The following is a 72,089-nucleotide window of genomic DNA, read 5'->3' on the forward strand; positions in this document are numbered from 1 at the left end:
ATCTCTAATCCATTTTCCTAATCCATGTTCCAATCCTCCCGGCTTTATAGATACTGCGGTCGGGAGATATCACCCGGTCATACCTTCACTGGCACAAAGGGAAACTTAGTGTTGTATTTTAGCACCAAGACCAATTATCACCAGGGCTGGCTGGCATCTCTTGTGTTCGTGCCTCAGCCGGAATGCACTACCACTACACTTGTAACAGCCACTAGTACTGCACCTACCACAGCCAAATCAACCACTACCACTACAGCTACCACATCCACCACGGCTACACCTACCAAAAAATCAACCACACCAGCTGCTACTAATATCTCTACCACACCCACCACATCAACCACCACAGCTCGATCAACTACCACCACAACTACCACATCAACTACGGCAACTGGATCAACAACCACCACACCAACCAAAAATACGACCACCACAACCAAGCAACCCATCACATCAACTACCACAACCACCACAACAACTACCACAACAAGACCAAAAACCACCACACCAACGACAACCGCTACTACCAACACAACCATGCAGCCCACCACAACAACCACAACAACGAAACCAGCCACCACATCTACAGCAACCACTACAGCCAGAACAACAATTACCACAACCACCACACCAACCACCACGACAACCACACCAATAACCACAACTACAACGAAACCAACCACAACTACCATACCAACTACCACGACAACCACACCAATAACCACAACTACAACGAAACCAACCACAACCGCCACACCAACTACCACGACAACCACACACCTAACCACAACTGGAACGAAACCAACCACAACCACCACATCGACTACCACAACCACAACAACGAAAACAGTCACTCCTACAACCACAACCACTACCCCAACTACAACTACGCCAGTTAAAACTACCACGTCTACCACAACCATCACTCCAACCACCACCACAACTACACCACTTACAACTACCACATCAACGACAACCATCACACCAGGCCTCACCACCACCGAATCACCAACCACAACTTTTACAACTACCACAACTACCACATCGACCACAACCACCACCACCACAACCACTAGCGCGCCCACCGTCAGTTGTGGGCTGGATGACAAGAATAATCGATACGACTGGACATCCCCGAACTTCCCCTGCAAGAACTACCCTGATAACTTCACCTGTATCGTCAGAGGAGGCTCGGTGGGTTTAACCTCTAAGCTTTTTTCCGTAGATCAACAGAGGAAGAAGAAATTTAAAATAATCCGTACCCGAGACTACAGGTGTCCTCCATGCATTAAGAATCTGTAACAGTTGGACCTTCACTGTTTTGGATGGAAGTTTGGGGTGGGATGGGGTGGGGGAACTAATCTAAGGAAGCGAAGTACAAACAGTGTGAAATGTAGAGTCTAGCCCCGGGCCTCTGCTCTCTAAATGGGGTAATATAGACACGTTGCTTTGAAAAGGTCGAGTAGAGGCACAAAAGCACAAAGTACAGTAGAGTATAAATGTACAGACTACTGCAAATATGGGTAAAGATTTTCAAACTAGAGGTAAGTTAGGCACAATTTCGCACACTTTAGTTAAACGGAGCACAAATTTGCGAAGTAGAATCGAGCTAGGCGTAAACTTATGAACTATAATTGAGCTGGAAGTAAATTTACAAACTGCATACTGGTTAAACACAGTATTACATGCTGCAGTCAAGTTACATACAATATAATTATAAACTGTAGCTGAGTTGGGTGCAAATTTACCAACTGTAGTTAAATCTGTCTTTTCTCCAATAGAGTCAAGATTAATTCAGGTTAGTTTGTTAAGGATTAGGTTCAGATTACCTACCTGGTGAACATGGTTACTTGTTGTCTATCTTTAACGACCTAGAAGAGCTTGGATAACATCGTACCATACTCCTGATCCCTTTGAGGAGAGTACCAATGCTCCTAACCTTTTCTTTACATCTAAACCTTCTACCAAAGTTACGAATGTTTCTTCTTCATTGGACTCATCCAGCAGCAGTCTAATATCAGCAAACTATCCTACCATTCCAGTGCGGCCTTTGTACCTGCCTGATAAAGCTGGGGCCTCTTTGTCTCCAATCTTTCTTTCCTTATTGTCCTCCTCTGCTCTTCTGTCTTACCTCTCTTCTTGATATTTCTGTGTTTCTTCTGGCCTTTATTTTCCCTCTACTCCTGCAGTGCCATGTTGTCATAATGGCTTGGTGCTAATTCTTCATTATTCCTTCCATCCTTCTCGAAACATTGCCTCTCACACTAACTTTGAATTATTCTGGTATTGTTTCCCCACCTCAGCGTCGACCATTCTACGGCCTGTACAAGTTCCACGTGTTCCAACTCTCCGAGGGATGTGGGGACAACGTCAGCATCAGCCTTCCCTACGGCAGAGTGGCTTAGTGAGTGAGGTTCGGAGGGGAACGCACACACTTTCTTAACCCCTCTAATCCGATGACGTATTATCTCTAGACGATTTGATTCAAATCAAGGGTGACTTTACGAGCTAGAAGAGTTAGATATAGCCTTTAACTCCACAAAAAAAAAAAAAAAATCCCCAAAGAATTAATTATAAAATGATGTCATCGGATTAAATGGGTTAAGCCTACGTTCTATATAAAATACATACTTATTTTCTTCTTACTGATCTCCCTCTTCTGCATGAAGAAAAATCTAAAGTATGCCGTTGTCACACCGACAGCAGTCTACTCACGGTAGTATTTTCACAGATCATAATACCCCGCCCTGCCCCACCACCCACCATCATCCTCTCCCATCTCACCCAACCCTCTCCACCCACCCCACCAGTTCTGTAACCCTCCCTTAGACTTTTAAGAGAAAATTGCCCCACCTCCAGTGCCTCGCCTTCATACAATACTTAATTTCACAGATTATACTCGTCCAACCCTGACCACCACCTACCACAGTCCAAGTCAGTCCCACCCAATCAACACACACTTTATTCTGGCCAGCCCATCCATTCTTTGCTTCCCCACTTTCAAAATGAAACAACCTTACTATACTCTTTTCACCTTAACCTGGCCAAGATTTTTGTCCTTTTTCAGGTTCTTTCACGTAGTCCAGTGGCAGAAAATGACAGCACTAAGTCTCTATATCCTTTTCATAGAACTTCCTCGTGACTAGCATATTTTTTTTCATCTAAACCTGGCTCAGATTTGTTTTCCTTTTACAGCTTCTTTCACAGAGTATGACAGAAAATGACAACTACGGCTGTACATCCTTTTCATAGTACTTCTTCGTGACTAGCACCAAATATAAGTGTTAATCTATTGCAACAACAAAACATTCAAGCTGGAGAGAGCAATTTTTTGGCCAGGTTTGAGTGAAAAGAGTAGCCTCTGTACAGCACTGATCTTCACAAACATACCCCCACATCTTGGTCCACCGCTTACCATTATCCCAGCCCATCCCGTTCGCTCCTTTCCACCCACCTCACCCATCTCACCCATAACCCCTTCAGTTCGATAATATATATTCATTTTGTTCCTTCTACAGACGATTTTATTCAGCTTGAGAGAGACTTTACGAACTGGAAGGGTTAGATGGAGCCTTATTAAACCCCTTTATTTCCAGAAGCCTTTATTAAACTCAATTAAATAGTCTGGAAATAATAACAGTAAACCTAAACAGACGTCGCCGGAGAGAAGAGGCAGTCATAATAGTGGACACTCAGTTAGCCAACCTTCTGTGCTAATATTCAGAATAAGTCATGGAATTAGTCTAGAATAAGCCTAGAATAAACTCTGAAATACGTCTAAAATAAGCCCGGCTAACCCCTAAAATAGGCATAAAATTAGCGCTACAGTTAGCATAGGGTAGGCCCAATAAAAGCCAGGCATAAGCCTTAAAATAAGCCAGAATAAGTCCAGAATGATCTTAGAATAAGCCAAGAATGGACCCAGAATAAACCATTAAATAACTCTAGGAACACCCAAAAGTTAGCGGAGAATAAGTCTAAAATAAGCCTGGAATAAGTCCTTGGGTTGCCCTAAAATAAGCCCAGAAAAGGACAAAAACAAACATAATATTTAAAATAAGCTTTGAATAAACCCTAAATGAGCTTAGACTAACACAGGAACAAGCTCAAAAAACACTCGGAATCCATTGAATAAGTCCAGAAGCCCAAAATAAACCTAGAACAGCCCTAGAAAAATCCTAGAATCAACCCAAAATCTTTCTTTGCCTCTCCAGCATCTGTGGAACAAGGAGCAAAGACTTCATTTCTCCCATCTTCAATTTCGAGTCTGTGTTTAGGTCTGATGCAAGTGTGAACGACATTGGCTTCAACATTACCATCATGCCCAAGAGATCTCCCTGCCATAAGGTGAGAGAGAGAGAGAGAGAGAGAGAGAGAGGGAGAGAGATGTGTGTGTGTGTGTGTGTGTGTGTGTGTGTGTGTGTGTGTGTAGACGGCTTAAATACTGTATATGCATACGAAATTTATGTAGACACAATGATAATGCTAATTCTCTCTCTCTCTCTCTCTCTCTCTCTCTCTCTCTCTCTCTCTCTCTCTCTCTCAGAATATCAAGCTGGGTGGACGGGTGAAGAGAGGAACTGTCTCAAAGTGGAATAACGATAAGGAAGAAATGTTTGTATACTGTGAATGGTGGATACAGGTAAGAAAAAGTGTCTGTCTGTTTATCTTTCCATCCATCTTTGTGTGTGTGCGTGTCTGTCTGTCTGTCTGTCTGTCTGCACTTCTGTTTGTGTATTTGTCTATCAAAATATCTCTCTGTCTTTCTCGGTCGGTCAGTCTGTCTCAATACCTATCTGTATCTATCTATTAATCAATCTATCTGTCTGTCTATCTATCAGTCTATCTGCCTATTTATTTATCCATCATTCTTTGTTTTTCTTTATTTCATTACTTCTGTATTTTTTCGTCTTTCTTTCTCTGTCCGTCTCTCTGCTTATATCTGTGCTGATGAGTTTTTTGGTAGTATATCTAACTGTTTTATGTTTTATCTGCCTGTGTCTCAATGTCTGTATGTCCATATATATCTGACCCCAAATTAGATGACCGTCAGGAAATTGGTGATTCACTGCCTGTTTATGTATCTGTCTATCTGTCTATCCATCTGTCTGTGTTTTGTTATCCACTAATATGCCTGCAGGCCTGTTGTTTTTTCTTTTATATTTCTTTCTATCTTCCTTTGGTCTATGCACTTCCTTTCTACCTCTGTCTGTCTTTCTATACTCAAGTGTATGTCTTTGCCTCCCTGTCTATATTTCCGTTTTTCTGCCTGTTTTTCTATGTCTTCATGTCTCATTACTCCTTCTAGGTGGCTTTGTCTATCAGCTCTTTCCATCAGTCTGCCAGTCTGTCTTTTTATCTATGTCTGTCTGTCTGTCTGTCTGTCTGTCTGTCTGTGTCTGTCTGACTTTAAGTGAGTTGACAGTCAGGCCAAAGTGGTAATCAACATTCCTGTGACTCATTCTTAGCTGAATAAAATAAGCTTATTCCTTCTGTGACCCCCAGACAAAATACAGTAATATCCGTGGCCCCATCTCTGTCTCCATTTGAAGAGGCAAAGCAACTTCCCACGAATGAACATAGTCGATATAACATTTTAATAATTCTGGTAATTAAACAAGGGATTCGTTGCTTACACGTCAAAGAATACACAGAAACTGAACTGAAAAATCAATGTTACCGTTGAAATAACATTTTTTTCACCCAACTGGACGTACAGCAAGGATACAAAAAAGATTCCCGTGTGGAATTAATGACTCCTTCAGTTTCATACTTGCCTACTTGGAAGCTCTTGTGTGTGAAGACAGGTAGATGAGACAGAGAATCACAGATAGCCACTGTGATGCAGCATCCCAGTTTCACCCCAGGCTCCGTCAGGCTCTTCTTTCGATTATTTGCAACAAACGAGTCAGTTCGAAATTCTAGATATTCATCTTGCATTGCCTCCAGGTATGCCCTGCACGCGACTGTCGACGGGACAATAGCGCCCACGAATATTGCCTCAGAAAAAGGTTTAAAAAATTCCTTCCCCTTTGATCTAGAATATTTAGATCATCCCATGGTTCCCCTGCGAGATACTGTATGGCATCCTAGGGGGGCTTGGTCGCCAGTCTAGACCATCATCATTATTACCATCATCATTACTGTTATCGTTATCATCGTCATTATCAACATTTTCACCATCATCCTCTCACTTTTCTCTCACCTCAAGGCTCCCAATGGAAAACGACTACAAGTGAACAAGCTTGAGACCGACATTGCTCAGAATCCTGACTGCCTGACCGACTATCTTGTACTAAACGGTGAGGACCAGAAGACTTATCCACCGTCCTCGAGTCGCATCTACTGTGGCAGGCAGAATATTGTGCCCGGCTTGGTGACTGGCAAAAACAAACTTTACATCGTGTACAAAGGCACCACGCCCCACAGCAGAGGATTTACCCTATCGTATAGAGTTATTAAATAGCCTTTTTTTTTTTTTTTTTTTAAGGGGGAAAGGTAGTATTTTAAATCATTCAGATAGAGTACGACACTTAAATATTCTGTTGTGTATAAAGCCACCACGCCGGAATGCAGAGGATTTACCTTATCGAAACGTAAATATAAAGCAATTATTGTTCTTTTTTTGTTAGTATCTTAAACACTTCAGAGTACAAAATTACCAACGTTACCGGTTAGAAAAAGTTTTGCATAATGCATAGGCACCACACAGCAGAACAAAGGATTTGCTTTGTCATAAAGTTAGTGTTTTTTTTTTTTTTTATAAAGCACTATATTTCATCGTATCAGTCGGAGTACATCATACTGATACTATTCTTGTTGCTGTGAATATATGGCAATTGTGCTTCATTGTGTAAGAATGAGAAAAATAAAGTTCTTGTACACTCCTGGGCAAAAGTTGGCCTCCAGTTACACTGCTTCTGTTTCTCTTCTAGGGCATAACCATCGCTTTCCTTCCTAACATCTTGTCAAAGATTATCACCTATGGCCAGAGAAAAATAGCAAATCTCGCATAGTTTAAGAATGATAGCCAGCAGCGGAAATAACGGGGAAGTAGAAGAGGTGAAATATTAGGCGAACTTTTCTGGGGGAGTGTGCTGTATGTCTGTGTTTACTTACTGTGCCATTACTCTAACGTTAGACGATAACAAGGTGTACACAGGTAGGCTAGCCCCTTCTTTCCGATGACGTATACTTTATTCTTCTGGTAGGTAGGGGCGTCCACCATCCACTCAATGTAATGCTGCCCTCTGGTGGCTCTACACTAAGTAAAAGCCACATGGTTTCCTGTAAACTAAGAAATCATGTATTACGTAGGGTGTTGGCCATACAGCCAAATGACGGTTGGTGGTTCAGTGGATTGAGGAGCTCTGCCATAAGTGAACCTGTAACGGTTTATGTCCGAGGGCTGGTTGGAGTTTACTTCTTACATGAAGTCACTGAAGGGCGGGTGAGGTCATACACTTTTGATGGAGCTAAAACGAACTGAATGATGGACATTTTTATCTCCTGACGACTTGACTTACCTGTAGGATAGACTTTTTGAACTGGACAGGGTAGACATAGCTTCCAGCACCACTATATCTCTTTGACACCAACTTGGCGCAGATTTTCGTCCTTCTGCAGCATATTTCATACAGCTCAGTGGCAGAGAAAGACAGTATTACGCCTCTACATCTTTTCCATAGCGCTACTTCTGAACTAGTAGCCTATCATATTGTGGTGTTAATATCTTGTTGCAACGCAGTATCCTAGATGACGGGATGACAGTTTAAGGCCAAGTTAGAATCAAAAAGTATAACAGAAGTCTTACCTGTAACTGAGTAAAATCGGCTGATGGGAGCAAGAATAAGTTAGGGGAAAAAGTTGGTCATCGGATGCAAGAGACTGAAAAGGTTGGCTTAGAAGAAGAATCAGAAATTCAAGGTTTATTTATTTCTAGATACCTGGCCGTTTTGCTGTCAAAAAGTCTGAAGATAGTAGGCAGTGAGCAAGGTAAATTAAGAACATTCCAGAGTTGACCAGTTGCATGAAAAAAGGGCAACATGGCAATTTTTGGCCTTTTCCAACAATATGGTGGCGAATTTAGTGAGAAGCCACTGAAACAGCATTTATTACTGTCCATAAACTCTTCAACAATTTGCATAGTTCAGCTGTAGCTTTAATAGTTTCAGAAAAAAACTGAAATGTAGTGTTATGCTCCACCACCCTACTGCATATCCGGAGAGGGACTCCCTCACGCGGTGGCACCGATGTAACTGGTCTGTTTCATTGCTCCGTTATACAAGCGTCCCTCAGTTTCCCCCCTAGTCTCTTTCCCTCAAAATGAAGATGATGAACTGCAGGAGGAAGACAGCTTCAGACCGCAGGCCACTGGGTTCTCGTTTCATATGAACCGTTGACTGCAGATTAGTATACTACTACTACTGCTACTACTACTATTATTATCAACTACTACCACTACTATTATTACTAATACTATTACTACTACTACTACTACTACTACTACTTCTACTACTGCTGCTACTACTACTACTACCACCACCACCACTACTACTACTAGTACTACTACTACTACTACTGCTAACAGTACAACAACTACATGTCTGACATTGTTCTTGCTCGCTCCATTTACTCGAGCAATAGCATTTGGTGTAGTTTGGCTGTGAAGTGTATGAGTAATGGTAAATTATACCGAGCAATCTTATTCACAAATTCGGCTCAATAAAGTGTTTAAATAGCTCCCTTTTTGTCCACAATTAACCCCCTTCAGTCAGGTGACATTTCAATACTTATCCTTTCTAATTTCTGACAAATTCATTCAGTTTAAGAGTTTCCAGACTCGAGGGGTTAGATGTAGCCTTCTGTACGGTATGAGATTTCCTCGAACTTCAGACAAAATTGTCTGGGTATAGCAAAAATAGAGCAAGGAAATAGATAATGCGAGTGAAGGGAGTTAAAAGAAAATAAGTAATTGGAGTAAAGGGGTTAAGGTGTCAGTTCAAAGCTTCAGTAGGCTACACAAGGAACAGTTCAAATTGGCACTTGCTCGGGCAATCCAGGAAAGCTTCGAACCACCAAAAACTGGGCTTCGATCTGCGTGAACCCCTGTCTGCGTCTTCCTCTCAAGTCTCAAGTCTCAACCAGGCCTGAGCCAGAGGCAAAGAATGAGCAAGAGGGGTAACACGTATCACCTATCGCTTGCCCACTTTTCTTCTCTGTTTTATCATCTTTACTATTTGGGTCTGCTCACGAGCTTTTTTACGTTCTGTTCTGGCTACTTACAGGACAGTTTAGGAAGGATCTATTTTTCTAATGAGTCAATTTTGGCTGTATCTAACCCCTCTAGTTCGACAAATCCTGGCTTGAATAAAATCTTCCAGCAGCAACAAGAATATAATGAAAAATATGTATCGAATTAAGAGGGATGATGGTGAATCTAGTTTACTTTGAAGCGTATGGTTGTTGTATGAGTGAAGATCAATGTATGGTATAAGTAACCAGTCTTCCTCGTCGGCACTTCGTTTCACTTAGGATTAGAGGCGTAGTGTATAAAATTAATTCGTATTCTAATTGGTAGAGAAAGCTTAGTAGCACCTCTTCATGAGTGTTTTTTTCTGTACGTTACATCGCCTTATCCTGTTGTATTCTCTAGGTGCAAACTATATAGATATTAAAACGATATAAATAACATCCAAGAAAGTGTAAAGGGGTAATATGCAGCACAAATCGCTTAAGATGATGTACAGTACTACGAAGCCTCCTATGACACGCAGAATATGACCCAGTCACGAGCTTACAGTGTGGGATAAACGCTCACTAATTCATTGTCTCTTCACAAGCATGTCCTTCACTTTCCTCTTTCACGCATTATATGAAGGTTAATCGTCTAAGAAGAGAGAAAAATAACTTGTCAATCCACATATATTAAAATCAGTTTATTCCATTCAAAATGACTATTCAGTAAACGTTATAAAAATATTAAACTAATCCAATAGGTAAACATAATAGCTGGAAATATATATATATATATATATATATATATATATATAGAGAGAGAGAGAGAGAGAGAGAGAGAGAGAGAGAGAGAGAGAGAGAGAGAGAGAGAGAGAGAGAGAGAGAGAGAGAGAGAGAGAGAGAGAGAGAGAGAGAGCAACTTGTATACACTCACATATTACGCAGACACTTCCAGCTGTCTGGTGGTAGCGCGCGTATGTCTACCAGTTTTTCTGACCTGGTTCATTCCCACTGAAGGCCGCCTTTTAAGAGGGGCAATAGTATGTCATTTCATGTGTTTTGTCAGGTTTATGACATGCAGTTTCTCTTATTCACCAGCACAGTCATTACAATATAATATACACACATACTCTTCACACAACACACGAGAAGGCCACCTGGCGGAGTGCACGAGCTGCGTTACATATGGATCATCCTGTAGATGAAAATGAAAAAGATCTCCTCCAACGCTGCATTCACGTTTCTTCAGTAACTCATTGATGGTCTTGGTGGGTGGAGGAGAGACTTCTTTGTTACCCTTGTCTTATCCTAGTAATTTAGTCACACTTGTAGGAGCTGCATAGCATGGGACAGCTGGTCACACTCGTAGGAGCTGCCTAGCATGGGACAGCTGACTTACTGCAGTTATCCTCCCCTCTGATGTTCATACCCGTACGAATCTTCTTCAGCCTTTGAGTTTTTGTCGTTCTTCAGAGATTTCCTGAAACGCAGTAACATGTATCAGAAAACAAATAAAGCAAAGAAATAAATGTTGCATGTTAAGTGGCTTTAGGGATTGGTGTCCAACATTCGGTCCGTGGGTGGCATGTATCCCTGCATCCTCATACATGCGGTCCGCGGCCCATTTACTGCTCCAGTTGTACTTTGAGCACCTAAGACTAAGTAGTGAGAGTATCCCTCAGCTGAGTAAAACAGCCTTTTATTTTCTAGACTATAATACTCGGCGCAACAACACCAGTGAAAGAACACGCTACAGATAGCTTGAATGGCTCACGGGAGCTCTATACCTGTATGTGCCATTGTACGAGTTTTGAGGCGGGAGGACACTGCTGGCGTAGAGAACATGAAAACTCTGATGCGGCAGGCTCTCGCCTGGCCAGCCGTTCTAGTATTTGTCCTGCTTAGTCGTTTGAAGCAGTTGGAACGTTGCTAATTTCCAAATCAGCAGTGACCAGTGTTTTTACTTTTGAGCCCATAACCATATGTCAAAGAAAATAACTGTTAATGAAGAGCGTTGGTTGGTACAAGAAAGGTGGAGAAACTTGCACTTTTTTGTTCAAACTAATGGAAAACCAACATGTTTGATTTGTAAGCAACGAGTAGCTGTGGCCAAACAATACAACGTTCGTCGGAATTATGAAACTAGCCATGCATCAAAGTATAATAAGAACAGTGGAAAGTTACGTGAAGAGAAAGTTGGTAACTTGGAGCAGTCACTGAAAAGGCAGCAGTTAGTATTCAAGAGTGTTTATCAAGGCACTGATGCTGCAATTAGAGCAAGCTGCAGGGTAACCCATTAAATAACTGTGTCATCGATGACATTTTCAAAAGGGAACTTTACCAAGAAATGTATGTTGATGGCTTCAGAAGTTATTAGCCCAGGAAAACATCAGTCATTTACAGACATAAGCCTCTCTAGAAGTACAGTTGCAGAAAGTAATAATGAATTATCAAGGAATATTAACAGTCAGCTCGCAGACAAAGTTAGGTCTTTTGCTGCAATTTCAGCTGCAACTGATAAAAGTACCAGTGAAAGTGATATAGCTAAACTTGCATTTTTATTTGTGGTGTGGATGAAGATATGCATATGACAGAAGAATTTGTGGAACTGGTGCCATTGAAAGGAACAACAACAGGTGATATCATCTTTACGAGTATGGTAATGGTCTATCAATTGCCAGACGCCTTAATCCCGTACGGGATGGCCACAAACAAATCCCCTCCACGTCGCCCTGTCCCCCGCCATTTCACTGCCCTGCTTCCAACTCACACACCCCCTCTCTCATATAGCTCTCCACTCCATCCCTCCACCTCATCCTCGGCATCCCCCTCCCCCTCCCCTCTTCCACCTCACTCACATACATTCTCCTCGTCAGTCTCTCACCCTCCATCCCCTCCACATGGCCAAACCACCTCAGTGGGTTCCTCCTAACGCTTCCTATCATATCCACATCCATCCCACAACGCTCCTTTATATCCTCATTTGTCAGCCTGTCTCTCTATGTGACTCCAAAGGCTCCCCTTAAATAACTCATTTCCACTGCTCTCACTCTTGACTTGTGTCCTTCTAACAACGTCCAAGCTTCACTTCCATACGTTAGAGTTGGTATCACAGTACTGTCATACAGTAACTTTTTCACTTTCATGCTCACTTCCCGGTTTCTTATCACTGCTTTCAAGGAACCAGCAACCTTTCTTCCTTGTTGTACCCTTTCAAGCACTTCACCCTCCAAACTTCCATCCTTACTCATCACACTCCCCAAGTACTTAAACGTACTCACATTTCCCATTTCCTCACCATCCAACCTCACTGTACATTCACTGACTTCACCTCTCTCAAAGACCATCACTTTACTCTTCCCTGCAGTCACCTATAGATTCCGTTTCTTACGCACTCTCCCAAACTCATCCACTAAGCCTTGCAGCTCCCCTTCGTCTTCACTTAACAACACAGTATCATCTGCAAACAACAGTACAGGGAGTTTCCAAACACTATCCTCTCTCACCAGGGCCACTCCAACATCCACGACCCTACCTTGTACCTCTTTTATTATCCCATCCATGTACAGATTGAACAATCATAGAGACATGACACATCCCTGTTTCAACCCAACCTTCAAAGAGAAAAATTCACTCAGTTCACCATCCACACGCACTGCAGCCTTAGCAACATCATACATACTCTTCACAGCATTCAACAACTTCCCATCTACTCTATATATTCTTAAAACTCTCCACAATCCTTGTCTATCCACCCTGTCATATGCTTTTCCAAATCCATGAAGACCGCATACAACTTCTCTCCCTTCTCTAGAAACTTTTTCACTAAAGAACTAAGAATGAATGGTAATGGTTCTGGATAGAATAGGTATTGACACAAATTGTGAGTCTGGGCACAGATGGAACGCAGCAAATGATGGGTAGAAAAGCTGGCGTTGCAACAAAATTAATGGATCTACTAGTTGTTAACCTAAACCATCAAATATCTAATGTGCATTGCATTACATAGAGAAGGGTTGTTTAGTAAAATATTAAAGATGTATAATGTCATGGATGTTGTTATAAAGAGAGTGAACTTCATACGCAAGGGAGATCTGAACCACAGACAGTTCAACTGCTTATTGGAAGAAAATTAGAGCACACGCGGACTCCCATATCACACTGATGTTCGCTGGTTAAGTCGGGAAGTCGTACTGAAGCGATTTTACGAAGTGCCCAGTAAATACAGATGTTTATGGAAAAGAAAGAACAGGATGTACATGAACTGAAAAATAATGAATGAGTTCAAGATCTAGCGTTCATGGTGGATATTACAGAACACTTAATTTACCTAAATACAAAGATGTCAAGACCGCAGTAAATTAGTGACAAGCTTTATGAGTGAACTCGTGCCTTTGAGACAGACTTCAACTTTTTGTAACGCATCAACAAGACAGTACTCGTTCACACTTTCCTACTCACACCTGAATTTCATGCTTATATTGCAACAAAAAAGTACTGTAGCAAGATTTCCAAGTTAATGAATGAGATTAAGGAAAAATTTGCTGACACTGAAAATCTTGAAAAGGATTTTCTCATTTTTCGGGACCCATTTTCTGTTAGTGTAAATGCGGTACTAAAACATCTCCAGTTAGTTAATTTAGCTCCAGTGTGATTCTGTACTGAGAAACAGAATTTCGAGTGTCGTTGTTGGCACAATTTATCAGTATGTTGGACCAAATTATCCCAGAATTAAATGCTTGGTTTCAGAGTTTCCAGTGGTACACACGCTTGTGAACAATTTTGCTACGTTGAACACGTCTCGGCTTCATTCTCATCTTACTGATGGGCACCTCAATTCAGTACTGAAGATTGCTGCCGCTCAGTCGTTAGTGCCAAACTTTGATGAGCTGGTCCATAATAAGAGGTGCCAAATATCAGGGAGCAGCAGTACCAGGCAGTACGAAAGATCAAAGTAAATATAAGACACAACGCCCGAGAGCTGACTAATCCATGTTTATTTTCCTGCACGATGTACTACTTACCAGGTGATCGTAAAGTGCTCACCATGTTCCTTGGCCCGTATACTCATTATAAATCTGACCCGCCGTCATTTACCTCTGCCAGCGAAATTGGAGCAGGTTATGTATTTACCTATGTTTGTTTGTTTGTTTGTCCACATCTCCAAAAGTTCTCAGTGAATTTCAATAATTTTTTTTGGAAGGGTGGGCCATGGGCCAATAAAGAATTGATTAAATTTGGGGGCGGATTCTGATCCGGCGTTGGCGGAGGTATGCGCTCTTTGAGTGCTTTCTAGTTCTGTATCTCTGTATATCTATATCTATGTATTTATCTGCCTTCCTGCCTACCTACCTATCTGTCCATCTACCTATCTCACCTGTGCCTCCCTCTGGTATATATCGGTTGGCAGTTCAGTGTACCAACTGTCCGGCACCCAGCAGCACGAGGGAAGGGGTCTCTTGGAGATTCGACCCTCTGTGTAGTAAGCCAGCACCGGTCTGTAGTTCTCGGGGTCTCTTGACACTATAGGACCGTTTATATTGACCCAGGGATGACCGAAGCAGCTGGAGGGAATAGAGTGTAGGATTAGGTTTAGAAGAAGGCTTGGTTGCGTCCACACCAAATGCTTGCTGGCGCGGATGGGTGCGGGTGGGAGTTTTGCATCGATGTAACTCATAAAAATGATCCCACTGGACGCGGGTGGATCCGAGAGAGAGCGTCCATGGGCTAGTGATGCAGAACTCCCATCCTCACCATCAAGCTTTTGGTGTGGACGCGACTTAGAAATGATACTTCAACACCCTCTGTAATGTGACGTTTTATTTAATTGTTTATTTTTTTAATTTTTTTATTTTAATTGCTGGACGATTGTATTCAAGAACTTCTGGTAGAGACAGTGTAAAAACATGCAACATTAATTACTTCATTGCAAGCTACATAAAGCTGGCTGGAGATAGATCGAAAAGAAGAGGAGGAAGAAGAAGAAGAAGATTATCGATGATGATAATGATGATGATGATGATGATGTACCTGTAATAGACGATGTGCAGAATGACTCCTGTAAGGTAACTCAGTCCACAGGCGACGCAGCAGAAGATGATGAAGCTCTGCGGAAGAATACAGTGATCTTAAAACCTTCCCACTGATAACGTATATATTTCTAACTTGGAGTTTTACAGTAAGAAAGTCTCCATGGAAGCTCAGTATTTCCAGAAACTGTCTCTAAAATTGACTATGGTTTTGATGTGAAGTGTTTGGTAGAAGTATTGGCTAGGAAAAGAAAAATCTAATCAAGGAATCTTATACACACCTCAGACACAAGGGCCAGTATTTTCGTTGGTTAAGAAGGCTCTTAACACCTCTACCTAAGCGATTTATTTTGTTTATCATACCTTGCCGTCTTCTGTTACTTAAATCATTCTGGTATCACCATACTCTGCATAAATTACGTATGATAAATCAGTAAGGAAAAGGTGTTAGGTAGCTTCCTCAACCGGAGAGAATACAAGCCAAGAATGTTGAACCCCTTGACTCGGATGTATTATTCCATTAATTCTTACTCTCACCAGGCGATTTTATGAAGTTTATGATAGATTTACGAACTGAAGAGGACAGATACAGCCTTCATTAACATGTATCCAGCTAGGGATGCACTTTACCTAATTCTGGTGGTAGGAAAAAACATTAAAGGATACGGTATTGGGTTGAGTCAATAATCATCTAATTTGAGCTAAGTGACTGGTTGCAAAATGTATGAATGAGGACAAAAATATTAACGACCTGTCATATACACACTTTAGGATTCTTTTTCGAGTGGCTTCGGGAGATTGCGTGATACCCATTTTTAGCGATTTATTCTGTACGTTACCCCTCAAAACCTTCTTGTATGTTGTGGATGAAAACAATGGCTGTATAAAAATGATAAGTGTAACATACGGGGGAAAGCAAAGTTGTAATGTCCAAATGAGTCGCTTAGGTAGAGGTGGTACGATGCCTACAATGGGACTTAATATTTGGATTTGCGGCTCAAGCAAGTTTAACTGTACGACTGAGGGCAGAAATATAGGCAAGTCATCCCATATTCAAGTTTCTCTTTGAGCGTAGATCAAATAGAAACAATAAACTCAGTAAAATTATAGACAAGTTAAACTCAGTAAAATCTCCCTTAATAGCAGGCAGTTATGTCTATCTGGTCATAGATCAACTGATACACAAGTTACAATACGTAAAGTATCTGTTTCTGGCACCTGCTCTTATCTGTCTATGCGTAGGTTATATTAAAGCAAGCAGTCTTATACACAAGTTAAACTCAGTAAAGTTTCTCCTTGTATCACCTGGTCGTATCGTGTCTTGTCCAGGTACACAACCCCCACCGACAACAGTACCACGTTCTCAATCAGGGCCAGGGTCAGGAACAACACCTGAAAGCAAAATACACATTAACACCTGCATGAACCTATGACTCATCGTGGTGAATGGGGTGAACTCTATCACTAGCCACGTTTTTCTCGCTGTTTACACTCCAGGTACATTCTGGATCCTACCTCACACCATTACTTAGGAGGAAAGTAGGTTTGGGATGATGATGATGATGATGATGATGATGATAAGGATGAGAATAAAGTAGTGGATGTGACGATTATGGTTTCCTACATTATCTTACTCTAATCTTTGGGAATCCTACCTCATCCTTACGTGGGAATTAAGAGTTTAGATGATGTTTTTTTTTTCCGTCTAACTCTAGGAAAACCTATTTTTCCAGGTAAAACAGTCCTCCTGCGTACAACTCACCTTCACCTGTTACCACTTCGGCACTGATATTCACTGTCCTTATTGACTAATGCAAGAATGTCTTATTCAGAACTTGTATGATGGTATTAGAGAGGGGATTTGACATGCCGGTGAATGGATGACCAGTATAGTATGTATTAAAGAGTTTCAGATCATCAAGCTGTCCTCTCCCACAACCCTGGGATCGAACTCGCGTACATTCAGACAACAAACCATTTTCTAATCACTTCGCCAGCACCACCGCAAACCTGAATAGCAACAGTAGAGTGCCGACGGGACAGCTTCTTAGATGATGATGGTCTCTCGAGGCGGAAGTAGATGAGGGTAGACGCAATGGTACCTAGGAACACGTAGAAGTAGGATCGTAGACACTTGAGGCACCTCCATTGGTTCCACTTGCTACAGTCCAACGTGCCTGAGATGTACTCTGGCCTGTACTGACCTAGCGAGCTGCGGGGGAGAAGAAGGAGGGCTGAGGAATGGTTAGATGGTAAGGAAGCGGTTCTTCTGTTTAACTATTTACCTGGATCTAATCATATATCAGTCTGTCCAACTCTATCTATTTATCTCTCTCTGCATCTATCTATCTATGTAACTATCTCTCCATCTCTCCATGCTCACCTTTCTTCCAGCCAGAGCTTCAACACAAGGACCATAATGAAGTGAAAACCCAGCACTGCGAACACTCTCCAGGTCAGGGCCAGAGTGAACAGTGTACACGCCACGGCCCTGGACACCACCTGTACATGGGAGCACGGTTAGTTGGTGTACATGAGTGTGAAAACTGGTGTACACAGACTAAGGGAAGTACACACAGAAGAGACTAGTGAGAACTGGTGTACACAGACTAAGGCAAGTACACACAGAATAAACTGATGAAATCTGGTGTACACAGAGTAAAGGACGTACACACAGAACTGACTGGTGAAAACTGGTGTACACAGACTAAGGGAAGTACACACAGAATTGACTGGTGAAAATTGGTGTACACAGACTAAGGGAAGTACACACAGAACAGACTGGTGAAACCTGGTGTACACAGACAAGGGGAAGTACACACAGAATTGACTGGTGAAAACTGGTGTACACAGACTAAGGGAAGTATACACAGAATAGACTGACGAAACCTGGTGTACACAGACTATGGGAAGTACACACAGAATTGACTGGTGAAAATTGGTGTACACAGGCTAAGGAAAGTACACACAGAATTGACTGGTGACAACTGGTGTACGCAGACTAAGGGAAGTACACACAGATTAGACTGGTTAAAACTGGTGTACACAGACTAAGGGAAGTACACACAGAATAGACTGGTGAAAACAGGTGTACAATCAAAGACAGAAGTCGTGTCGCGGTTTTGTCCGAAGATTAAGTGCAACGCTTGAATCATTATGAAATCCCTTCCCCAGTTACATGTTCGTGGTTGGCTAGCCTGACTTCCTCAAGCTTCATATCTGCTACTGATGGGTGACGGTATGAATGAACCCATGAAATTCCGAAGCCACATCGACTCGCAAGAATTGCTGAAACAGAACTTTGTATGAAAGACGAAACGCTAACTGTTAGGCGATGATCACTTGACATTTCATCTTACAACTTACCACAATACGCCAAGTAGACCTACTATACCATGATATGGAGAGGTCAAGCATCATGGATCCAACTAAAAGGAATATGAGAGGTGACATGATCTTCCTTTATTTACGGGAAGCGAAGCCTGAACAGAAAGCTCAAACATTTGATATAAGCATAACCATAGAAAGGTGGGTTAGGATTTCAGGAGGAAGGCACAACGGAGAACCATCATCGTTCAGGTCGTCCTCGACTTACCACGCCACTATAGGACCAGGAATAAGCACTACGATGTAAGCAGCACCCGCAAGCAGTGCTTATGCCTTAAGAAACGAAGTGCGCCTAGATTGAAGCGCACAGACAGTTGTGCGTAGACTTCGGTCTCTGGTTTATGTGTTCGAACTCTTCTGTGGGATTCAGTTTGCTAGCCACTCTAAAAAATTAATAATAATAAAATAAAAATAAATTATCATAATAGAATAACTCTGTTCTCATGTGTTGAATACTATAGCGAATTTTGTTTTACAACACAGGCAAATAATGTCCCAGGTCACAGTTATCAACTTGATCAGCTAATTTACAGTTAATAAAGATGGAGAACTGTCTTCCGAACACCTATTTAGCTAATTGAATTGTAACGTTGCGAATGTGGTCATAAAGAAATAAAAGATGAGGAACGCTTCACAAACACTAAATAAAGACAGTAGTCAGAAAGATTTAATAATTATGTAGATTAGTTTTGTTGTTACAAAAAAGTATATACTGGCATCAGCAGGCCAGTCACCTGGAGCAAATGGCAACTCAAGTCAGTTCGACACAAAGCAGACCGCTCCAAAACTATAGTCTTTCAGCAGATACTTTCAGCAAATTTCACGACACGACTTTTGTCTTTGATTGTACACAGACTAAGGGAAATACACACAGAATAGACTGGTGAAAACTGGTGTACACAGACTAAGGGAAATACACACAGAATAGACTGGTGAAAACTGGTGTACACAGACTAAGGGAAATACACACAGAATAGACTGGTGAAAACTGGTGTACACAGACTAAGGAAAATACACACAGAATAGACTGGTGAAAACTGGTGTACACAGACTAAGGGAAATACACACAGAATAGACTGGTGAAAACTGGTGTACACAGACTAAGGGAAGTACACACAAAATAGACTGGTGAAAACTGGTGTACACAGACTAAGGGAAGTACACACAGAATAGATTGGTGAAAACTGGTGAACACAGACTAAGGGAAATACACACAGAATAGACAGGTGAAAACTGGTGTACACAGACTAAGGGAAGTACACACAGAATAGACTGGTGAAAACTGGTGTACACAGACTAAGGGAAGTACACACAGAATAGACTGGTGAAAACTGGTGTATACAGACTAAGGGAAATACACACAGAATAGACTGGTGAAAACTGGTGTACACAGACTAAGGGAAGTACACACAGAATAGACTGGTGAAAACTGATGTACACAGACTAAGGGAAATACACACAGAATAGACAGGTGAAAACTGGTGTACACAGACTAAGGGAAGTACACACAGAAGAGACAGGTGAAAACTGGTGTACACAGACTAAGGGAAGTACACACAGAATAGACTGGTGAAAACTGGTGTACACAGACTAAGGGAAATACACACAGAATAGACTGGTGAAAACTGGTGTACACAGACTAAGGGAAGTACACACAGAATAGACTGGTGATAACTGGTGTACACAGACTAAGGGAAATACACACAGAATAGACTGGTGAAAACTGGTGTACACAGACTAAGGGAAGTACACACAAAATAGACAGGTGAAAACTGGTGTACACAGACTAAGGGAAGTACACACAAAATAGACTGGTGAAAACTGGTGTACACAGACTAAGGGAAGTACACACAGAATAGACTGGTGAAAACTGGTGTACACAGACTAAGGGAAATACACACAGAATAGACTGGTGAAAACTGGTGTACACAGACTAAGGGAAGTACACACAAAATAGACTGGTGAAAACTGGTGTACACAGACTAAGGGAAGTACACACACAATAGACTGGTGAAAACTGGTGTACACAGACTAAGGGAAGTACACAAAGAATAGACTGGTGAGAACTGGTGTACACAGACTAAGGGAAGTACACACAGAACAAACTGGTGAAAACTGGTGTACACAGACTAAGAAAAGTACACACAGACAAGACAGACTGGTTAACAGAAAACAAGGAAATAATGCCGTACAATCGCATTAAAAGCTGTGTTCCTCCCAAGAGTCTAACCGGCCTGAAAATCGAACTCAGGTTCTTCTAGTTACGAGCGGGACCTAGTAACCTCTGCACCACCGGTTTCTCCCCCCCCCCCAAGGATTAAAAGGTGGAGAAAGGCAGAGGGAGTGAGGAGGAGAGAGGGGAAGGGGACGGAGTGGGAAAGGGTTAGGTGTGAGAATCTGAGAGACTTTTCCCGTAACCTCTGACCTTCATCTGCATCCCCCATTAGCCAGGATCAACCAAAACAGTTCATATTCTCACCTGGAAGAATATGGAGAAGAGAAGAGGTAGGGCGCTGAGAATGGTGAGTCCCCCGAGCTTGGAGAATCGGTGGTAGGAAGTGAAGGACCTGGGAAAGAGGAGACATTTATGAAGGATCTTTGTCTCCAGTAAGTGGGGACGTAGCCTCTTTCTTGGTGATACATTATGCATATTTCATCTTAATCATTTTCTCTGCTGTTTATATATTATTAGCATTTATATAGATTGTTTCAGTAACTTTCTAGCTATCTACAGCCAGAAGCCTTAATCCCGAAAGGGGTGGCCACAAACAAATCGCCTCCATGTTGTCCTGTCCTCTATCATTTGGCTGCCCTCCATCTAACCCACACCACCTTCTCTTATATATCTCTTCAATCCATCACTCTGTTTCATCTTTGGTCTCCCCCTCCCCCTCTCTCCTCCACCTCACTCACATATACTCCTCCAGTCAGTCTCTCATGTGTGGTATGTGCAAAATACATCGCTGAGGGAGACATGTTTCGAAGTCTCCCATGTCACTAGAATATTGCCCAGGTTGGTGATGATGGAATTTTGAAAGATCATTTATATACAGGAACAGCACCCATGCAGGATAATGTATATTGGAAGAAGGGTTTCAAGTTGGGCCGAAATTATTGCATGGTGTCAGTACATGAAATTTTCATTATATATTTAATTCATTTTGAACAATTTCCTGTACTGGTAAAGCAAGATAATTGTGGGACTTGATGTAGATGTGCTGTCAAAATAGTTATCAGTGACTTTTAGTGACAGTGGCAGTAGGAGAGATTGTGAATGAGTGGTTAGAAAGGCCGTATGGAATTCAATCCCAGGCTGGAACAGGGGAAAGTTTAATGACTGAATTTCGTTAAAGCAGATTTGACTGATCCTTACAAATCTCACAATGTCATAAAAACAGACCTGCCTGTACCAGTGCACCAGACCTGCATGAGACAGTCCTATCATTAATTCAATACGGACGGTGGGTGTTAGCGCCGAACTGGTGACATGTGGAGGTGAATGGTATGTACGAGGACCTCAGAAAATGGGCTGTTGAAAAAGACTTTGCCCAGAGTCGAACGCATAAAAAATACATATATATACCATGTGAGGGTGACGAGTGAGATAAGTACGGAGAAGACCTGCATGGACAGCTGCGTCTCGCTGCCTCGGGGTGACAGGGACAAGATAGAGCCCAGCGTTGTGTCTTTTACCTGACGGGGGTAGGGATACGACTGGTTTGTTGTAGTAGTAGTGGTAGTTGTGGTGATGGTGGTGGTAGTGGTGGTATTACTATTATTATCATTATTTTAATTATGATTTTTATCATACTGAGATAGAGAAAGAGTCCACAGTACCTTGCCCAGCTCATTATATCTGGTGCCCACAATGTACAGCTGCAGAATGAGCTGGAAGGCAGACTCCAGCGTGGCCTCCATCACGTTAGTAATTGCCACCCTCACCTGGGCAACGTGCTTCAAGTCATAGCTCACCTCGTCGCGCAGGCTGGATTGGGCGTGTAGGGGCTGGTGCTGGGTTTTGAGGTCCACCTGTAAATGTATGGTAGATTCATGAGACATGGTACAATTACGAAGGAAAGTTTGCCGACATTTTTTCTTCCTGGCTGTGGTAATGGGAAGTGTGACACGAACTATTTTTATGTGATGACAATACGAAGTACACAACATGAGTACGAGAAGGAAGGATAATATCTGCCGTTTGGAGAGGAATGAGAAATGTGAAAGGCAAGTCACGATGCTGGGAGAGGGCTGTTGGCGAATTTTTGCTCGTCTCTGCGGTTGAATTATAAAGTGAGTTCGCCTCTTCTCCCTCGTTCACCGTGTATGCTTGAATGAAACGTAACGAAACTATGTGCAAATCATCAACCGCAGATAAAATGTTGACCTGTACCTCAATCACTATGTAACATTCAAGCGTTTTACGAAGTTGCTGATGAAAACGGAGGAAGGGGAAGTAAAAGGACTTCAGTATTTGACTGACCTGGAGGTGAAGATGTGGAACTGCAGGTGTGGGTAATGTGATGAGGGTATTGTGCCAGAGGTGATGTGGCGGTGCAGGTAGTGGTGTGTGGGTGAGTGGTGTGTATTTTTAATGTAGAAAGGGAGGAATTAAGACTGAGAGCCTGCAAAACATGACCATTCGAAAGAGTGTTAAAGAACAGCCAAGAACAAGGTGATCAAGATCCTGGACACACTGGATTAAAAAAGTAAAAAAAGGGTCATCAGCAGTGGGAAAGACAGATTGAAGACAATTCCAGAGTTGACCAGTTCCGTTCATGAAAGACTCAAAGTATATATTACCCGTTGCATTAGTGATTTCGATAGAACAGAGATGAGAGTGAGTGGGTAGACGTGTGCAGCGTAATTGAAGTAATGGGGAAAGGATGGAAGTTGAGAGTCCATAAGTACAGTGAATGAGAGTTGTTCTCCACACAGGGACGTATTTGACATCCATACTAAGTCAGCAAATGAACAGAGTAACACACACACACACACACACACACACACACACACACAGTTCGTTCAGCCCAACTCACCCTTGTACTCGTAATGCTAATTTTGCAGTAGAAGATGTGATTTTTCCTAAGTAACTCAAGAGAAATAGACATCTAGGATATTTAAAGACGATGAAGGTTTAAGTTGGGTGTTGCTGATGATAAGAAGATAAACATGTTAAAGACAGCAACGAGTTGAAAGATGGAGGAAGGAAGATTTACGGGCTTTGCTGTAAAGCAAAGATGTTTCATTTGTATCATCCCTAAATAAGAGACATATTTAAAGTCAGGTATGTCACAGCCCCATCCCGTAACTCTCGTGAACAACGGGTGGAAAAGTGAACGGTGGAGTCTTCAGCGAATGAGTGGCTTGGACTAACTGTACAGCTCTAAAGGTCATTGATGAATAGGAGGAAGAATCTTCGTAAAAGGCCAGAACCTTTAGGAGTAACAGTGGTTGCTGTAGTTGTGTCCCCAGGTTCATCAGAAACGTGAATCCTGTGTACTGCAGGCTTAAGTTGATCTTCTCCGGTAGCTCTCCTTATGGGGGATAAGGAAGTAGTTGAGCGACGTTTGTACAACCAGACAGTTGAGAAGCTTGATTATATCAGTGCCATCACGTGAAAGCCTCCCTCTTCAGCGGCAGGAACACCACTATTATAAGCATTAGAAGACTAGTGGCCTTCTACAACAGCGATGACGGAAATATCTGAGAAGAGACTTGAGATGAAGGTACAGAAAGACAAACCTGAAATTAAAGATACGTTAAGGATATATGTTAGACTCTTTCCTAGGTCTTTGAGATGCTTAGCGCGCAAGGAAAATAACTCTTAATTGCTTGCCTCTTGCATCTCCTCAACTAAGAAATGCACATGCTCTCTCTCTCTCTCTCTCTCTCTCTCACCTCTTGCATCTGCCTGGCTGTGAAGTTCATGTACTTAATTTGGGCGTAAGTGTTCTCGAAGTACACCATGATGGGGGCCACGGGGGTGAGGAATATCAGGGCGTACAAAGACACGCGTAAGAGGTTGGGGAGCCTCTGTGTGGGGAAGTATTTAGATACGATATTACTTACTTCAGTCCAGTGACATTATTATCGCTATTACTATTATTATTATTATTATTATTATTATTATTACCACTACTACTACTACTACTACTGCTATTACTACTACCATCATCATTATTATTATTATTATTATTATGATTATTATTATCATCATCATTATTGCTAACTTCAGGTGATTCTGTTAACATTTAGAGAAATCATTTTTACTAGGAAACCCTCTCCATTATCTTCTTCCATTCATACCTACCGCACCTGAAATACTGGCAGGATGTCTGGCTGGGTGACATGGATGTAGAGGTTCCACATGGACAGCAGGGTGAAGGGGAAGAGGATGAAGAACAGGGTGAGGACGAAGTTGATCTTGAGTTGGCAGTGGGTGATGCCGTAGAAGATGCTCATGAAGGAGGTGTCATTCTCCTGGTAGGGGTGAGAGAGAAGGGGGTTGGGGTTAGAGAGAGAGAGAGAGAGAGAGGGAGGGGGGGGAGTTAGAGAGGGAGGGGAAGGGGGAGTGGGAGGGGGAGGGGAAGGGGGAGGAGGAGGGGGATTAGAGAGAGAGAGAGAGAGCAAACAAGGGGTCTACTGATATTGTGAGACCTGACCTAACCTCGCCTGAACCAGTCACACCAAAGTGAACCTAACCTAATCTAACCTAATATAATCTAACCAAAGCAAACCAAAACAAGCTAAACCAAAACTAAGCAGACCAGGAGTAACACGCTATCCTGACGTAACCAAGATTCTAATATAAACCAAAACTAAAGCAAAACTAGAGTAACTTAACCTAGCCTAACATAACCTAATCTTACCTAACCTAACCTCACCAAATCTAACAATATTAACTTTGCCTAACCTAACCTAAATTACAATATATATCAATGACTCACATTAGTACCATAGCAACCCTGGAGGGAGTCTGAGGCATTAGCAGCCTCCACAGACGAGGAGTTACTGAAGTACTTGTAATCATGGTAGTACTCCACAGCCAGCAAGAGGTCGGTGTACATATCGAGGTAGTACAGTACAGAGGGCATCAGCAAGAGGGAGAGCACAAACCAGAAGTTCCAGCAGTGTTTCTGAACTTTCGTCACTTCATACATGGCCTGAAGTTGGTCACGAGCCTTGGAACTGAGGTAGAAAGGACATCAGTTAGTTAGTTAGTTAGAGAGAGAGAGAGAGAGAGAGAGAGAATGGCACCATATAGCTGTACCCTTTTTACCCTAACCTGGCCTAGAATTATCCTCTCTCTGTCTTGAATGTTGAACTGTAACAGGAGATTAGCACGGGAGTAGAATGCTAGTCAGGAAAAAGTGCCATGGAAAGGATGCAGAGCCACAGTATCATCGCATTCAGCCACTGAGCTACGCGAAATAAGCTGCAAAAGGAAAAATTCTAGATCAAGTTAAGGTGGAAGAAATACAGCTTGAATAATACTACAGGTCTTTCATTTTAACTTGGACAAAATTGTTGTCCTCTTCCAGCTTATTTCGCGCAGATCAGTGACAGCAAAAGAAATTTATTTACAGTAGCAACTTCGGCCCAGACAAACAGTTTTCCTCTCGTTAGTTATTTCTTTATTCTTATTTTCAGAAAAAAACAAGAAGCTTAGGAAGATTCCGTATTCCCCTCTCCTTGTTCTTCCCGCTAAATAATATAGCATAGGGTAAGATTTTGTCATAACTAAGATATGTATTTGGAAGAACAAAGAGGAAGATCTTATTCTCTCATTGTCTTCACACTTAAGAGGATACTGACCATTTCTGTGTTACCCATCTGGATAAGTAAGCATTATGTATTGATCTAGAAGGTGTTTGTTAGTTGGTTGAGTGGCAAGCATGAATTTAACTTTTTTTTTTTTTCTCCTTCTTTTTCTTCTTATATTTAACACAAGTTCGTTTAGCTCTCTTCTTTTTCCCATACACAATCCATTAAAGCTTTTGCATATTCTGTAACCTCCTTCCCATAAAGAAGACAAGTTCATGAAAGCTTTTATAAATGCGGTACCTGGTTTCCGTGGTCCCCAGCTGGGCTCTAAGGCAGGTCTCCGCATCGGGCTTGGATTTGTGCAGGAGCTTCTCGCACTCCAGCATCCGCACCACCGCGTTGTCGTACTGGCCAAGGTTATTACGCTCCGTGAAGAACTGCAGAAGGGTCTCTCTGTCCGTGGCCATTGGGTGTACACGACGCTCGAGGCTGAACTCTAGGAACCGCTGAACAATGTCGTACCTGACGCGAAAGAAGGGTTGGTGTGAAAAGATTTATCTCTGCTTGATACCAAAGATAAAAGGTTGCATTTACCTCTACCTGATGTGAAAGAAGGTCTGGATTTATCTCTACCTGACGTGAAAAAACTAGATTTATCTCTAGCTGATGTAAAAGAAGGGTTAGATTTATCTCTAGCTGATGTAAAAGAAGGGTTAGATTTATCTCTGCTTGATGCATAAGAAGAAAGATTGTAATTATCTCTAGCTGACGCAAAAGAAGAATGATTGGATTTATCTTTACCTGATGTAAAGGAATTAGGTGTCACTAAGACATGAAAAGTAGCACAATTCATTACTCTAAGCCACTGCATCATCACACTGACGCTGATTTTAAGAGCAGTGTTTGTTACATCGGATTATCTAATATTTTCTGGTGTTATGATATTTGCTGCACTTTCAGTTTTGCCTTTTTTTTTTTTTTTTGTATTTTCAATGTGAAGATTTTGAGGGTAACTGTAGGTTTAACTTTTCATTTCCTCCAAATTGCCTGAATTGTAGGGGGAGATGGTTATAAAGAACATCTCCCACCGACCCTGTTGCAGGATATACTCGTTTCCCCCACTTCCCTCAACCCTTCCTCCAGAATCTACGCCCATGCCTGAGCCCCTCACCTGCTGCCCACCATGGCATAGTACATGGGCGTGAATCCCACAAAGTTGCAGCGGTTGACGTTAATATCCCTGTTCTGTTCTGTGCTGGTGAGCAACATGTCCGTCACCGAGACATTGCTGTTCTTGGCCGCCATGTGCAGGGGGGAGTTTCCGTATTTATCCAACAGGCTGAGGTTGGCGCCGGCCCGGATGAGAGCCTGTACACACACCAGGTGGTTGTGGCGGATGGCGGAGAACAGAGGCGTCTCCCCCTTCGAGTCAATCACATCGGGCGACACCTGAAAGAAAAGTTACGAGGATCAGTACAGAAGTTTATAAGGTTAGGTTTGTTTAGGCTGGCATGAGGTGTATGGTCAGGTTAGATACAGTTAGGTTAGGTTGGATTTGCATAGGTCAAGTTTGGTTGGATTGATATAGGCTGGAATATGTTGTGAGGTTGTTAGGTTGGTTTAGTTGGGTTGGGATGGGTTATAGTAGGTTGGGTTGGGTTGGTTTATATTAGGATAGACTAGGATACGTTAGCTGAAGTTAGATTAGGTAATTTTTGGTTAGGTTAGGTTGGGGAAAACCAAAACTCTGCTTATACCCCGAGATTGAGTAGTTTTTTCATCATGGTCGAGTACCCCATCCCCGCTGCCAGGTGTAGCAGGGTGAAGCCATCAGCACGGCAGGAAGTCAGTGGACATATCCCAGTCTGCTCTATCGTACGCACCACGCTCATGCCCGCCTCCTCACTGCTCAGGCCGCCCCACGCCTTGTCTGTGCATCATCATCATCATCATCATCATCATCATTTTTATTATATTTTTGCTGAATTATTATTAACACCATCAACTGCATCATCAGTATCACTATTATCATTATTATTATTGTCAGCATCATTACCAACGCTATGTACTGCATCATCTTTTTCATCATCATCATCATCATCACTATCATCATCAGTTCATCAACTTCCTCTCTATCACTGTCAGCATCTTCACAGTCATTACCATTACCTTCATCAACATCACTACCATCATGATCATCAACATCTTTATCTTAACTGACCTCACGACTATCATCATCGTTATCATTATTATCAGTATCAGTATCATGACCATTTTTGTCTTTAATGCCATCTTCATTAGTAATCTCTTCATTCCAGAGTTTTTTTATTTTTTAATATTCCCTCTACTTTCAGACAATTTTATTATTTCTTTCTTTCGAACTGGAGGAGTTAGAACCTTTACTGACCCCTTCATTATTAAGTTATTTTTTCTTTTTTATAAAGAGTACAGGGTCCCAGGGCTAGGCCTTCAGTCCTGACATGCTCGTAGAATAAAACCGCCTCGGAGCGGCAACAATGAATGGCTTCATGACGTCTTTGGGTGTAAGGGGTTAACATTATCATTATCATCACTATCATCATCACCAATTTATCGTTATCCTCACTATCATCACTATCACACGTAACACAACTCCTTATTACTACCAGGACAGTGGCACAGTAGAAGGCAAGGTTACGATACAGCTCATTTTTTCATCATCATCATCATCATGGAACAAGTACAGAAATCATAAATAGATGCGGGGCTGCATGCGGTTTCACAAGAGTAAAGCGCCTTGCATGTGAAAATCCTCAATGTGTGACCGACTAACGGAGCCACTCCTAGAGACTCCCCTGCATCAAACAAGGCCCGCCAAGCTTCTCCACTCAGACCTATTCCTTGTCAGAGTATTCTTTCCTAGCTCTGAGCTGGAATTCAATTCGCTATTGATTTCTATCCACCTCTTCCTCTCCCTCCATCTCTGGGTTGCCATTCTGCTACCTTAGATGTCCACAAGTGCTCGTGGGCCCTTCGGGCCCCTCGCACTTGCTCCTGCGGAGGGCTCTCGTGTTTATGTGCTGTTCTAGTGTAACGTTGTCACTTGGATTTTTTGCAGCTAACCAATTGATCGTGTAATCTGCAGCTTTGAGAATGGAACCCAAGTTGTCCGAACGCAAGTCCGGAGTACACACACAGACACACGGCTACTGCTACAGTTTATTTTAGTTCTACCTCTGGGCAAACAATTCTACGGAGATCCTATGCCGGGCTCCGGGAGCAGCTTTTTTTTTATCAAATTGTGATCACTCATTAAATGTAGTAAAAGTTTTTCAATCGTGATGGGACCAAGTTTTTTCACAGCAATTTTTTTGCGATCTTTGTGCCAATTTTGGTGCGATTTGAATGTGTAGTTTCGGCTGCCCAAAATACACACACACACACACACACACACACACACGGCTACTGGTATAGCATATTAGATGAATAATCTGTTACTCGAAAAACGTAATATTTCATAGTTAACTTCTATTCATGTTATTTTTATTGTTACTGCTGCTTTACTTCTCAGATAAACTAGAAGGAAACACTAAATATTGGTACATACTCTTTTTTCCAAAACAAAATATAGGTAATACTTCCATGTCGAATTCCATCCTTTTTTATTACTATTTTTGTTATTATTAATATCATTATTATTATCATTACTACTACTACTACTACTACTATTGTATTATTATTTTTATCCATATCCTTATTCTTACTCTTAATTTTCTTCTTCTTCAACTTCTTCATATTCTTGTTTATTATTATTATTATTATTAATATGATTATCATCATTATTTTTGTTTATTATTATTATTATTATTATTATTATTATTATTATTAATTTTATTATTATTATTAACCTAACTTTACCAAACTACAGAAATCTGACTTGACAAAGTGAAAAACAAAAACACTCCGACAAATAAAACAAAAAATACCCCAAGAAGAAAAACAAAGAAGACCCCAACAAAAAAAAATAAGCCGACAAAGAAAGACAAAAAGACTACAGCAATGAAAAACGAAAAAGATCCACCGAAGGAAAATAGATCCCAACAAAGAAAAAAGAAAAAGGCACAAACAAGGGCAAAGAGAAGCAAAAGAGATTACAACAAAGAAACAACAGACTCAAGCAGGGAAAAAAAAACGACAAAGACAAAAATATCCCAGAAAATCAAACCAACAGGCCCAATAAATATAAAAAAGCAAAGAAGAAAGACCCAAACAAAGAAGAACAAACCAGACCCCAGGAAAAAACGAAACAAAACAAAATAGACTCCAGCAAAGAAAAAAAAGACCCCGACAAAGACAAAAATATCCCAGTAAAGAAAAAACACAGACTCCCGAGAGCATGAGAGAGAAAAAAAAAAAGACCCCAGGAGAGAGAAAACAAAAGACCCCACACCTTCCTCTGAGAGACTCGCGTGCTTGAAGTATTTACTGATGATGTTGCTGTGACCGCCCCACAGAGCCAGGCCCAACGGAGTCCTCCCTTCACGGTCCGTCGAGTTTTTCTGAGGGGTTGAGTTTGTGAGGTGAGAGTTGAGTCTGTGAGGTTAGAGTTGAGCTGGGTTGAGTTTGTGAGCTTAGGGTTGAGTCCGTGAGGTTAGAGCTGAGTTGGGTTGAATTTGTGGGGTTATAGTTGAGTTTATAGGCCTGGAAATGAATCTGTGAGCATAGATATGAGTTTTTGAGCTCAGAGTTGAGTTTGTGAGCTCAGAGTTGAGTTTGTGAGATCAGAATTGAGTTTGTGAGCTTAGATGTGAATTTGTGAGCTTAGTATGAGTTTGTGAGCTTAGATATGAGTTTGTAAGCTTATATATGTGTTCGTGAGCTTACAGTTGAGTTTGTGAGCTTAGAGTTGAGTTTTTGAGCTTAGAGACGAGTTTGTGAGCTTAGAGATGAGTTTGTAAGATTCCCTGGGTTATGTTACATTGCCACTTGGGAGTTTTGAGTTACAGGGAAGTTAAAAATATCGACACTGATTATATTTTCGTCGTATGAGCAGATATCGCTTTTAAAATCTATAATTACGCGTGAAAGTAGCTTTGGCATAATATCAAGTACTTGTTGGACAATGTTGTGCTTCGATTAAGGTAATTTATGGTCTCTCGTTCTCATCTGGGTTACGTTAATCTATGTTTATGAGAGAGAGAGAGAGAGAGAGAGAGAGAGAGAGAGAGAGAGAGAGAGAGAGAGAGAGAGAGAGAATCATTTTAACTACTCACATGCAGTCCTTTAGCTATAAACTCGGCCACTAGGTCTTCATATCCTTTCCCTGAGGCCCAGTGCAGCAGTGAGGACCCGGCGTGAAAGTCAGCAATGTGCATCACACGGTCACGCACCTGTACTGAATCGCCTGCAGGGTGAAGTTAAGATACCCTCGTGAGAGCAAATAATATACAGGTTTGGGCCCACAGTCTCGCCAGTTTAGAAAGCTCCCTAACACCTCTCCCTTAGCGATTTATTTTTGAATAGTCTGGTTATCATCATCTTGTGAATTATTTATGCAGAATTTGGCGATATTGGAAGGATTTATGTAACAGAGAACAAGACAGTAAGGTGCGATAAACAAAGTAAATCACTTAGGAAAAGTGTTAGGGAGCTTCCTCAACCGAAGAATATACGGCCTTGGAAATGACAGGTAAGGGAACTGTAAGAAAGAAAAAAAAAGTTATAAGAGCTTGGGTCCAAAATATGTCGTTATGGAGGTATAATTACTAATAATCTTATAAGTGAAAGGCTATCAGTAATTGTTGCTCGATACCGTTGAGATTTGAGCCTAATGTTGATAATGCATTTTTCCTTCCTTCCTTCATCTGTCCTTCGGAACTTCATCAATCCATCCTTCATCTATCTACTCTTCCACCGTCTTTCTTCATCTATCCTTCCTTCATCTATCTTTCCTTCGTCCAGCGTTACCAGTGTCTCTCTTCCACTTCCTACCTACTGCCATACGCCCACACCAGCAGCATGAGCCGTTCCCGCAACAAAGGAGATCGCCAGCTAAGTTTCCTGTGCAGTGCTACAGACCACCGTGTACACTGCGTTACTTTACATGTGCCGAGGTGGTGGTGGTGATGGTGATGATGATGGTGATGCTGCTGATGATGATGGTGAAGGTGATGATGATGGTAATGGTGATGATGATGAGGGTGGTGATAACGGCAATGGTGATGATGATGATAATGATGATGGTGGTGATAATATATATATATATATATAAACGTTCTGTTCACATTATTTAACATACTGAGGTAAGATGAGTAGAAAAACAAGAAGAAAAAGAAGAGGAAGAAGAAGAAAAAATAAAAGAAGAAAAAGGAGGAGGAGGAAGATTAGGAAGAGGAGGAGGAGGAGGAGAAGGAAAGACAAGAAGAGATAAGGAAAATAAAACTCGGGCTTACCTGCCCTCTCCTCCCCAAGTGGTTTTACTATGATATGGGGATTGGCGCCGCGAGACAGAAGGTAGCGTACTATGTCGAAGCGGTCCCTGTAGGCAGCCACGTGAAGAGCAGTGACCCCCTGTGGTAAAGAAAATGAGGAGAAGAAGAAGGTGAAGGAGGAGGAGGAGGAAAAAGAAGAAAGAAGAAGAAGAAGAAGAAGAAGAGGAGGAAGAAGAAGAAGAAGAAGAAGAAGGAGAAGGAGGAACAAGAAGTAGTAGAAACGGAGGAGGAGGAGGAGGAAGGCTGAAGTGCATATTCTCATTTGTTTAAGACTCTCTCTCTCTCTCTCTCTCTCTCTCAATTAACCATAATACTGCAATCAATGGCTAAGTATTTACGGTAAGGCAGGTGAGAAAGGGGCTTGAAAAACTGGAAAATGAAACCACAAGCTAACCTGACCTAACCTAACCCCCTACAAAAGTTTCCTATGCCCTTGATTATATGGAACGCCCTATTATTTACCTCTTCAGTTTGAGGATGTATTTTCCTTTAATTCCTGCTACCTTCAAACGAATCTATTCAGCCTAGGGAAAGAAATAATGTAGATTGATTATTATTTTTTTTTACAGAATTAACATCGTCGTCCGGAAGTAGCAACAAGTAAAACATGGAAAAATGAAAAAAAAAGAAAAAAAGGCAACATTGGATTGAAGAGGTTAGTGACGCTTGTGCAGGTTGTATTTGGGTTAATGTTTTTTACTGGATTACCAAAATCGTCTGGAGAAAAAAAAATAAAACAGAAAAAAAAAAGAATAGAAAGGAACAAAAGGGTCATTGAACATAAGAGGCTGGTGACTCTTGTGCAGCCTGTAAATGGGTTGATGTTTTTTCCTTCAACAAAAATCGTTTAGGGGTAGCAGCAACTAAATACGGAAAAAATGAAAAAAGAAAAAGAAAAAATACGCCATCATAAGAGATTACTGATCTCTGTGTAGTCTGTAGGCATTAATTTCGAGGACTATTTTCAAGGTGGATTAGAAGGGCAGGGCAACATGGGCGATAGGTATCATAGAAATGGCTCCTTTCATCGATAACAAGGATTTGAGCCACAGAGTCCCGTGTAAGAGAATAAAGGCAAAATAAGAGGATAGATCGATAGCTAATGTTCCTCCGGTTAACACTAATTGGTGAGAATAATGCCCTCTTAGAGCAGGAGATCACAAACAGTGCCTTATGTAGGGAGAGATACTGTAAAATCAAGGAAGAAGTGTGTTGCTAAATGCTAGGGTCGGATGTGTTGGCGAAGAGAAAGAAACTGAAATGATCAAAACACAGAAAATGGGCACAAGTCTCAGTGTGGAATAGACAGAGTGAAAGGGGGCAAAATATAAGAAAGACAACATAAATATAATAATAACAGAAATGGAGGGAAAGAAAGGAAAGAGCTCATATTCCTACCTACCTGTGGGTCAGAAGTGTTGACATCCGCTCCTGCCTGCATGAGTAACGTGAGGGCCTGCAGGTGGCCCTCGGAGGCGGCGTGGTGTAGGCTGCTCCACCCTCCTTCATCACTGCTGTCTATCTGGAGTCTGCCAGCACACAAGAAGGTTAGCAGCCATGGCACAATGTCACCGCACACTGTGTCTGGAGGCTGTACACCAGAGCGTAACACACTTTCCCCCCATCCTCCCCCTAAAAAAAGTTTAAGAGATGAATATTTGATCGTATCCCGTGACCTTCAACTCTGACTGATTATTTTTTTCTCAAAATCAGACCCCTTCACCAAAACTATCCAACAAAATTTGGTCTGAATCGAGTAAAAACAGTTTAAGTTGGCTGTGCCATGTGACCTTCACCTTTGACCTGGTGTATTCAGAAAGAATAGGTTAATCCCTTGGCTTTTTTTTTTTTTTTTTTTTTTTTTATGTGTCCGACTCTGGGCATAGGTTTCACAGCCTGCTATCAAGGCCCAGCAGTCCTCCTACATACCATACACCTCTACATGTCATCACTTCGGCGCTAACACCCACCGTCCATATTGAATACATGCTAGGGCTGTCTCATACAGGACTGGTGTATTGGTATTAGCGGGGGTATTTTTACGACATGTCGGCGGGTCTTCTGGTAGATCAGTAAAGCCTGATTTTATGAAATGCAAATCCTTAAACTGTTCCCTGCCCCAGCCGGGATTCGAACCTGGGTCCGTTAGGACTGCAGGCCACCTCTCTACCGATTGAGCCACCGCCTCCTCTTGCATTTAGTTTGGTCTAAATCAGAACAAAATCGTTTTTGTTATATTTTTCAAAAACAAACTTTTTTTTTTTTCATACGTAGAAATAAGGCAATAAGGAAGAAGTACATGAAAGTGTCTTAACAATATCAGTTCGATGTTCTATTATCTTTCTCGGTGCCCATACGGGTTGCCAAGTGCAATGCTTGTCCCCAACTGTATCGCTTTCTGGCTTACTGTTTCTTTTTGGAGAATGGGTTTCAGGCCTTTTGCAGGGAGTATTAGAAAAGAAAATAATTATAGTGATTGACCTCTGTCCGGACCAGCTTCTGGAGGTCCCGGCCAACACTGGTATACAGTACAAGGCCGTAAAACGTCCTAGACTTCCGACCGGACCAGGTGTTAGGCAGGGTGGGACTTCCACTCCCCACGTGGGGTGGTCCCCGGGGAGGGAGGGGGGGAAGGTAGAGCCGATATGCACGGCCGTTGTTTTAGAAAAACATTCTGCCCATTGTACAGCTTAACCCGAATCAAGCTTATTAATTCTACTTTTCCCCTTAGTATCATGCAGTGGTCGGTGCGGCCATGAAAAGTTTCTTTTGTCTAGTTCTTGCTCTATTTTACACTATTCCGTTCAGCGTAGGTAAGACACACACTCAAGGACAATTACCCAAAAAGGACCCATACCAGAGAAGGACATATATCCACGAAAGACACATACCAGAGACAAGACATGATATCAGAAAGGTTAAATACCAGAAAAGGACATAATAAAGAATTACATTTTGAAGACACATACCCCAGCCTGACGGTGTGTGAGAGGAGGTATCGCAGTACGGCCAGACTGGATGCCGCAGAGGCCAGGTGAAGGATGTTACAGGCGATGCCCCCCAACTTGACCCTTGCCACTCCACCCCGCCACGCCTCATGCACGCTGACCGCCTCCACCACAGCCACGTGATTGTTGTCTAGGGACGGAATGAGACAACCTTTTTAACTGAATTATGTGTTATGTTTATTTTGTCACCAACAGACTGCTTTACTCAGTTTTAAACAGAGCTCTAGTAATGAAGGGATGAAGGAAAGCTGTACCCTGTAGGTTTAAAAGTCTCTACAATTTTGACAAAAATAGTTTGGAAGATGCAAGGATAAGTAATATACGTCACGAACTAAAAAAAAAAAAAAAAGTGGATTCTATTTTAATTTTTATTGACGATTCTGTTCAGCTTAGGATTATTAATTATATCTCTTCACTGGAAGGGTTACGTAAAGCTTTGAGTAATCCCGTGAACACGATAGGTCTTCCTTAAGCTGAACAAAACTGTCTGCAGACAGTAAGAATATAATGGAAACACACACACACACACACACACACGCACACACATGAAAATGAAATTTAGATAACTGTGTGTATATGTCAAAATAAGCAAATGATAAATCTCTCTCTCTCTCTCGCTCTCTCTCTCTCTCTCTCTCTCTCTCTCTCTCTCTCTCACTTACAGGTGGCAATATGTATGGGCTCCCAGTCAGTCTGCTCATCCTTGCAATGGACACTGACACCAGCCTTTAGCAACAGCTGGGTCGCCTCTACATTACCTGCAGAATATACATAATCTTCATCATCATCATCATCATCATCATCATAATCATCATCATCATCATCATCAGAGCTACACGCATTGTTTTTCTGTAACTGTTATTTAGAATTATTAGACATTGTTATCATTTTATCAATGGTATTACCATCAGTTATTATGATACATTTTACATTATTATAATTTTTACTACTGTTATAATTGTTAATATTATATTGATTATTAACATTATTTTTCTTACAGCTATCACCAGCTTTGTCAGTTCAGAATTAGAAACACCGACTTGTCTTTCCTCTTCCTCTTCCTCCTCCTCATATCATCATCATCATCATCATCAGTACATATACCTCGTCAAATAAGAGTTACACCCATTTCTGTGTCAGTCCCTTCCCACATGCTGGATTAGGTTAGAAGAACATGATCAAGTTAGGCTGTTAGCTGAGGAATAAGCAGTGCAACGGCCAGCTCTATGAACCAGTCGAGTTAGGTTAGATTGGGTTAGCTTAGACTAGGCTAGTTTAGTTTAGGTTAACGTAGGTTGTTTGGTTAAGTTAGGTTAGGTTAGTCAGCTTAATCTGCACTATGTTTGACTGGGTTAGGATTAGTTAGTTTAGGTTACGTCAGGTTGTTAGGCTAGTTTAGGTTAGGTTGATAAATAAGGTTAGATAAATAAGGTTAGGTCAGGTTAGAGTTCAAATGCTTACCAGAGCGACTAGCAAGAATGAGGTAGTGGTGAGCCAGGCCAGAGTTTGGGTCAAAGGCTGGACTTGCCACATACTCCCTCACTCGACCCGTTTCCCCCTCCGAGGCCAGGGAGGGTGCCAAGTCGGTGTGGTCAGGCAGGAGGTGGGCTTGGACGCTTGAGCTAGTTGCTGATAATCGTAGCGAGCCAGTCCTCTTGTGTGAGGCAGCTGGTGAGAATGGATGCGAGCCTGTCTTGTACAAGTCAGTTGCTGGGAATGGATTCGAGCCTGTCCTTTTGTGTGACCTAGGTGCTGGGAATGGACGCAAGCCTGTCTTCTTGTGCGAGTCAACTGCTGGGAATGAATGAGAGCCAGTCCGTTTGTGCGAGTCATTTGCTGGGACTTCGTAAGAGGCACCCTTATTATTTAAGTCACCAGATGGGCCTACCTTCTTGTGTGAGTCATTTGCTGGGACTTCGTGTGTGATGCCCTTATTATTTGAGTCATTTGTTGGGACATGATTTGAGATGGCCTTCTTGTGTGAGTCATCTTCTGCTGTCCAGGTCTCAGGGGTTGAAGAAACTCCGTTGGCTTTGCTGATGTTGGAGTTAATGATCTGGTGGGCTGAGTCTTGACAGAGGAATGAAATACAGTAATAATAATAATAATAATTATAATAATAATAATAATAATAATAATAATAATAATAATAATAATAATAATGATAATAATAACAGTAATAGTAAGAACAATAATAATAGTAATAATAATAATAATGATAATAATTTAAAACAATAATAATTTTATTTTGCCATCAGGGAACATATAAGATTTTTCTATGCTTAGTGTAGAGTAAAATAATACATCTTTATAATCGTTACGGTATCATTCCTGTCCTTATTTCCATTTTAAGTTGGGGTGATGTAGGACACAGCAGCAAATTAAGAGAGAGAAAGCATAAAAGTGGGGGGACTATCAACATAATGACCAGCAAATCTGGCTACACAGTCGTATATCATTCAAAATTTCACATGCCGTCGTGCTGTGACCACTCCTGTGCTCACCTTGCAGCTTCCTCTCGTCTTCATGCAACGAAAAGTATCATCAGCATACACACAGGTATCTTCCTCCTCCTATCCTATCCGCGAGGGACAACATGTACTGATCCTTCTCATATTTCTTTTATAACACTATGATAATAATATACGTTCTCTTCTCTACAGATGGTAAGAGCAAACGAAGACTCTAAATAAGATCGAAACTGTTTAAACTGACCTTACCGTGAGACCTTGATCTTTGAACTTTTCCTGTGATCTAGATAGCTAAATGAATGTTTCTAAAATCGAATTTCGTTACTCTCGCCTTACTCTGAATGCTTCCACATTTTCATTTCTAAAGTTGATAAAAACTTTCTAAGTTGATCTTGCCCTATGCCTTGACCTTAGAACTATTGGTCTGAAAAGAGAACTATAGGCCTGCTGGCTGACCATCAACTCTTACACGAAATTTGGTCCAAATCAGATAAAGTGTTTTAATTATTTTAATACACGGATACGCACGTCAAACTTTGATCTAACTCTGTGATCTTGATTTTTGACTGATTTGTTTTCGCCACTGACTCACTTCGTTCTTGCCTTTCCCTCAACCGTTCCACTAAGTTTGGTCTAAAGCGGATAGAAACTGTTTAAGATTAGGTTATGTGTAGACGTGGTGTTGGACAATGAAAAAGGCAAGGATGAAGCTTACCATGAGTGGTGGATGAAGGGTGATGGAATAGAGGAATTCTCTCCGAGCGCTCTGTCTCACTCTCATCCTCACTGGTGTCCATGGTCACCTCAGCATCTAATCTACTTCACACTAAACACTCCACCTCAGCATCACGTCACTTCAGCATCATGTCATCTGCAAAAATATCATAAGCTGAAGTTGGCATTTGATTCAGAATAAAAAACAACTGCACACAATTGCCATCATAGATTTAGGATGGGTGGCATCACAGATGACACGCACCCCATTTGTGGAACAGACCCACGCAACATCACGCACATACTAGGTAAATGCACAGCACAAGCGACTCTAAGATGCAGACACAACATCAACGGTGTAAGGAACCTATGGAACGACCCCATAAGGGTGGTTGCCTACTTGCGGTCGACGGGCCTGCGCGGCCAGACAGACTGGTAATAACAACAACAAAAGCTTCACTTCAGCATCATGCTATCTCTCCAACAGTTTCCAAAACTGAAGTGTGAAACTGAAACAGGTAGCAAGAGTAGAAAAGCCGCCATCGCACTAATGGCGTTAATCGATATGAAATGACCCAATGCATTATAAAGTATAACATCTTATCAGGGGAAATAGGACTACACTATAGATAGAAAATGCAGGTAGTGTGGGAGGTGAGATGGTCTCATAAAGGAGATTTAGATCACTTCCACTATGTACAAGGATCATTTGGCAGATAATCAGCTTCTCACTAAGTCCTACTAATCTTTCGTTAGAGTATAACAGGCAGCAATCGAATCATCAAATATAGGTTCATTGTTGTAAACAAAGACAAGGAAAAATACAAACTTTATCCAAGAGCCTGACCGGCTTCAGGATCGAACTCGGGCTTTGCGGTTGCGGCCTAGATAAGCTAACCATTGCACCGCAGGCGTCCCCCTGGTCACAGGGTGAATAATGTATTTATAACTGCGGTGAGGCACAGAAAGTCAGAACCCGCCTCAAGTCACGGCGATGGGGGCGGCCTCCAAACTTTCATTCTTCGACTGTTATCATCATTTCACTCTTTACCCAATTCCGCTCATTCCTCTTCTTCTCTACCTCCCCCCCCCCACACACACACTTTTCTGTCCTAAGATGCAAGACTCAAAAAATTCAGAATGGACAGACTGCTGGCGGCGGCGGCGAAACGGCGTTGATGGTATTGACATAGTTTACCTAAGTAGCGTACAAATACACAGCAAGTTGTAATATACAGAATAAATATCTTCAATAACAGCTGGAATACGGACCTGAGAAAGGAAGTGGACAATATAGTGACTAGCGGCTGTGGTGGTGGCGGTGAATGTGGTGACTAGTGGTGATGGTGGTGGCGGTGTGTGGTGACTAGTGGCTGTGAGTGTGGTGTAAAGGAGGGCCGGTAGTACAGGGTTATCAGTAATAGTGAGACATCTGATAACTCTGTCCGTCATCCTGGCACACCACACCACACACATCACGCCACACAACTGACGCAGACCACACCACATCACTCCACACCACACCACTCTACACCACGGTACACAACATCACACTACACCACATCACACCAAACGCATTTTGTATCATTAGCCTATTTCACTGTATTCTTGCTCCCTTCAGACGATATCTTTCAGCTTGGGAAGGAACTTACTTAAAAAGATGTTAAGAAAAACAAAATACTTCATCAGACTGACGAGGTTAACATCGTAACTGATACTGACCAGCAGTATTCAAAAATAAACTACTAAGGAAGAGATGTTAGGGAGGTTTCTGAACAGAGGAGAATACGGACTTTCATCACATGGCACCAAATAACCATTTAAGTAGGAGAAGGTGATTAAATTGTTTGTTGGTGGGATTCTCAATTATATTCACTGTCAAAGGTTAGATTTGATTTTGCAGGAGGAACTAGATACACGCACGATTTTGCACTTCTCTCTCTGCCTGGTGTTGGACAAGGACACCTGCACGTTGTGGCGTCGATATGACCAGGTGCTGCTGCTGCCTGGTCATACAAACATTCCTCAAATCTCTCCCTATCCCTCCAAAGGAAGATGGTAGACTGCAGGAGTGAGGTAACTTCAGCCGGCGGTCCACTGGGTTCATAGACAGATGAGCCCGGGGTTGCAGCTACTATTACTATTACTACTACTACTACTGCTACTACTACTACTGCTGCTGCTCTCTGTTCTCGTTCCTTCTGTATCAAGGGTGGGGACTTATTTACGATCTATTCACTATTAGAACCTAATTTTTTCCCAAGGAGGAATTAGATATAAGGGAAAATTTTGCACTCTCCTTTCCGCATCCTGCTGAAAAAGGACAAACCTTCAATAATTTTTCCCACGCATCTAAGATTTATTTATCTATCTTTTTATTTATATATTTATTTATTGCAGGAGGAACAAGGGGCGTGGAAAGGCTCTGTACTCTCCCCGTGTCCATCCTCCAAAAGCAATAATGGTTACGACAGAGAATTAGATTTTGTTATCTCCGGCTCACAGTACACATGCGTGGCGGCAGAGGGACGTTGAGCACATGAGGAAAGGAACACACATTTGTCCTTTTAATTGCATTACCTATTTATATTACATTCTTACCACCTCTAGGCTATTCTTTGTAGCATAACTGAGTAAAATCACTCGGGGTTAGAAGGAACAGAACGCTAGAGTTGTCTTAACAATGAGAGTGGTTTAGTTTTTACCCACTAGTTCACCATATGTGGAAAGTTAATATTTGTCACTTACCTGAGGCTGGTGTGAAGGTGGTGTTGACCGGTGTGGAGTGGTGTTGGTTGGTGTGGAGTGGAGGTGGTGTTGGCTGGTGTGGAGTGGAGGTGGTGTTGGCTGGTGTGGAGTGATGATGGTGTTGGTTGGTGTGGAATGAAGGTGGTGTTGGCTGGTGTGGAGTGGAGGTGGTGTTGGCTGGTGTGGAGTGAAGGTGGTGTTGGCTGGTGTGGAGTGAAGGTGGTGTTGGCTGGTGTGGAGTGATGATGGTGTTGGCTGGTGTGGAGTGAAGGTGGTGTTGGCTGGTGTGGAGTGAAGGTGGTGTTGGCTGGTGTGGAGTGAAGGTGGTGTTGGCTGGTGTGGAGTGAAGGTGGTGTTGGCTGGTGTGGAGTGAAGGTGGCGTTGGCTGGTGTGGAGTGAAGGTGGTGTTAGTGGTGTGAGGGTTTGGTGGGACTAAAAGAGAGTGGGCACACTAACGGGCAGCGATAAACACAGCCCACACACTGGATAAGGACACCAACCGCTCTTATCTCTTATATCTGGCTCACGAGGCTGTTCACTTATCAGTCCCTGTTATCATTTCTCTGCACTTCCTTCATTCGATTCTCGGACTGAACAGACTTTATTTATCACATATTGACAACACAAGGTCAGTAGGGCAGATAATGATGTTCTTTTTGCTCTAACTTGGCCTGAAATTGAGATGGAGGTGGAAGATGTGGGTCCCGCCCCTCTTTAGGTTTTCAACTCTCGCTACACTCCTTTCACCTTTACTTGGCCCAGATTTTCCTTCTTCCACAGTTTATTTCACGTAGCTCAGTGGCAGGAAAGGGCAGTGTTTCGGACCTACACCCTTTCTCTTGCACTCTTCGTGACTTAGCAATAAATTCTAGTATTAATCTACTGTTGCAACTCGGCATTCTAGATGGAGAGATGGCAATTTTCTCTCTCTCTCTCTCTCTCTCTCTCTCTCTCTCTCTCTCTCTCTCTCTCTCTCTCTCTCTCTCTCTCCCATATCGGTTTATCTACTTCTATCTGTACTGAATTCTATACCTTATCAATGCTCTCAGCTCCTGTGATTCACTGAGCTGAATCACAAAGTCTTGAGATAAGAGGAATAGAAATACAAGAACAGGAATAGAAACAGGAATAATAATAACAATAGTAACACTCTCAGGCTCCTGTAACTCACCCTCAGCTGAATAAAATCATCTGGGTAGCTGAAATTGAATAATATAGTTATCCCGACCATGAGAAGGTTAACGTTTTCTTTCTTTACGTCTCTCTCTCTCTCTCTCTCTCTCTCTCTCTCTCTCTCTCTCTCTCTCATTATTTTAGCTCTTTCTACATCCATTTTTGTTTTTTTTAGTTGTGGCTTACTTTTTCTCCCTTTTTCTTTCACGTCCATTTTTCTCTTTAACTTTGCCTTATCTCTTTTTATTCTTCATTGATCCTCCCTTCCCTCCCCTCTCTCTCTCTCTCTCTCTCTCTCTCTCTCTCTCTTTCACACACACACACACACACACACACACACACACACACATCCTCTTCTCCAGGGCTTGCCAAACATCCCCACCTCCTGTACCACTAAACATAATTTATAGATATATGTGTACAGACAGAGCCACAAGAATCCCCTCAAAGTCTGACGAATACATAGGGGCAAATCGAACTATCAGAAACAAGCCGTAGTATGGATAGGGGTTTCACTGTATTGCGCCAGTTGTAAAAAAAAATAAATAAATAAATAAAGGAAGGCTGTGCACCCGTTTCCTTGTTCATACTGTAAAGCAAAATGACTTATAGTAGTTTTTCACCCTCTTGAGATTTGTTTTTGTAAGCTCGGAAAGACGTGGGAAGATTTTTAACTCTCCTTGTCTATCCAGCTAAGATGAATCAGTTACAACAATTAATTGATCATAAGCTACACACAAACGCACTTACGATGAATTCCCTGCCGTAACTTAGATTTTGATTTGCAGGAACGCCAAAGAGGCTGTTGAATCTTCCTCTTGCGTCCTGTTTGAACATCATAAATGAATCTTAGTTACGACACGAAATTTGCTGCAGGTTATAACTTTTCTGCAGGATGATGAGGGGAGAGGACTGCAAAATCTTTCCACGTCTACTTCGTCCTATAAAAAACATATTAAAGTTACGACCGGAATCGATCGTAAACATCTCTGAGAACCCCACCCCTGATCTGGACTCTGGCGGCGTGGGAGGTGGGTGTAGTGAAGTCCTGCGGCTACGGCACCCAAGGTCAGGTGAGTCATGGAGGTGTGTAGAGTTGGGTGTATGTGGAGGGATAATGTTTAAAAAGCTACAGCATCGGATTTCCGACAGGTAATATTCAGAAAAAATTCGTTTCAAAATACAAATAAACTATCTTCTCTGACGTTTCTTCCACAGTTAAAGAATAAGCGAGATATGATTTTTTTTTTTTTTTTATGTATGCTTGTGAAGGTAGTTTGTTCACGTTATATCCATTACAGGCAATGAGTTTTTTTTTTTTTTTTTTTTTTTTCGCTGGTGCATTATGGTCCTGAATTTAGCCAGACAGAGGGATGTGGGTCTGCCTCATGCTTTCAAATTTTTATTAAGAGTAAAGATGTAACCGTGTGTGGTAGATTTGTTCTTTAAAGCCAGTGACTGGAAATTGGTTGGTTTGGCTCTGATTACATGGGTCTAGGTTAGGTTAAATGGCGTTTAGGTAGGTTAATGCCTAAAAGGGCTTGTAATTCACTCGCCTTTGAGTATTTTTACCATTAGGAAGAAAAAGGTAGTTTTTTTTTATCCGAAGAAGAAGGAACCAAAGGCCACGAGCCCTCAATAACTGTTCCTTCCTAAAGAAAAACAAAATACAGGAGAAAGCCAAATTCGATCCGATCATTTCGAGATGCCTGGACACATTGCATTTGAAAGACTGGAGATCATAGCTACCAGGAAATACACACAGAGCGAGACAGTTCCAAAGCTGACTTGTTGCATAAATGAAGGAATGGGAATAGCGGTTAACTCTTGTGTTAGAGAGCTGGACAGAAAAGGGATGAGAGTCTGCTGCTAGACGGGTGCTACGCGCCCGTCGTAGAGGTGGAGGAATGCATGCAGACAGCGCATAGGAGCAGTGACCACTGAAGCAGAGATAGAAAAGAGATAAAGATGCAACAGTGTGGCGAAGAGACAGAGGTTGAAGGGAGCCAGTAAAAGGAGAATAGTTAATGAGATGAAAGCCTTTGACTCCACTCTATTGAGAAGAGCTGTATGTGGGGAGCCTCCCCACACATGAGAGTTGTACTCTACACAGGAGCGAATAAAACCCGTGTATACTGTAGTGTCAACAGCTGTGCAGGGGTAAGAAAGGAACGGAGTCGGCCTAGCATACCCAATCTCTTGGAAGCAGATTTTAAGAGAGATGTAATATGATCTTTCCAGGATAAATCTCGAGTGAATGAAACCCCAATCATGTTCAAAGATGATGCAGGATTAAGCTGAATATTATTAAACATTAGTGGGTACACATGTGGAAGATATTATTGGGTTGATGCATTAAAAACAACCAGATTATTTTTACCCCAGTCAGAGATACGGGCCAAGTCAGACACTGGGTGTGCCATAGCCTCATCCCTTGTTTGCTGAAGTAATTGCTAAGATGAACGTTGCGGGAACCGAATGGAAAGGTGAAGGGTGGAATCATCAACGTACGAGTAGATAGGGTTAGATGTACAGTTTAGAGAGTCATTGATGAATAAAAGGAAGAGAGTTGGTGATTGGACAGAGCCCTGAGGAACACCACTGTTAATAGATCTAGGAGAAGAACGATGGCCGTCTACAACAGCGGCTATAGAACGACCAGAAAGGAAGCTATAGATGAAGGCACAGATAGAAGGATAGAAACCCTAAGAGGGCACTTTGGAAATTAAAGATTTATGCCGGACTCGATCGAAAGCCTTTGAAATGTCAAGTGCAATGGCAAAGCTTTCCCCAAAGTCCCGAAAGGAGGATGACCAAGAGTCTGAAAGGTAGGTGAGAAGATCGCCAGTGGAGTGTCCCTGACGGAACTCATACTGACTATCAGAAAGAAGGTCGTGATAGGAAAGATGCTTTAAAATTTTTCTGATAAGAATTGACTCGAAAACTTTTGAGACACAGGATGTTAAAGTAATTGGACGATAATTAGAGGGTTGGGAATGGTCACCCTTCTTTGGGACTGGCTGATTGAGAACAAACTTCCAGCAAGAAGGAAAGGGACAAGTTGATAGACAAAGATGAAATAGTTCACCTAGGCAGGGTGTAAGCACAGAAGCACAGTTCTTGAGGACAACAGGAGGGATTCCATCAGGCCCATATGCCTTGTTAGTATTGAGGCCTGTGATGGCAGAAAATACATCAGCTGAAGAAATTTTAATGTCAGCCATGAGGAAGTCTGAGGGGGGAAGTGATGGAGGAGCAGCACCGGAATCGTCTAAGGTGGAATTGGAGGAGAAAAGTCTGAGCGAAGAGATCTGCTTTATCAGTAGAAGAAATAGCAACAGACGTCAGAGTAGAAAAGAGGAGGGAAGGATGATGAGGTAAAGTTATTAGAAAGGTTTTTGGCAAGGTGCCAGTAGGAGCTGGAAGAATTCGAGTTGGAGAGTTGAGAGCATTTAGTACAGATGAAATTATTTCTAGCAGAGAGAAGAACAGTCTTGGGAAGATTCCGGGCAGAAACGTAAAAAGATGTGATTCAGGGATGGGTTGGCTCTGGTACCTTTTATAGGCCCTCTCCTTGTTGAGGACAGCATTAGAACAAGTGCGATTAAACTAAGGCTTTCTTGCATTAGTCAAAGGATATGAGAAAGGAGTGTATGTTTCCATGCCTGAGAGAATAACCTCCGTAATGCGCAAGGCACACCCAGATGGCTCCCGGCCATGGAAACAATAATAATTTCAGGGAAAATCAAAGAAGTACTGCCTGAGGGCCTCCGAATCTGCAGCTTCAAAGTGCCACAGTCGACGTTTCTTTGGAAGGTTCAAAGGCCGTTCTGGAACGATAGGACAGATAAAGGCAATAAGGTTGTGATCGGAGGAGCTCAACGGAGAGGAAAGATTAACAGTGTAAACAGAAGGATTAGTTGTAAGGAAGAGGTCAAGTATGTTGGAGGTCTCTCCAAGGCGATCAGGGATGCGGGTAGGGTGCTGTACAAGCTGCTCTAGGTCATTAAGGATAGAAAAGATGTAGGCTTGTTCACAAGGTGGATCAATGAAATTAGAGGAGAGCCAAAGGTGGTGGTGAACATTGAGATCTCCTATGGAGATTTCAGAGAAAGTAGAAATGGACAGAATGCGTTCCATCGTAGAAGTAAGACAGTTGATTAATTTTTGATAGTCAGTAGAATTAGGGGATAAGTAAACAGCACAGATATACTTAGTCACAGAATGACAGGAAAGCCAAAGCCAGAGTGTAGAGAATTCAGTAGAATCGAGTTCAGGAGCACGAGAGCAACATATGTCGTTGCATATATATATATATATATATATATATATATATATATATATATATATATATATATATATATATATATAGGTAGATAGATAGATAGATAGATAGATATTGTTACGGAACAGAGAGAGATAATGGACACTTCAAGTGAGAATACTAAAATCACTACTGTCCCGCAAAGTTCCAGGTTCAAAACAAGAGTTAGGTAAAATTACAAGTTAAAGTTTAATGCTCAAACTAACAACTAAACATTCAGGACTCATAAGAATAATGTAATGGCAAAACAGGTTACATATATGGTTAACTGCAATAGCCTCTATTAATACGAATTTAGCAAGAGCAAATTTATCTAAGTCAGCCCTGATAAATGAGAGAACCGGATAATGCTCAGTTAAAGCAAGATATATTATTACAGATACAAAATATTATTAATATTGGCTAACATCAAAAACACCACATGAGTCACAAAAACATTACCAGGCCCGCGAATTAACGCCTTAGGCCATAGTGTACAAGAAAAAATGGTAACAACACTTATACTCAAATTATACAGCAGCTAGATGGCTGAAGACTTCCTGAGCACTCACAAAAATAATAATACACTATACAGGGGAGGACAGAAATGTGAACAAAATGAAGAGTAGATCTAAGTGGCAACTAATGTAGAGACTGAGCTCATTATATAGGGGCCGGCAGAGCTTGATTCAACTTGCAAGAAGGACGCGCAAATGAGGGCACAGAGGACGAAGAGTTGACACTCCTGCTCTGAACAATAGAAAGAACGACTTACTCTACTATAAGGGGGAGAAGGTGGGAGTGGGGTAGAACACGCAAGCCTGGGCACTATCGTGTTCAAACACGCAGCATACTGTACCTTAGAATTATACAAAGGATGATGAAATCATAGGCTATGTAACAATATATATATATCTATATATATATATATATATATATATCTATATCTATATCTATATATATATATATATATATATATATATATATATATATATATATATATATATATATATATATATATATATATATACAACAGCCACCTTTGGCTTTGAAATGCGTATAGAGAAAGCAGGAGGATACAAAAAAGGGTTTGCTGTCAGTTGCCTCAGCTGAGTCTCAGTTAGGAAAGGAAGGTGAGGTTTAGAGGATGAGAGGTGGTGCTAAACGGAGCGAAAGTTAGAGGAAAAGCGGCGAATGTTGCAGTAATAATGAAGTGAGTCAGACAGTGGTTCCAGGCAGCATGAGTCGTCACCGGGAAAGGGGCGGAAAGTGGGGGCTTTTATAGTCCCACCCCCCTGGGGACTCTGAGACTATGTATTGTGAAGCCAAGATTTGTTTTGAATATTGGAAAAGGAAGTGTAGTTTGTACTGTGCATGTAGTTTGGTGTTGGTGGTTAGAGAAACTTATACTGGAGTGCATGCTGGCCTACTCTCTGTGTTACTGAGACACTGAAAAAGTTCAGTAAAGGGGGATTGTAAGAAACTAGTCCCGAGGGCTGATGAAACGGGAGCTCCAGCTCTCCTTGTCATCAGCTTTCCATCCACCTTGGGAGTACTGCCCTCCTCGACTGGTGCTACAGCCTACTCCTCACCCGTTTCTTGGGTGGGATTGTCTGGTCTAAAACTCGGCAGTTAGTGCTTTGCGATAAACTCCAGGGTCAGTTTCTGTCAAACACACACACACACACACACACACACACTCACTAGAAAATCATGTCATCTCCAGAATCCGGTGTTATGGCTTTGTAAAATTTACCATGTGGAGAGAGAGAGAGAGAGAGAGAGAGAGAGAGAGAGAGAGTGGGTAGTTGCATAAGGAGGATGCAACTGAGCGGAGGTAGTTACGAAGTGTGGTAGTGGTGGAGGTAGTGGTGGTGGTGGTGGTGGTGGTGGTGGTAAGTGTAGTAGTGGCCCTGTGTAATGTAGTGATTTATATAATTGTTAAACGTGCTGGTGATAGTTATTGTCTTAGGTATTAGCGTGACGGTACGAGAGCGAGTACTATGCTTAACTTAAGGTGTGTGTGTGTGTGTGTGTCTGACGCACTGACCTGCCGACAAGTAAGGGTTGGACACACCAAATGGCAATGTCTCATGAATTTGTAAACACGGGTATACGAGAGTACTGATGGCCGAGATATGCGTAATGCGTAACACAAGCTGTGCCGGACACTTTGGGCGGTAGTCTAAGTCACGCACGTTTCGTAACACCTCTTCCTAAGCGATTTCTTCTGTGAACAGTATTGTTCTGTTTATATTGTTTTTATGTCGATATACTTTGCATCAGTGACATACAAGAGGATACTGACGTTTAAGATGCAAAACAAATCGCCGAGTCAAAGGTGCTGCTAAGCTTACGATGCGACCCACGCCATTCTCTCAACCCTTTGAATCCCATGTTGCATATGTTACTTTATTCTTGCTGCTTCGGACGGGTTTATTCAGCCAGGGAAGGGATTTTACCAGTGAAGGGCTCAGTGAACGCTGTAGTCAATCCCCGCGGTGTGCTAAAATCTGAAGAGATTACATTTTCGAATTTGTCACTGCCATGTTAGATCACTAGACAAGAATACTGATAAATGAATGGCGGAATGGGAATTTTCGAGTGGCAACAGCGAGATATTATGGGTAAAAGTAATCAAGAACTTCGTGTGATTTATTTAACAATCGTTTTCTCCATAACCCAGGTAAATCATGCAGTAAAAAAATTACCATTAATTCTGCTTGTAAGTCGACCATTAAGTGGTAATTATTTAGGAATTGGAATCTCTGTTACAGTATGCACGAAATCCTGTCATTAGCTGGGTATTTTTTTTCCTTTTTAAAAAAAATTATAAGTCCGATAGAGTTTCTGGTGTTTTGTACCGTCATAGTTAATCATTTATTCTAAGTTATCATCTTCGAGAGAGGTGAAGTCAGTGAATGTACAGTGAGGTTGGATGATGAGGAAATGGAAAATGTGAGTACGTTTAAGTACTTGGGTAGTGTGATGAGTAAGGATGGAAGTTTGGAGGGTGGAGTGCTTGAAAGGGTACAACAAGGAAGAAAGGTTGCTGGTTCCTTGAAGGCAGTGATAAGAAACAGGGAAGTGAGCATGGAAGTGAAACAATTATTACATGACAGTATTGTGATACCAACTCTAACGTATGGAAGTGAAGCTTGGGCGTTGTTAGAGGGACACAAGTCCTGAGTGAGAGTAGTGGAAATGAGATATTTGAGAGGAGCCTTTGGAGTCACATGGAGAGACAGACTGCCAAATGAAGATGTGAAGGAGCGTTGTGGTGTGGATGTGGATGTGATAGGAAGCGTTAGGAGAAACACACTGAGGTGGTTTGGCCATGTGGAGAGGATGGAGAGTGAGAGACTGACGAGGAGAGTGTATGTGAGTGAGATGGAGGGGGAGATAGGGAGGGGAAAGCCAAGGATGAGATGGAGGGATGGAGTGGAGAAGTATATGAGAGATTGGGGTGTGAACTGGGAGCAGGGCAGTGAAATGTCGGGGGACAGGGTGACGTGGAGGCGATTTGTTTGTGGCCGTCCCGTATGGGATTAAGGCGTTTGGCAATATATATATATATATATATATATATATATATATATATATATATATATATATATATATATATATATATTTTCTCCACCACTGGACCGTGTGGTGAGAGGAGGTGAGGTGAGAGGGACAACAAGGTACTGCACAGTGTAAGAGAAGGAGGTGTGGGGAGGGCAAGGGAGGGTCAGATCATTAGAGTAGGGCTGGTGTCAGTGCAGTAGGTTCAGTGGGAGAGGACGGTCATACTGTCAAGGTAAGCACACAAATCACCACTTACCGTCGCGTACACAGTCAGGGGGTTTTGTCGAGATGCCAACCAACGATATTTTATTTTTACCCTTAGTTTTTCCTTCCACATTTCCTCCTTTTTGTTAAGATACAGGTTAGTGAAAATTCACATTTCCCAATTTTCTTTTCCAAAATCAACAAGTGGTGCCATGCACAACAAACCTCTCCCTACAGCAGCTGTTTTATTGCTGTTAAATACTGACTCGTTTCTGCCATTTAGTGCCAGTGCACAATTAACCCATTTGCGACAAGCATCCTCAATATAGGATGGAACTGGTCACTTTCAAAAGTTAATAAAGGAGGGAGCCACTGGACAGGGACCTATGAGCTTTGCTACCTTCAACCGATAGGCGGACGCAGTAAGTTTAGTACGCTTCCAGCAAAATCCCTCACACAGGAGCCCTGGGAGTTAATGAGTTAAAGTCTATGGTAATAGCGCAAATGTTTTCAAGTTAGGCCATCCGAAAATACGTGGTCTTGCGTTTGTTCTTGCAAGGTCACTCAAGGTGAGTGTATATATATATATATATATATATATATATATATATATATATATATATATATATATATATATATATATACTGTATATATATATATATATATATATATATATATATATATATATATATATATATATATATATATATATTTATATTTATATGATTTTATCACCTCGCTGAGTTCCCTGGCCTGAAGTAAAATACACACGATAGCTTAAGACAAAAGCGAATATTATATATACAAGAGAATGATAGTTATGAAATCTTGTCTATTACAAGTTACGGTAACGTTAAAGCATTACATGCTCCTTTGTATTTTATGTTGCAATTCTATGAACATGTTTCAGGTTAAATGATTAAGTAAAGTCATTCCATTACACCAAAATTGAAGCGAGAGTATGGATAAACGAAAGAACCAAAGGCCAGAAGCCTGTAAAGTCTTTTTTGTGTGTGTGTGTGCGTCAAGAAAAACTAAACAGAAGAGAACCAAATTCATTTTCCGTTAATTTCGAGATATCTGGATTCATGGCGTTTAAAAGATTGTTATTGGCAGGGGGAAATACAAAATAAGGAAGACAGTTCCAGAGATGACTTACTGTATACATGACTAAGAGTATCGGTTAACTCTTGTATTAGGAATGTGGAGAGAAAAGGCGTGAGAGTTCCTGCCAGGCGAGTGCTCTGAGCCCATCGTAATATAGGAGGGATGCAATCAGATAGTTCAGGAAGGCAATAACCACTGAAGCAGCGATAGAAGAGAGAAAAAAGATGCAATAGTGCGGCGAAGAGACAGAGCTTCAAGAGAAGTTAGGATGAAGAAGGGAGTTGATAAGACGAAAAGCCTTTGACTCCACCTTGTTTAGAGGAGCTGTGTGTGGGTAGCCAACCCACACACGTGAACTGTACTCCACACAGGGACCAATGAGAGCCATGTAAAAATTTAACAACTGTACTGGAGTAAAGACGGCCTACATAACAGGCTCCGTGCAGTAGGTGACTGAGGGGTGGATGACTGCTTTTTTAACTGAAAATCTGAAATTAATATTTACATTGCCAAAGAAGTGGCTGCATAATTTTGAATCAAAATAATCTTCTTCAGCGTGAAATATTCCAATTTCGTGATAAAAACAAGGAGTTATCTGCATCTCAGCGAACAATAATGAAGTTCAATTAATGGAGATACTAAGAAAGTATCTCTTGCTGTATATATATATATATATATATATATAATCCTGAGCATCCATTACTAGCTAACAACTTATGAACCGATTTTGTACGTCACAAGTCTGTGACCAGTGCACAATGAAGATTTTAAGTAATGTATTTTACAAGGACTCTCTCTCTCTCTCTCTCTCTCTCTCTCTCTCTCTCTCTCTCTCTCTTTCACACACACACACACACACACACACACACACACACACACACACACGTGATTTCTGTAATGTCATCAATCACGCTGAAGGCTATAAACCTGACTGTTGTTTAATTAGCACTCAGTCAGGCAGCATCGAGCACAAAACCCAATATCAATGGAGCGAATAATGTAAAAGCAGAGGATAATAGAACGCAGGTTAAAAAACGCAGGTGACGTGAGGGTGGAAAGGAGGAAATAGAGCGAAAAGTGACCTGTCCGAACTATTACTAATTCATTCACGTGTGTCCACTCTACCTGTCACTGGCGCCACGTGAAGCTTGGGTACGCAGTCACCCACCATTTACCAACATCACTTTGCAACATTTGTATTGATGGTGATTCTCGAAGGTGTTCGTGCCTGGTTCCCTTCCTACCATTTTCCTGTACATAAATCATTAGCACTGATAAGTGGCACATTGCTTCCACTCTTCCCTCCTCTCCTCCCATACCTAATTATATATATATATATATATATATATATATATATATATAGAGAGAGAGAGAGAGAGAGAGAGAGAGAGAGAGAGAGAGAGAGAGCCCTGACGAAAGGAGGTCCGGATGATGGATAACTATCTGTCTATCTATATATAGATATAGATAGATAGATAGATAGATAGGCAAATAGATAGACAGATAGATAGATAGACAGATCCTCACCGCACCACACCGCACAAGGGTCAGCCGAGCAGTGCAATCAGTGACATCCGCTGCAGGGCCCGACAGCAGAGCTGGTTTACCCCTGCCACATCACAACAGACCCATCCCCTTACCCGCACCTGACCTGACTAGCTGATCAGACCAAATGCGGGAGAATATCCCCTCAGGGCTACGTCATCATTTATTCATTCACAATTTCTCTCCATTTATTTCTGTCACGCACAGCCACTTTCCTTGCTCAACAGACATCCCTCGCGCATCCAGCGCTCTCTTCACACTGTCCATCCATCCTATTCGTGGTCTACCTCTCAGCCTTACACCTCTCACATCAGATCTAGTTATCTTTTTCACCTATCGCTCATTATCCATTCTCTTCATATGCCCAAACCATCGCAACACCCTCTGCTCGACTCCGCCAACCATCTCCCGAACAACTCCAGTTCTCCTTCGCACTTCATCATTTCGCACTCGATCCATACGCGTCACTCCACACATACTCCTCAAACACCTCATCTCCATTACATTCAAACTTTTCCTCTCTGCAACACTCATATTCCATGTTTCAGCCCCATATAACGCAGTCGGTACCACAACACCCTCATACAGCCTTCTCTTTACATCCATCCTATGCGAACGACATCTAACACTTTTTTCATTCCTCCCAACACCTTACCTACTTCATTTATTCTAAACTTCACTTCTGCATCTATTCTTCCATCCACAGCAACATGTGACCCTAACTATTTAAAACACTCTACCTCCTCAAGCAACTCACCATTCAAAACTATATTCATCCCCCTACCATCTACCAACCTCGTACACTTCATCACTTTAATCTTATTCTCATTTACTTTCAATTTCCTCCTTTCACACACCCTTCCAAACTCCTCTGCCAACTGTCTCGATCTCTCCTCTGAATCAGCCACCAGTACAGTATCATCTGCAAACAGCAGCTGCTTCAGATTCCACTCTCCACCATCAACATTCACCAGACTCAGACCTCCACCTAAAACTCTTGCATTCACCTCCCTTACAACACCATCCATATAAATATTAAACGACGAAGGCGACATCACACATCCCTGTAGCAGCCCCATTCTCACGGGAAACCAATCACTCACAGCATTTTCCACTCTTACACACGCTCTTCTATTTACATAAAAACTTTTCACCCCATTTAGTAACCTACCATCAATTCCATACAATCTTAAAACAGTCTATAAAGCCTCCCTATCAATTCTATCATACGCTTTCTCTAAATCTATGAATGCCCAAAACACATCCTTGCCTTTTGCTAAATACTTTTCACACACTTGTCTTACAGCGAACACCTGATCCACGCATCCCCTCCCTCTTCTAAAGCCACACTGCTCATCACCAATCACTCCCTCTGTACCCTCTCTAACTCTCATAATTAACATTCTACCATACACCTTACCTACAACACTCAACAGACTTATACCCCTAAAGCTAGTACATTCATACTTATCACCCTTGCCTTTATACAAGGGGACCACACAAGCACTTGCCTAGTCAAATGACACCATACCTTTCACAAAGCATACATTCAACAGTCTTACTGACCAGTCAACAATAGTCACTCCACCACCCTTCAGGCATTCCACAGCACACCCATCCATACCTGCAGCTTTCCCTGTTTTCATCTCCTTTACTGCCTTCTCCACTTCCTCCTTCATGATCAAAGAATCATTCAACCCTCCCAACACATTTATTCCTTGCACCATTCCATCCGCCACAATCTCAGCCACCCTTTCCTCCTCTACATTTAACAATCTTTCAAAATACTCTGCCCATCTCTTCCTTACTGCATCCATCTCAATTAACATCCTTCCATTCTCTGCTTTTACTTGCTCTTCCTTCCCAGACTCTTCCTTTCGCACCTTTTAACCTCCTTCCAGAACATTTTCTTATTCTGTTGAAAATTCTCAGTCAGCCGCTTACCCCACCTTTCATCTGCTGCCACTTTAGCATCACGCACAGCCCTTCTCGCCCTATTCCTCTTTTCCTTATACCTCTCATATGACACCTCATCTTTCCTCTGCAGCCACACTTCATTTGCACGTCTCTTCTCAGCCACAGCCATACTTACTTCCTCGCACCACCATTCACTTCCTTTTCTTTACACCACCTCCCATACGTCTCACACCACACACCTCTTCTGCATGCCCCACCACAGCACTCTTAAACAACTGCCATTCCTCCTCCACACTGCCATTTTCCCGATCTTTCACTGCGTTCCACTCATCTTTCAGTTTCTCCTGATACTCTATCATTTTCTCTCTTTTATCCAACTCACTCACTTTCAAAACCTCCCTGCCACACCTAACCCTCCTAGCTCTCACCCATCTGTTACCTACTCTTAACTTTCGCTCCACCAGGTAGTGGTCAGACATACCTCCACCCTCCCCTCTCAGAACTCTCACATCCAACAATCTTCCTATTACATCCCTAGACACAACCACATAGTCCATTAATGCTTTATCCACAACCATTCCACCCTCCTGCCTCACCCATTTTTACTTATAAATATCTTTCTTCTCGAACAGCGTATTTCCAATCACCATCTCTCGCTCAACACACATCCCTGTCATTCGTTCCCCATTTTCATTTCCTCCAGGCACACCATGCATACCAACTACACCTTCAACTGCTACATTTCCTACTCTAGCATTCAGATCTCCCATCATTACCACACTCACATTCGCTCCAAAACTCCGCAGACACTCATCAACATCATTTCAGAAAGACTCCCTCTCTTGTTCATCCATTTCACTACCAGGCCCATATGCACTCACAAACACCCACAACTCACTTTCAAATTTCGCTTTCATCCACATCAGTCTCGATGACACCTCCTTCCATTCAATCACACACTGCTGTACTTCCGGACTCACTAACAAGGCCACACCTTCCTTTGTCCTTCCTCTGTCAACACCAGACAGTCTTACATTCACACTTCCAAACATAGACTCACCCTTCCCTCTCATCTTCGTTTCACTCAGAGCTAACATTTCCAACTTTCTTCTCACAAATATTCTCCCAATCTCCTCCCTTTTAGCCTCAATCGTACTACATCCACGCACATTCACAGACCCAATCTTCGGAGTACGGGGATGACTCAATCCCCCATCCCTTTCTCTGGCCTGTCTCTTTTTAGGAACTAAAAAACAGAGGAGGGTGTCCCTAGTCCCCTCACCTCGCCCTTTTTAGTCGCCTTTTAGGACACGCGGGGAATACTGTGGCAGTATCCTTCCTAACCCAACCTGGCCGCAGAGTAGTAGTACCACCCCACAGTGCGGCCAGATCACAGTGTACTACACTGTAGGCCAGATTGTGTCCCCCCCGCCACAGGGGGGGATATATATATATATATATATATATATATATATATATATATATATATATATATATATATATATATATATATATATATATATATATATATGTATGTATGTATACGGTAGTTGTGTATGGGTATAATGCAATTTTTCTGTAATATTTCAACTTTTCACGGTGTTGTAAAAAAAAAATAAAGTATCAAAAGTGTAGTATCAGAATGTAGAGCATCGTTTTAGTTTTTGTGAGTAGATATCCCAGCTGTGTTTTCGTGCACACTCTTGAGTGTGACATTTAAATGATGATAATGCCAGCTGCTGGGACTGAGCCAGCATGTGCAGTGAGTTCTCAACATTTTACGAGGCTGTCTTTTCATACCCTGCCCATAAAATTTACCGACATTTGCAATAATAAAGCCATAAATAAGCCAACTCTTGCAATGTAAACAGAATGAGTATGGGAATATTGAGGAATGAATAATGTAAATCGCTTGAAACAACAGCCAGCTGCTCTGGTAGAAACCCAATTAAAGATGCTGAGTTGTGTTTGGACCATTACGAGTTACAGCATTGGTTGTATGTCCTTCGTGCCTCGGATCAGTGCTCATGTTGAAATTTTAAGTAAAACTGTAAATAATCAATAACTTGTTCCTGTACAGGTAAAACTGAAGAGTTATGGGATAATGGGATCACGAAAATTTAATGTTGATCATTGCCCGACTCGCACGTGCCGGTATTGTTGGTCCCTTCCATGTTCATTTATATTTTACGCTTCAGACATTGCCTGCAATTTAGATGCCTACAATAAATTATGGAACTGTTTTGGACATTTGGAGAGGAATGTGAGCGTAGGTAGTGAGGGGTGATAAAAAATTGAATAATTATATGTAAAATGTGTAAACAGATATTGTTTTTTCTAATTGCCAGCTGTGGATGGGACCTTTATTCCCAGTACAATATGTCTCCACTTGGCATCATCGTTATTTCTTTAATATTTACAGAACTTACATGTATTGTTAGTATGTAGGGGAAACTAAATACGAAGGAAAAAACAATATATTGCTTGCTATGTATTTACTGCACAGATCTCACATGTAATCAGTGAAGTGTGTGTGTGTGTGTGTGTGTGTGTGTGTGTGTGTGTGTGTGTGTGTGTGTGTGTGTGTGTGTGAGGAGGGTCCCATATTGCTTTACGCAAACGATGAGTGGTTAGGTATATGCTTACGACATTCATTAGGCCAACGCTTGATTATGGTTGTTAGTATGTACTGTTGTGGTATTAATGCCAAAGTGGTGACGTGTGAAGGTGTGTGGAGGGCTACTGAGCCTTTGGGAACGGACTCAAGACTTCACATCCATTATCAACCTCCTCACTTCTTTACTGACAGGTTAATCAAGAGCTATGAAGACTACTGACGATACCTGTGTGGGCTGAGTATGGTGGGAATGCAGGCTGTGGTGGTGGTGGTGGCGGTGGTGATGGCGGTGCGACGGGTTCTTACACGGCCGCTACATCTTGGTAGGTTGCTCTCCTCACTGAATACACACTTCCACAACACTGCTTACCTACGTACTGACATTATTTTATCATCGCGAAAACGACTTTAATCTACATACATTACTGTAGGAGCATGACAGGGACAATGAAGAAGACACATGGCAGTTTCGTTGTGCTAAAAAGGACGTGCAAAGAACGAGAGCAATAATATCTGAGAGAGGGAGTAGACAGACGGAAGTAGCAAGAGAAAGGGACCAGGTTATAAATTAGGACATAAGTCAGCATTGACTCAGTCTCCAGATGGGTATAAATAATATAAAAAAGGTCAACATTTGCTCGTTCATACTCTGATCAGGTATAATTTCGTTTCGTTTCGTTTACAAAGGCTCCAACATGCTTGCATGCGTCTACCTTGGTCATCTAATGGCGGCTCTCCATGCTGCTCGATTCCTAGTAGCCTCCTCATTCATTCCCATATCCCTTAGTTCACACTCTATGATCTCGTCCCAGGTCTTTTTTGGTTTGCCTCTCGCAGTCCTACCCCCGACGTTCACAGTTCTCACTTTCTGCACCCATTTGTCATTCCCCATCCTCTCAACATGTCCAAACCATCTCAATCTATCCCTTATCATCACTTCACCAATACACGCCAGTCCCATCTTTCCTCTCAACTCCATCGTAAACCTAGCCTCCCCCCCCCCCCGGCCTCGCATTCAAAAGGGCGCACTACACATCCACCTAATCACTCGTTTCTGCCCGTTTGAGCCTACGAATATCCTCTTCCTTCAGTGCCCAGGTCTCACAACCATAGAGTACATTAAACATTTAGAGTAAATTATAGACATATTTAACATATTTAACATTGACACTAATCCGTCAGATCAATGATACTGCGATTAGGTATGCAGTAATAGACATAAATAAAAAGCAGCAATAACTGAATTCGATCAGATATTAAGGAAGACATATAAACATATTCCCAACACTAACTCACTTGTGGGTCCATGAGGATTAAGAAAATACACATATAATCAGTAGGCGACATTAACTGACATGTACTTGGATTAAGTATAAAGAATATATATCGTATAAACATAAAAGAACATTATTCCACTCATACTTCAATTACTTATGAAGAAATAAACATACGGTATAAATACTGTATAAACTAATATTAACCCTTTCTTACCTCGATAAGATATTAGTAAGTAGACATATAAATACAAGTCACCATTGATTCCATCTGCTGTCTCCGTCCTGGCCGTCCTATGGCGCGGCAGTGGTGGTGACGGAGGGCGGGCTGAAGGTACCCCAGGATCTACCCCCTGAAGGCTGGCTGACTCTGGCTGACGTGAGCAGGAGGCGAGGGCTGGTGCTGACCCAGACCTCAATTGACCCTTCACGTCCTCTCCGCTACGCCACCATCCTGCCCAGGTTAGCTTACTCTGTTGATCTGTTCTGCCTTCACGTGGTGGCACCGATATCAGTGGGTGATGGAGATGTCCAGTTACACAAGCTTCTCCCAACTACCTTCCTGTTCTCTGAAAGAAGGATGCTGAGCTGCAGGGAGAGGGCAGCTTCAGCCTGCAGTCTACTGAGTTCACGTTTATGAGGAACCTTGGGCTACATCTGCCACTACTACTAGCGTGGCTTTGTCATAATCTATTTTTCTACTTCCAGGCGATTTTGTTCAATTTTTGGAAGACCTGTCTGCAGTCGCAGAGAACTGGTCAGAAACAGTTTATATAAACCCCTCAATATATCCCCAAATCTAAATATAATCGTCTTGAGGAAGCTATTCAAGATGCTAAGTCCATTTCCAGTCCATCTACTTGTATCACTTTCTTTTATTCACAAGCACTTTGTCTCCCGCTGGAATCTTCGCTGATCTTTAGTACCTACAGTATTTACATGTACTGTATGTATATAGGAGAAACTAAATGGGAAAGAATAAACAACATACTGCGTGCCATGTATTTACTGCAAAGATTTCACATATAAGTTATTAAGCATGGAGGTAGAAACATTTACATGCTCTGATATTATGTCTTAGAAATTGTGACTGTGGGAAATGAAGTAAAATCTACGTGAACTATCAAGGGGATCCTAGATCAACCTTGTACAGGTTTCTACAGGACCCTCCTTCAGTCTGTGCCGCCTTCATTGTATGTGGACAGGACGACAGAGAGTGACTATCAGTGTCCTTGACTATTCTCCATTACCACACCTGACGGTTTTATGAGGCCCAGCTTTGGTCATATACGATTTCAGGACAGCAACTTGTCCTGCCACTCATTCATGTCGTTTTCCAGTGAGTTCAGCAAATAGCACAAAGGCCTGAACCACATGGCACGTCATCTAGCATAATGTCACTGGGAAAGTCATGTGTTACCCACTCAGCTTAGGTTGCTATAGTCCAGATCGCAGCTATTATACCGTATATACAACGAGCATCATCTTTATATTTTAGTACATATCAGCACTAGCAACACTAGTAAATATTTTTATCAACTGAATAAACTATAAATATTTGGTGTGTAATGCTGAATCGATTAAATAAATACATTTCTGTCAATAAGAAGGCTACATAGCGCGTCAGTGAATTGTGTTAAATCTGTTAAAGAAGGTAGAGTGTGCGTCATAAAGCCTCGCATGGTCGGGATAACCCTATGTTTCCAACTAACCCCAGATGATTCTATTTAACTGAGTATTGTGACCCTGACTATTAATCCCATCCATCCATCCATTGCCAGACGCCATGTATCCCAAATGGGGTGGCCAAGGGCTTAGAGTTAATTGTTTTACAGGGAGGGGCACTAATCCTCCACCAACCCCACTTGACGTAGGGATGCCAACAGCATCTGGTGTTCCCAGGCGGTCACCCATCCAAGTACTAACCAGACCCAGCGTTGCTTAATACTAGCAATATTAACTGTCTCATGGCGAGGACAACTCGAGTATTATATTCCTGTTAACGTCAGTCAGTTTTTTTTTTTTTTTTTTTAGCTGGATGATGAGATCTTGAGAGTGTTAATGTGTTAATCTTTCGATGTATTTTAACACTAAGAATCTTCAGTTAATGTTGGAACTAAAATTTCATGATACTAATATGTTAACTCTTGTGCAGGGGCGTATCAGTGAGTGTGGTGGTGGTGTTGGGAGGGTGTGGTGTGCTGCAGGGTGTGAACGAGGCACTGTCCCACCACGTCCCCCTCGCCCTCATCCCAACAAAACACTGTCATTCCAACATACCCTCACTCATACACCTGCAGCAGTCTCCGGCAAGTGCGATATTTACGGCATTCTCTCTGTTCTGTCGTAGTTATGCTGCATTTCGTCTTTAACAAGTTACATGAAAGGTTAGAAATTAGTAAATATAGACAAGTCGTCCTGCAGGGTGTCAGATTTTAATAGTGAATAATCCACTGAAATTTCAGGTAGTTCAGAGGCGGTGGCTGAATCGGTAGAGAGGCGGCTTGCAGTCCTGATGGACCCAGGTTCGAATCCTGGCTGGGGCAGGGGACAGTTTAAGGATTTGAATTTCATTAAAAAGCAGACTTTCCTGATCTACCAGATGACCCGCCGACATGTCGTAAAAATACCCCCGCTAATACCAATACACCAGTCCTGTATGAGACAGCCCTAGCATGTATTCAATATGGACGGTGGGTGTTAGCGCCGAAGTGGTGACATGTGGAGGTGTAGGAGGACTACTGGGCCTTGGGATAGGCTACTGCCCCCAAGATACAGGCCCTGAAGCCTTTGCCCAGAGTTGGACACATAAAAAAATATATATATATATATATATATATATATATATATATATATACATACTGAATTTACAATGGATCAAAAATTACTACAAGGTATTGAATAATATTACTGTACATTATAAATAAGTATTTATTCATATTTAAAGAATGACTGACATGGAGATCATTAACAATAAACCTATAATTATTATTATAATTTATGTTTTGCTACGGCCTAGGTCTTGTATCGTTTTGGTATAGTTCGATCACTTCAGCTTGGCCCAGATTTTCGTCTATTTGCAGCTTATATCACGTAGCCCAATGACAGAGAAAGACGATACTACGGCTCTACGTGTTTTCCATGACACCTCTTTGTGACTAACATCATGCACCAGTGTTAATCTATTGTTACAATTCAGCATTCACGATGGAGAGATGATCATTTTAGGCCAGGTAAAATTAACAGAGTACAGTATATCGGACTAGCAATATAGAAGCTCTCGTAGTCCGGCATCATTTCTGCAAGTCCCGGACGTACTGGTTGCCTCCAGTTTTGAACACTTGTTACATGACCTCAGTTTTTATTATTATTATTATTATTATTATTATTATTATTACTATTATTTTTATTATTATTATTATTATTATTATTATTATTATTATTATCATTATTATTATTATTATTATTATTATTATTATTATTATTATTATTATCATTATTATTATTATAATTATAATTATAATTATAATTATTATTATTATTATTATTATTATTATTACTATTATTTTTATTATTATTATGTGGGGGCGTTCACCATCTACTCACTCGATGTTGTGCTGCTCTCGGGTGTCTGCCCTTTCCTCTCCTCCATCCTTCTTTCCTTCCATCCTCTTCTGTCTTTCTCTCCTTCAGTCTTTCCTCGTCCTTCTGCCTACGGGTGACTTTACATTCCCTCTTGTCTTTCTTTCCTTCATTCTTTCCTCGTCCTTCTGCCTGTGGGTGACTCTACACTGAGTGACAAGCCAAATGGTTTCCTGTTCACCAAGAAACCATTTACTAAGCTGGGTGGTAACCATATAACCGAATTTTGGCGCCTGGTGGTTTAGTGATTAATACGGCGCTCCAATCGGATTGAGCATGTGAAGGTTCATATCCAAGGGATGGTTGGCATTTATTGTTCACGTAATGCCACTCAGGGATGAGTGAGGCTGGACACTCTCATCTTAAATGTCAGGGCCAACATGCCTAGTCCCGGGCTCCTACGCTTCTCATTGGGCAAGGTAGGATTGGATGATGGATGGATGGATGAAATGTTATTATCACTGGTATCATCTCTATTTTAACTTGGGGTACCTCTCACAGTGAAGCAGTTTAATATATTTGCTTTTCTTTCATTTTTTTTATTCTGTCACTGCAAGAGGTTTTCCTAATGGAGCAATAATCGTGAGATGGGAACAAGATTTATTAGAAAAGACATCATTATAGTGACTTTAGAGCAGTTAAGGCAAAAATTCTTCCCTCTAAAGAAAATTCAGAATAGAACTGCTGTCTGAAAACTTGTTCCCCAGACTCAACCTACAATCACTGTCTGTAAAACTGGAGGTCGTGAGAGGGTACGAAATGGATAAAAAAGATAAAGCAGAAACTACATGGTGGCCCATATAGAATGCTTCTCTTCCACTTAGTTTGGTGATTTATCTGATGCTGCAAGGACGACTCATCTTTATCAGTGTGTGTCCATAATTTACTCCTCTTCAACACACACACACACACACACACAGAGCCAGAGTAAACAAGTATCATCGAAGAGAACTCATAACATGTCACGTTACATTTAAACAGGGATGAGGTTATCCACCCAAACTGGAATCTTTAAATACCTTAGCAAAAGATTTCTATCCGGGCTCCAGGAAAATAATCTGACTGACTTTCTGCTTACGTCTTCACACCTCAGGGTGTTCCTCAGGGCTCTGTCCTATCACCAACTCTCTTCCTTTTATTCATTAATAACCTTCTAAGCTGTACATTTAACCCTATCCATTCATACGCTGATGACTCCACCCTTCACCTTTCCATTCGGTTCCCGCAACGTCCACCGCAGCAGTTACTTCAACAAACAAGGGATGAGGCTATGGCACACCTAATGTCTGACTTGGCTCGTATCTCTGACTGGGATAGAAATAATCTGGTTGTTTTTAATGCATCAAAGACTAAGTTTTTACACCTTTCAACCCGACAAAATCTTCCACAGGAGTACCCACTAATGTTTAATAATATTCAGTTTAATCCTGCATTATCCTTGAACATGCTTGGGGTTTCATTTACTCGGGACTTATATTGGAAAGATCAAATTACATCTCTTGTAAAATCTGCTTCAGAGAGATCGAGTGTGCTAAGCCGACTCCGTTCCTTCTTTACCCCTGCACAGCTGTTGACTCTATTCACGGGTTTTATCCGCCCCTGTGTAGAGTGCAACTCTCATGTGTGAAGAGGCTCCCCACATACAGCTCTTCTTAATAGGGTGGAGTCAAAGGCTTTTCGTCTCATTAACTCTCCTTCTCTTACTGACCTTCAACCTCTGTCTCTGCACCGCACTGTTGCATCTTTATTTCTTTTCTATCGTTACTTCAATGCTCACTGCTCCTCTGAACTGTCAGCATGCATTCCTCCACCTCTACGGCGGGCGTGTACCACGCGTCTAGCAGCAAACTCTCATCCCATTTCCCTACTGCAAGAATTAACCGTTACTCCCAGTCCTTCATTTATCCAACAGGTCAACTCTGGAACTGTCTCCTTTTGTCTGTATTTCCTGCTTGCTATGATCTCCAGTCTTTCAAAGGCAGTGTGTCCAGGCATCTTGAAATGATTGGATCTTGAATTTGGCTCTCTCTTGTATTTTGTTTTTCTCTTGGAAGGAAAAATTTTGCGGGCTCGCAGCCTATGATTTCTTCTTCCTCACATTAAAAAAAAAAAAAAAAATCAACTTATCGAGCTCTAGTCAGTCGTTGCTGCCACTAGTCATCATCACGTTTATTATTTTTTCCTGGCGCACTTTATCTTCCTTTTGCCATCTATAAGAAAGCATTACTAGGAATCTCTTTTGCCAGTCAATACTCCTCATATGTTTGACTCAGTGATATACTCATCAATACTATGTAAATGATTGAAATAATGTGGTGAAAGCCAGTTATTCCATTATATTTTATCAAACTGATTTAACTACGGACTTTTCTTTCTTAATAAGTCAAGACATTGGTTTAGGTAATATGTGGTGCCCTGATTATGCATGGACAATCATTCCTAGATATGCCTATTTGGTCGATCAGATCAGTATATCTTATTCTCACCATCTATCATGCTTTATCGAACTTATTTACCTTGTTAAGAAGGCAGAGAAAAAACCTTCAGTGAATCTGCTCCTTGTCAAGTAAATCGTACGCATAATTCTATTGGTCATAAATGTCTCCGTTTGCAAAGGAAAACCTCATATTCAACGTGTTGTTCTTCCATCAGTTTATAATCTGGCCGTGTGTGTGTGTGTGTGTGTGTGTGTGTGTGTGTGTGTGTGTGTGTGTGTGTGTGTGTGTGTGTGTGTGTGTGTGTGTGTGTGTGTGTTTTACAGTAAGTGAATGACTGAATGGGTAAGTGAGGAAAGGAGAGTTGGGGCAAAAGCTGTTTAAATAAAGTTAATGAATGAGGATAAGCATGAATTCATTTTACCACACAGTTGCTGTGGATGTTTAATTAACGCTTAGCGCTTTTGCGCTTGGAGTAATGTAGGTAATGATTTTGATAAGGTTTGTTCGATTGGCTGAGTACAAATGCAGGTAGGTAAGCATGGGTACTTTGGGGTAGGTTAGGTTAATTGAAACTACTAAGTTATACATTACTTTACCAAAGATTACTTTCAGGTAGAGGGAGTTTGCTTAGTCAGGGTAATAATGACAGGTTTAGTAGTATCATAATCCTTTAGGTGCCATTTATGGTGTGAAGACATTATTTAAACATTAGCTTAATATGAGTTATATTTGATTCATCATGTTCTTAGTAATCCTCTCACTTTGACGGTATCACAATACTGAAATTATGGACACGAGCTGCAAACAATGTGTGTGTGTGTGTGTGTGTGTGTGTGTGTGTGTGTGTGTGTGTGTGTGTGTGTGTGTGTGCTGTATATAAGGAAAAAAAGAAACTCGTAAGTGCTCAGTAGATATCGTGTGCTGGAAAGTGTCAGGAGAAGTAACGTGAAATGGTTTGGCCATGTGGTGTGAACAAAAAGTGATGAATTGCTTGGGAGAGTGTATGTGACTGTGAAAGGGGAAGAGAGGAGGCCAGGGAGGCTGAGGTTAAGTTAGAGCAGTGGTTCTTAACCTTTTATGAGTCACAGACCCGTTCGAGAATCTGGTGAAAGCTATGAATCCCTTCCCTACAAAAATGCACATGAGCAAATAAGCACAGCATTTTGCATGCAATTAATATATTTTCTTATACTGAAAACGACCACACGCACTGTTTGACATACACAAAGTACAAAACGCTCTTTACAAGAATAATGTTTCTCACTCTTTTTCATGCAAAAACTGATGACCATTCGATGAAAAAATGAAATACATCCAACTTGTGCAAATTAAACAAAACAAAACAAAAACTTTAATTCAGCTCAAAAGTTCATTTGAATGAGAGGATTGTTGTTTGGCTTGAACAAGGAGACGAAATTGTGGAGTGGTCTTTAACAAGGCAACACGCATGTCATCCCAGACATCCAGTTGATTTCAACTTTTCGTTTTGATAGAAACAAGCGCTGAAAACCCTGACTCACAAAGGTATTTATTAGCAAACGTAATCAGAGCACCCATAGCTCGCTTTGCCAGACAAGGGTAGACTTGTGTCAACAAACATCAGAATTCTTCAAGACTCTCTCTTTTTTTTTTTTTCCAGCTAATGATGCCAAACGGCATCATGCAATATCACTAAATTGTTCTCAATTATTCTGACCTTCATGGACCCCCTAAAGCCCATCTATGGACCCCCAAGGGGTCCATGGACCCCAGGTTAAGAACCCCTGAGTTAGACGGACACGGCCGAATGTGTTTACGCATTTCGATGTTAAAGAATCTTGATGTGAGGCTCTTCTTTGACGGGAATGAAACTTGCGGGTGGAAAACGCTGATTATCCTTTTTATGCATGGGCAAATATACACTGTGGTCCATTTATACCCTTCCTGTTACACTCAGCCGGGTGCTTTCTCCTTTGTTGTGTGGACGGTGCAGTTGGCGTTTTTAGTGTTTGTCCTGCATCATTTATTAATTTCCTTCTCCTACTTTCACACCCAGACCCACACCAGCAGGCAACCGTTCTCTCAAACACGGGATACTGCCAAATGAGCCTCTAGAGGAGCGCTATTCGCAGACCGCCCTGTTTTGTAATTTGTTGTGTCCTCAGGCTGTGTCGCGGTGGGCATGTGTGGGTTGGTCTCTGGTACGCTGGTTGGACACCCCCCGCCACATCCCTGCTGCTCCCTGGTCCCTCTACCACAACCACACTTTCAGGTCAGTTCCCTCACCACAACCACACTCTCAGGTCAGCCCCTCCACCACAACCACACTCTCAGGTCAGCCCCTCCACCACAACCACACTTTCAGGTTAGTCTATGCACCACAACACTCTCACAGGTCAGCCTCTCCATTACGACCACATTCTCAACTCACTCCCTTCACCAGAACCACACTCTGAGGTCATCCCCTCCGTCACAACACACCTCATCACAACCATACTCTCAGTTCAGTCCCACCAGCATAGCCACATTCTCAAAAATGGCAGTTATTCTCACCCACGACTGGCTTTGTGAGTTACAATGATGTAAGAAGCCACTGTGTTAAGAGTGTTTTATTGGATGAAAGCCAGAGCTGAGGGTGAGAATTGTAACTATAGACCTACAGTTTGTGTTGATGTACATGACCTGCAAACAGACACGTTAGCACATACATTAATTTCTCTATATAAACGTTTGTATGACTTGCGCCTTACCTCTACTCGTATATGATATTCCACGTATCTTTAATTTTGCGGCACCATTCGTGTATCAGAATTTCTGAATATTGTTTTCTGTGATACAGAGCTATTAACTTTTCTACAAACCTCAAATAATGGGCTAGTTTCAAAAACCGCTCCTCGTTCTGTTGCTTTTCTTGTGGCTTCTTTGTAAGTGAACAACACACCCACCACGGATGAGCGTAACTGCCATATCTGATTAACGGATATTAGGTGGCTGTCTGATATTTAGCCACTTTTTTGCTTTGTTCCATTTTGGTAACTTCTCTGAAAGACGACAAATAGATGGTAAGAGCTCATCGTTTATTAAAAGTTATTTCTGAAATCTCTCACATAATTATCTGTGTACAACTGAACACACGGTACAGCATACTGTAGAATTCTCTACTCGCAGCTTTCCCTTCGTGAGTTCAACGTACCCACCGCATTGATTCTGATACGCCGTAGCCACATCTGTCCGAGGAAGTATTTATTTTTATTGTCTTCATCTCCAGATTACTAAATAAAGCTTAGTAGAACCCCTAATAATGAAGGGATCAGTAAGGGCTGTACTTGAATCCTTCAGTTCGGAAACTGTGTCCTACATTAAATAAAGGTCGTCTGTAAATATAAAGAATAAAGTGGAAAACAATTTCACCAGTTTTAAAGGGAAAGTATAGTAAATAAAAATGGTTCGGCTTCTCCCATTGTCGTGCTTGTCACCTGCCCAGCCGTTGAATACACTGCCCTTGCTTGTGAATGGCCTGGCTGGTGTGAATCAATAAATGCAGATTATCACGTTGTCAGCCAGCCATGTAAATCACATGGGTTAACTGTTTTATCTCCTCAGCCAGATAATAGGCTTAGTACTATATTTTTTATATTACCATACAATTTTATAATTCTGTTTAGTTTAGGGGTGACTTTTCAGACCCATTCACTAAGAAAGGTCTCTGCCAAGATGAATAAGATCGTCTGGAGGTAGCATGCATAAGCCAATCAATAGAACAGAGATGGCAGACATACCACAATAGCTACAGATATTCCACCTCTGTGTTGACATACCCCTGTACAGAGGTGAGTACGAGGCATGTGTGGAGGAGTGGATGGGGGACGCCTTTCCCTACTACATGGCGGAACAGAGGCTGGCCAACACCACCCTCACCCTGGCCACCATTCACGTGAGTACCAGCATCATTTTAGTTCCTCTACCCTCTATCACCGTTCATGGAATTAACCTACTACACAGTGACCTTGCATTGGTCTTGGTACTGGAGGGGAACGCCTTCCCGTGGTGGCATTGATATAACCGGGTGGCTCCAATATCCGGTTATACAAACGTCTTCCATCTTACTCACCCCCGAAAGAAGGATGGTAGACTGCAGAAGAACGACATCTTCAGTCTAGAGTCCACTGTGTCCACATCCAGATGAGCCTGGCGTTGCAGCTATTGCTACTGTTGCCACTACTGCTAATGTTGCTGCTGCTAATTATAATAATTGTTATTATTGTTATTATCTTTGCTATTATTATTATCATTATTATTCAAACTTGGGCTGTGTGTACGTTGCTACTCCTCACCCTGTCCTAGGGTGGGAAAGGAGGTTTGGATGATGGTGATTATTATTATTATTTATTATTATTATTGTTATTATTATTATTATTATTTTTATTTGTACCTGCATTAACATTTATTGTGACTCAGCCTTGGAAAAAAAAAAAGCCTTAAATACTGCACCTCTCTGTTCCATCCCTTCATCTGTCTGGTGGAGCAGCGGCCGCCCTTCACCATGCTCACGAAGGACAATAGCAGCCGCATCATCGCCACCCCCGGCTTCTGCTTCTCTATGCTGGACCTCCTTCGCCAGACGATAGGCTTCAGGTCAGTCCAACAGCGAAAGTTTTTACATTTTAATCTTCTAAGTTGGTTCAACTCGCCCAGGGGATTGTTAGCTCCTGCATGGTAATGAAATAGAAAATGAGAAAAGGGTGAGATGGTGGTGGTAGGTTGTGTGGGGGTGTTAGTGTTACCTTGTGTTAGAAATGAATGAGGGATTTGGATTAGGAATTCTATGGTTGCCTATCACAGTCCAGGGAAATACTGGAACATGTGTAGTTGGCAAGCACCGGTATTAAGGGTCGTGTTCTCGCCAGTTTAGGGAAATTACTAGCACGTGTTCCTGACCAGTTAATTTTTCGCACGTGGTTAGCAAACATTCTCGTTTATGATATTAATACAAACGATATCAGTAATAGAAAGATATAGAAGGCATACGAGGGAATGTTAAGGTGAAAAAGGCTAAAAATTAAAGCCTCCTTAGCCGAAGATAATACGGACCTAAACCTACTTCGTCTTGTTGTTGGCAGGTACCGTCTAGTGGAGGTGGCAGACAACAACTTTGGTGCCCCGAGTCAGGGTGGTGCGTGGAATGGTATGGTGGGCATGGTAATGAGACAGGTAAACACACACACACACACTTTATTCCTATATACTGCAGCTAGATATATACACTATCTCCGTCTCTGTGTCTCTCTTATATGACTTTCTAAATCAGTGCCTCTCTTATTCCTCTTTGACGATGATCAATATTTTTTCTTCGTCTCCAGTTACATCATCCTTAATATTCCATCTTCATAATTTCCTCCTTTGTCCATCCACCCTTTGAGTCTCCACCGCTGCCTCTTTAGTAACTTTATTGCACCGTTCTCAATTTTGAATGTCCTCCAAGCTTCTTTCATATTCCATTCCCGTGCATCACTGTTGGACTGAGCATATTACCACGCAACGTCTCTCTCTCTCTCTCTCTCTCTCTCTACTATACTGTACTCCTGTTTTCCTCTTTCTACTGTATTATCAGAGTCTGTAATGGATTCCAACCTCGTGTTTACCTTTTCATTTTATTTATCTTTTTACAATCTTTTTCACAACTCGAATTATTGAATCATTTACCCCACATGCACATTTCCACGTTCCTCATTTTCATAACCAATTCAAACATCATTTTCCAGTCTATTTTTTATATGCATTACCCACTTCTCTACCAAATTTAGCAAATGCAGTTGCTCATATCCAAGCAGCACTGCGTCATTCTCAAACGAAATTGCAGAACAGTGAATGTAGAAGGTGAAAATATACAGCTCGTTATTTGCCAGTACTGACTGAGGGAACTGAGCACCAAGCTGTGTACACAATAATGGGTGAGAAGTGCGTGAAGAATATGGTATGTACGAAACGGAATATGACAGAGCTGGTGTGTGTGTGTGTGTACTTGGGGGGAGGGGCAGCGATGTATTGGATAGGAGAGTAAGAAAGTAGTCGTTGGGTGTGATATGTGGTGTTGGCATGGGATGGGTGAGGTGGGGTGTGTAGGAAATGGTAAATACTGTATGTAAATTGTAACCTATGTGATTTTGCTAATATCTGTATCTATCTGTCTATCAATTTATGTTTCAAATCTATCTGTACATCTGTCTTTATCTGTTCATATGTCTACCTCTGTGTATATCTATCCATCTATCTATATATCTGTATCGATTGGTCTGTCTTTCTATCTGTTCATCCAGCTATATCTGTCCGCCTGTCTATCTATCTATCTGTGTATCTGTCCATCTGTCTACGTCTGTTTATCTGTTTATCATTATCTCTGTGTCTATCTCTGCCTCTGTCTGATTGTCTATTCATCTCCATCTACCACTGTCTATTCATCTCCATCTACCACTGTCTATCCATCACTCAGTC

General features: G+C 41.7%; 1 protein-coding gene across 1 annotated transcript; it reads right to left on the reverse strand.

Annotated features, from left to right (window-relative positions):
• Positions 1-10,641: 10,641 nt before the first annotated feature.
• LOC145413394 (uncharacterized) lies at positions 10,642-39,163 on the reverse strand. The gene is given in 24 exon segments (XM_080283083.1): positions 10,642-10,717; positions 14,662-14,740; positions 14,743-14,801; positions 15,268-15,344; positions 16,572-16,658; positions 17,277-17,409; positions 17,650-17,768; positions 21,133-21,220; positions 22,237-22,346; positions 22,491-22,682; positions 24,552-24,686; positions 24,969-25,133; positions 25,601-25,841; positions 26,718-26,939; positions 27,589-27,866; positions 28,175-28,347; positions 30,847-30,955; positions 31,670-31,791; positions 32,849-32,966; positions 34,290-34,416; positions 35,857-36,025; positions 36,558-36,653; positions 37,357-37,965; positions 39,082-39,163. Coding segments are annotated over 24 exon segments (3,666 nt in total).
• Between the last annotated feature and the right edge of the window lie 32,926 nt (positions 39,164-72,089).

The sequence above is a fragment of the Coenobita brevimanus genome, chromosome 96, assembly GCF_032717465.1.
Source record: "Coenobita brevimanus isolate Jiangsu-jjx chromosome 96, ASM3271746v2, whole genome shotgun sequence".
Taxonomy (NCBI): Eukaryota; Metazoa; Arthropoda; class Malacostraca; order Decapoda; family Coenobitidae; genus Coenobita; species Coenobita brevimanus.